Here is a 72,089-nt window from a genome sequence, read left to right on the forward strand (position 1 = left end):
TTGGTTCAATCTTTCAAGAGTTGCTCCAATACCTGGTTCACTTAAGGAAGTTGGATCATTGGTTGTGTTCTGTATTCTTCTTTCATCAGCACTACCCAATCCAGATTTATCTCTTGCTTCCTTTCCAGTAACCACTCTTGCTTCAAAACCACTTGCAGCAGTCTTTAAAGGTTGAGTTTGTTTGGCTTTGGTGAATCCCGGTAGGAGTATCTTTGAAGGTTTAACATGAGCAATGTCAGAGGTTTCCTTTGATTTATCTTCTGATATCAAGTTAACTTGAGCTATGTCAGAGGTTACTTGCTTCTTTGAGATATCAGAACTAACCATATCTTTACTCTGAACAACTTGAGCCATGTCAGAGGTTGTCTTAGAAATTTTTCTTGAAGTTAGAGCAAGATCAGCATCTTCAACAGTAATTTCTTCATTCACAGGAGGCACATAAACCTTGTTAGGTTCACCAGCTTTCTCTTTGCCCTTGGACCTTGGATCTATCTGCAATTGTGATTTAGCCTTGGTTGCTTCAGGATTTGTTCTTTCCTTTATCACAATGCCTTTGGTCTTTGGAAGTTTATTTTTACCAACAAAAGCTTCAGATTTAGATTTGACCTTTTCTGACTTAAGTCTAGCTTCTTCTTCCATCAGACTCTCAAAGTCCATTCCTGGATTCTCCTTAAGAAATAACTGTCTTGATAATTCTTCATCAAGATCCAAAAGTTCATCAGAACTTATCCTTTTACCAGTAGTAGAAGTAATTCTTTTTCCAGCATCAGAACTTGTCCTGTGACTTGTAATTCCAGTCCTTCTTGATGAGAGACTTATACCTTGACCATGACCTCCACTCATTCCAGAGTTTTCCTGGTCATCTTTGTCATCATCCTTCCCCTTCAGTGTCTGATCAGTTTTGCATTTGGACTTAATTACTTTCTCCCCCTTTTTGGCATCAGCAGGTAAGAGAAGAGAAACAAGCAATTCCACTGAAGCTTGGATTTCATCGAGTTGAGATTGCTGAGAAGCTTGATTTTTCAAAATATCATTAATCTGAGACCATTGCTTCTCTTGGGTCTTCTCAATATAAGCAACTCTATCAAAGGTAGGTTGGAAGAATTTTTTCTTTTCAATTTTCTTAACTGTTTCTTGCTTGAGCAATTCTTCCTGAATTTTATGTAACTCTGCATGAGTTGTTGAATGGAGACCTTGCAGATGTCTAGTACTCAATGCAGTGACTCGAAGCTATGTCTTGAAATCTTCATTAATTAACATTTCATCAGCTTTTGCCAAGTGCTCAGCAAGAGTCTTGTCAGATGGAACAAAAGTAGCTGAGTTCCATTCCGTAGTCCACTCCTGTCCTCTAGGAATTTCACTCCAAGGAACTGGTGCTGCTCTTGTCACAAACTTCTCAACTAGTTCAGATTTGTGAACAGTGTGTGTAGGTGCATGTCCTGAAGGACCAACTTCATCAGCACCTACATTAATAGCAGCATCACTAGTAGTATCAGCATTTGACGCATCAGAACTAACAGAATCAGCATCTTCTGATAAAACAACAGTATGAGAAGCAATTGAGGCTTCAGCATCATCCTCTAAGTGCTGATCTGGTTCCAAGTTCTGATCAACAGCCATATCCTGATGCTCTTCTATATTCTGATCATCAACATCTTGATGCAGAGAAGGTATTGTAGATAATTTTGGAGTTTGAGTAGCATCTGGAAAAGGTGTTGGTGATGGAGTAATTGTTGTTGCAGCTTCTAAGTAAATAACCTCAGGCACAACCAGGTTATGAATATCAACTTCAGCACTTGTGCCTGGGTCTACAGGAGATACAATTTCATGTATAGGAGACACAGATGGTGTGGTGGTCTTATCTGTAGCAGCTTCCTTGGTTGGGGACAATTGAGAGGGAGATCCAGTAGTTTCAGCATTTTTTGGTTCTTTTGAGATCAGAGATTCCTGATCTCCTTCCTTAGCTGCTGCTTCCTCATCATCTGAAGCTGGCCTTTTTGCTCTCTGTTTCTTGTATCTCTTTGAAGGTGGGGATTCCTTGGGAGGTTCAGCAAAAGTCATTCTTCTAAGCCTTTTGAGAAGCTTAGATCCCCCAATTCCAGAATCCTTCTGAGAAGGGACATTCTCAGCCTCTTCGACAACAGGTTCTGATGTAGAAACCTGTTCCTCACTATCAGACTCATCTCGCAGAATAATCCTCCTTCTCTTCTGTGGTGTCTGAGGAAAAGTCTTTGTCCTCTTGGGCTTGGAAGATGAAGGCTTCACAGTAGGTGCTGAGGATGAAGGTTGAGCTATCTGTGAAGGTGTGAGATATGATTTGAGATATGTTCTGAGGGAGGGTTGAGTTATAGATGTATGAGTGGTATGTTCTGATAGTTACTGTGGTGTTTGGGATGTGGTGGTGGGTTGTACGTCAGGATAAACAGATCTATAGGTTTCAGGATCAGCATTTACCAAGATCTGTTTTACAGACTGAGGAATCTGTAAAGGTCTAACCACCGTTTTCTTAAGGTCAGCATTTACCAAGTCATTAAAGGCTCGTTTTGCAAGTTTAAAAGGTGGATATAAGTCAGTAGTAGGTTGGGGTTCATCAGCACAACAAAAATTATATATAAGCTGACAGAATCTAGCAAAGTAGACAACATTCCTATCCTCTTTCATCCTATCCCCAATGAAACCTATCACCGCACTTGCAAAATCAAAATGAGTTTGGTTAATAATAGCATACCCGATGTGCTGACTCATTATAGGAATGGCATCAAAGTTGGAACACTTATTCCCGAAGGCTTTAGTGATGCAGTCGAAGAAAAAGCTCCATTCCTTTCTGATATGTGCCCGTTTCAACTGTCCAAGCTTAGCCAAACTCCTTTCATACCCCAAACTGTCCATTAACTCTTGTAGAGCTGATTCCTCCGGTGTCAAAAAAATACAGCCTTCTGGTAAATGTAAGGCCTTGCGAATTGTACCAGGAGTTACCACATGTTCAGAATCATCCACTTTAAAAACAATACTGGGAGTACTAGTTGCACCACCATTATCAAAATGCCCAGTCCGCCAAAACGTCAGAACTTGTTGGCTTGAAAAGACTGAAGGCTGGGTCAATGCATACCCAATTTCACTGTGTGCAAGAAGATCTTGCACAAAATGCAACTCAGACGGAGCTTCGTCATGATTGAGAATTGCAGCATAGTTATTTGGAACGAACTTAGCTCCATCAATGATCAAATCCTTAGGTGCCATAAGAAAAATTGAAAATTGAGAGTGCCTGTAAGGTGTTTGATAAAATGTCTGTATGAAAAACAACTTCAGGAGATGAGAGATAGTAAAAGTGAAGAAAGAGAGCTAAAGTGTAAAAGTAAATAAAAGATTGTATAATCTTCTCTCTCTTACTTATACATGGTTAAAAAAAACATAACCGTTGGACACCTGTCAGACATGTAGTAATAATGAATAGTTAATGGGCACGGGAAAACAGTAATCATTACTTAGCACATGCATTTTTTCAAGGAAAAAACCGTTCCACTTACCAAGTAATCCCATTAATTATGGTAAGTCAGTTTTAATTCAAAATTTAAACTATTCCCACTTATTTAATCATTTTCACTGCAAAAATAATATTCTGAAAAAAAATTCCAAGTGTGAGTATGACCAAAAAAAAAATAAGTACTGATATGTTAAAATCAGAACTTATTTTAAATAAATAATTAAAATGCTCAACAGAATATGGATATATCAGGATTTAACAATGCAGTTAAATTACAAACATCTCAGAGACGGAATCTTGCAAAAATAAGAAATTCCATTAATATATTAAGAAAATACATTCATGAAATTGAAAATTATATCAGAACATTACAAGACTGTCCTAAGCTACTAAACCTAACATCAACAGATTTTGTCCGTGGCTAAGAAGCCGAACAAAACTGATGATGAAGAAAAATAGGAAGAAGAAAACAAATTATTTCTTCTTCCGACTCTCTACAAAAAGAATAGCGAGTCGAATGATTCGCTCTTGTTGGCGAAGAGCTTCTAGCCGTTCTTCCTCCAATCGCTCCAGATGGCGATGGTAATCCATGTAAAAGAACAAGAGGTGTGTGAGAACCTCTTGGGGAACCGAGTCCCAAATCTCATCAGGAATGACAGTTACGTGCCATTCCTGCTGCCAGGCCTCACAGCTCAGCTCCATGTTGAAGGTCTCATAGTTCAAAAACATATTGTAGTTGACCATGTTTGTGTTGATATGAAGGAAAGGAGAGTGAGTATGTGAGAAAAGAAATGATGTGTAGGCTGGAGTGAAGTGTTGGTTTATATAGGCGATAGAATGCCAGGAGACGCAAGGAAATTTAATGCTGACAGGTAGAAATAATTCTACCTCGTCTCCCTAGACTGGGAAGAGGAAAAACAGTCATTGGAAGTGTAAAATGAGGTTTAATGCGCACAAGAAACAAGTAAAAATTATTGTGCATGTACGTATGCCACTATCCCTAATTATATTGACTGTTAATATTCTACCCAAATATATTCCGATTTAAAATGAGACTGTTTCAGATTTTAACCACAAATAAGTCAAGTAAAGGATCAGAATTTAATATCAGAACTTAGACTTATATCAGAACTTAACAGTCATCAGAACATGATTTCTTAACTCAAAAAATGAATGCCTATCTCCGTAATTCTTCACCCAAATTCTGATATCGATTCTTCAGAACTTAATCATCAGAACGTTCATCAGAACCTGTCCTCAGAATTTATGCAATCTGACACATAAACTGTTCATCTACAACAACATGAATCACCACAGTAATTTTCATCATTCATATGGAGTGTTAGTGTGTGAATTAAGCTAAATATCAGACAAAGAGTAAAGTCTGATTCACTTCAGTACATCTTAGAAATAAGGCATAACTAAAACTTTACTTAAAATATGTCATTATTCTGAAGCCTACTATTGAATGAGTTCATGCATGAGTTCACCTCAACTATCTTGTGCTAATTTTGTGCATCTTTTTAAATTCCATTTTGCAGTGGCTTCTCAGTGTAAGTGAGTCACGACTGCTTATCAGAATTTATGCTTTTATCAGAGTATTTCTCTAGTAATCATAGAGTGTGCAAAGTCACCAAGAAAGATATTTTGCTTTTCTGATGCATATTACGTAATACCAGCAATCCACTTGGGTCGTCCCTTCCACATGTTTACTCTAGACCTCAAAGGAGTACCTGATTTTTATTTCTTTTTCTTATCCTTTTTCTTTTAATGAGTGAGGTTTATCAGCACTTAGTACATCCATCAGATTTACTAACATCAGAACTTAACAGATGAGAAGCATTATTCTAGTTTTTGACTTAGTAATAAGATAGACAAAGTAAACATGACTAAGCTCATTATCAGAATTTGCTTGTGTCAACAGATTTCCACATAAATATTTACTTCTAACATGGGATCTCTAGTATGTTAAAGACTATTAGGTCAGCATCTAGCACAGTTATCCTCATAGGATCGAATAGTCACAAAAACAGTCATATCTCTATCAGAGTTTAGAAATTCACGTCAGACAACAATCAGTACTTAAGCAATTTTCAATTAAGTACAGAATACACAAAGAGAGTAATTTCTGTAAATACTGACAAGAAAGTCTGATGCAACATAACAAAAACTAAGCAGATTTAGAGAAAGAACCTGAAACCATTCCAAGTTTATTTACCAATCTTGTAAAAGTAGCTTAACACAGTGGTTTTGTGAAGATATCTGCTAGTTGTTGATCTGTTGGAACAAAATGCAATTCCACTGTACCTTCATCCACATGTTCACTTATGAAGTGGTACCTAATGCTGATGTGCTTTGTCATTGAGTGTTGAACTGGATTTCCTGTCATAGCAATATCACTTTGATTATCACAGTAAATAGGGATTTTAAAATATGTTAACCCATAATCCAGTAACTGATTCTTCATCCAAAGAATCTGTGCACAACAGCTTCCTGCAGCAATGTATTCTGCTTCTGCAGTTGATGTGGAAATTGACTTTTATTTCTTGCTAAACCAAGAAACCAATCTGCCTCCAAGAAATTGGTAGCTTCCACTTGTGCTTTTCCTGTCAATTTTGTAACCTGCAAAATCTGCATCTGAGTAACCTATTAGTTTAAAATCTGATTATCTGGGATACCACAATCCCAGATCAGCTGTTCCCTTAAGATATTTGAAAATTATTTTCACAGCTGTTAGGTGAGGTTCTCTTGGATCTGCTTGAAATCTTGCACAAAGACAGGTAGCATACATGATATCACGTCTACTAGCAGTTAGATAGAGTAGAGAGCCAATCATACCTCTGTAATCATTAATATCTACTGATTTACCAGTATCCTGATCTAGTTTTGTTGCAGTGGCCATGGGAGTGGATGCACTTGAACAATCTTGCATTCCAAAATTTTTCAGCAAATTTCTGGTGTACTTGGTTTGACGAATAAAAGTGCCTTCTTCATTCTGCTTGACTTGAAGGCCCATAAAATAGCTAAGTTCCCCCATCATACTCATTTGATATCTTGACTGCATCAGTTTGGCAAACTTTTTGCAAAGTCTGTCATTTGTAGAACCAAAGATGATATCATCAACATATATCTGAACCAGAAGTAAGTCCTTTCCATGGTTGAGGTAGAATAGTGTTTTGTCTATAGTTCCTCTGTTAAATCCACTTTCCAGAAGAAACTGAGCTAAATTCTCATACCATGCTCTTGGAGCTTGCTTAAGGCCATAGAGTGCTTTATCAAGCCTGTAGACATAATCTGGATATTTGGAATCTACAAAGCCTGGAGGTTGTTCAACATATACTTCTTCCTCCAATTCTCCATTGAGAAAAGCACTTTTCACATCCATTTGAAAGACTGTAAACTTTTTGTGAGCAGCATAAGCCAAAAATATCCTTATGGCTTCCAATCTAGCAACTGGTGCAAATGTTTCATCATAGTCAATTCCCTCCTGTTGAGAATATCCTTTTACAACCAACCTTGCCTTATTTCTTGTAATTATGCCATCACTGTCAGTTTTGTTTCTGAATACCCACTTTGTACCAACAACGGATCTGTTCTTTGGTCTTGGCACTAGGGTCCAGACTTTGTTTCTTTCAAATTCATTTAACTATTCCTACATTGCTTGCACCCAATCAGCATCTTGAAGAGCTTCTTCCACATTCTTTGGTTCAGTCTGAGAAAGAAAAGAATTGTGAAGACATTCACTTGAAGTAGCAGTTCTAGTTCTGACACCTGCATCAGGATTTCCAATTATTAAGTCAGGTGTATGTGATTTAGTCCACTTCCTTGCAGAGGGAAGGTTTTCTCTAGAACTGGATGCTCCCCCATGATCCGTGCTATCTTCATCAACATTTTCTTATGCTCCCCCTAAAACTATGCTCTCTGAGTTGGATTCTTCAGAATTTAAGTTTTCAGAACTATCAGAACTTTGCTTATCAGAACTTGACGAATCAAAACTTGAAGAGCCAGATGTATGTTCTGATGCTTCTTGAGATGTGGTTGTATCTTGAGTATGCTCCCCCCGCATAGGTGCATCTTCCTTTGGCATAGTCACCATAGTTTCAATAACATCAGAGTTTAATCCATCAGAGTTTGCAGTATCAGGATTTAGACTGTCAGGATTTTCAGTATCAGAATTTAAGTCTTCATTTTCAAATCTCAGCTGATCATGATCAATAAAATCTTCAAGTCCAGTAATCTTCTTATCATCAAAAGAGACATTGATAGATTCCATGACCACTCTTGTTCTCAAGTTATAGACTCTGAAGGCTTTTGTGGAAAGTGGATATCCAACAAAGATTCCTTCATCAGCTTTTAGATCAAATTTGGATAGTTGCTCAGGATGAGTCTTAACAACAAAACACTTGCATCCAAATACGTGAAAATACTTCAGATTTGGCTTCTTTTTCTTCACCATCTCATATGGTGTCTTTCCATGCTTGTTAATTAGTGTTGCATTTTGAGTAAAACAAGCAGTCTGCACAGCTTCAACCCAGAAATAGGTTGGAAGCTTTGCTTCATCAAGCATTGTACGTGCAGCTTCAATGAGAGTTCTATTCTTTCTTTCAACAACTCCATTCAACTGTAGAGTTCCAGGAGCAGAAAATTCCTGCTTGATTCCATGTTTTTGCAGAACTCTTCCATTATCAAATTCTTGAACTCAGTACCATTATCACTTCTTATTATCTTCACAATCTTTGACCAATTTATCCAGTTGCCTGACATGATCAATCAAGATAGATGCAGTTTCACTTTTTGTGTGCAAGAAATACACCCATGTGTATCTGGTGAACTCATCCACTATGACCATAGCATATTTCTTCTTTGCAATAGACATGACATTTACTAGACCAAATAGATCAACATGCAGTAGGTGATAAGGCTCAAGAATTGATGATACAGTCTTGCTCTTGAATGAAGATTTCCTTTGTTTAGCCTTTTGACAAGAATCACAAAGACCATCAGGAGCAAATACTGACTTTGGCAGTCCTCTCACAAGATCTTTCTTGACTAGATCATTTATATTGTTGAAATTTAAATGAGAGAGTTTCTTGTGCCAATTCCAGCTTTCTTCAATTGATGTTCTACTCATCAGACAGATTGCAGAACCATCAGTACTTGTTGAAAGCTTGGCTTCATAAATGTTACCACGCCTGTATCCTTGCAGAACAACTTTGCCTGTAGATTTACTTACAACTTCACAGTGTTCCTCAAAGAAATCCACATGATAACCTCTGTCGCAGATTTAACTGACACTCAGTAGATTGTGTTTAAGTCCTGAGACCAGAGCTACTTCATTAATGATGACATTCCCAAGATTGATATTGCCATATCCCAATGTTTTTCCAATGTTGCCATCTCCATAAGAAACACTTGGGCCAGCCTTCTCCACAAAGTCTGATAGCAGGGCTTTATTTCCAGTCATATATCCTGAACATCCACTGTCCAGAATTAGGATGTTTTTCATGTTGCCCTGCAATCACAAAGACCACTAATGATTAGTTTTAAGGACCCAAACTTGCTTGGATCCTTTGGCCTTATTAAGTTTGTTAACATTTGCAACGGATTTTGCATCAGAGTTTATGTTAACATTTTTCTTATCAGAATTTACACTAACAGACTTTGAATCAGAACTTACACTAGAAGGAACAATGCTAACTTTCTTTAAAGAAGGTTTTATTTGATAATAATCATAGTATAGACTATGATATTACCACAATGAAAACAAGGATTTTGTGGCTTATATCTGACAGACTGACTCTTAACTCCTGACTTTGAGGGTAAGGAGTTTATATTCTTATTCTTCCTGCAAAAAGAAGCCAGATGGTTAGAACTTCCACAGTTATGACATGTTTTTCTAGGAGCATCAGGAACAGACTTATAATCATTGCTTTTATTCACACCTTCCTTTCCATTCCTATTTCTCCTAGGTGATTTTACCTTGTTTGCATTCTTAACATCTTTCAGCTTATGCTTAAGATGCTTCTTTGTCATTAAGCCTACATTTACTTCAGTTGTCTTTTCCTGTTTTAGTTTGTCAGAAGTTAATTCCTTTTTAACTTCTGATTTCTTAGTATCAGACTTTACAACTACAAACTTAAAAGGTTTTAACTTTGGATTTTGTTTAACAGCTATAGGCTTAATATCTACAGTTCCTTTATCATTTTTATCATCTCCATAACCTAAGCCCTCTTTCCAGTTTTCACTACTTAACAGATTCTGAGTTGTTCTGCCAGAGTTAGTCCAAGTCCTGATAATCTCTCTTTCCTTTTCTAACTCAGCTTTTAGAGATTCATTCATTTTAAGCACTTCATCCCTAACATAGAAAGCATCATCTCTATCTTTCTGAGTTTGATGGAACATGACTAACTCTTTTTCTAAGTAATCATTCCACTTTTTACAAGCAAGATTTTCAGAAGTTAATCTTTCACATGTTAAAGTTTGATCTCTATAGCTAATGAACATGGTTTTAAGATATCCTCTCAACTCATTAATATCATCAGTATGAAAGGCATAAGTAGTTTGAGGTACCTTTAATTCAGCAGCTTCAGAACTGCTTTCAGCACTTGCCTTATCAGCATTTGCCATCAAGGCATAATTCTCCTCACTTTCAGAATCTGAGGGGGTATGTCCAGGTTTTGTTCTTTGTGACAAGAGCCTTGCCTTTGTCACTCTTCTCTTTCTTGCAATCAGGAGATATGTGGCCTTTCTCACCACAGTTGTAGCATTTGACATTTGCATAATCTCCTCTGTCAGACTTTCCTCCTTTCCCTTCAGATTTTCTGAAATTCTTCTTATCAGAACTTATACCTCTCCTGGAAAACTTCTTTCCCTTCCTGAACTTCCTGTATGCAATCTTCATGATTCCTTTCACCATAAGAGCACGGAGCTTCATCATCTCTTCATCAGCATCCGTCTCAGGCAAGCTTTCAGATTCTGAGTCATCATCACTTTCAGAACTTGATGACTCAGTATCAGACTTTGTGAAGAGAGCTTTACCCTTGCCTTTCCTTGAGGTAGCTGACTTGGGGGATTCTTCTTCAGCCTTAAGAGCAACTGTCCTTGACTTTCCTCATTTCCTCTTGCTTCTTTGTTCCATCTCAAGTTCATGAGACTTGAGCATCCCATAAATTTCATCAAGAGTTGTTTCATCAAGATTATAGTTGTCTCTTATTGTTGTTGCCTACAAATCCCATCTTTCAGGAAGAGCCAACAAGAATTTAAGGTTTGAATCTTCAAGATCATACTCCTTATCAACCAGTGACAAATCATTCAAGAGTTTGACAAATCTATCATATAAATCAGTCAATGACTCATTAGCCTTTGAGTCAAAATGTTCATACTCTTGAGTGAGTATTGTCTTCCTGTTCTTCTTAATTGTATCAGTTCCCTGACATCTTGTTTCCAAGGCATCCCATATCTCCTTTGCAGTCTTGCAGTTTATTACCCTGTTTGACATTACATTATCAATGGCACTATGCAGTAAGTGTCGTACCTTAGCATCCTTAGCAATTGATGCGATATCCTCAACAGTGTAGTCACTCATTTCCTTTGGTATTGACTTTGCTGCTTCACCTGCAACTGCAACAGCGAGCTTAGTTGGTTTGTGAGGCCCTTCCTTGATTCTATCAAGATATTCTGGATCTGTAGCTTCCAGAAACATGGTCATTCTCACCTTCCATATGGGATATTCAGATGGCTTCAGAAGGGAACTCTAATAGGCTCATATCGGCTATGTATTTGTGTCTTTGGAGGTTCTTCAGTTTTGGTGGGCTTAGTTGGAGTTTCTACTTCCGACGATTGTTTTTGGATCTTAAACTGTTTGTGTGTTAACAGATAGGCTCTGATACCACTTGTTAGGTCACACACATTGTAGAGGGGGTGAATATAGTGTATAGCACAATCAAATCGAACTTTAATAACTCAAGTAACAGAAAACAAACTTTATTCAAAATAATAAACTCTGTTACAGTATGGAACTGTCCTCTCTCAGTGATGAACAAATATCACGAGAGCTGCTAGGGTTACAATAAATAATCTTCTCGATAATGATAACACTTATAGTATAAATCCTATGTATGTGTTTATATACTACACAGTTACAAGATAATCGCTAATTGATATTGAATATTATTCTGCTTCCTAAAATATATCAATCAGATATCTTTTCTTCCAAGTATTCTATTTTTCATAGAATTCCTTCTTCGTGCATATCTCTTCTTATGTTTGTCTCGATCTTCTCTTCCTGCAAATCAGCTGCCTTCCTTATCTGAACGTTTCCTTTAAGTCCAGATATTATCTTCTGATAAATATCTCCTGAACTTTAAGTACTGATAACTTAAGTTCTGACTTCAGTATAAGTGTTAATTTCAGTTAAGTACTTATTTGTCCTGTTTAAGTAAGATCTGAAAACTAAACATAAATCATATTAGTCATGACATTATCAAATATATCTAACAATCTCCCCCAACTTGTAAATTAATATAATATACAAGTTTAACAGATATTTGATGATGTCAAAAAAATTAGGTACAAATGCATGAGAATTTGACTAGATAACTACAACTTACAGTCCTTAAAGCTTTACCATCTTTAACTTCTGATAATAACTTCAGTCTGTATTCATATCAAAATTTGAGCAGTTGTAGATCTTGACTTAACTTCATCTTCTGATCTCTCTGATGTCAGGAGTTGTTCTGAGATAGTTCTTTAACAAACAACTCTCAGCATATCTGAGTTCATCAATCATCCTCCTTTTAGCATCTTTAAGTTCTGCAGAGTCTTCACCAGTTTGAAAGATTGCAGCCCTGAGATCATTAATTTTAGCTATAATAATAATAACAGTTCAATAGTTATTCGAAAATCGCGAGTAGCTCGTATTTATACGAGTAGTTAATCGTTGAGTTAGGTTATGATTCGAGTAATATTTATTTATTCGATAAATAGCGTATCAGTTAATTGTATTGATTGATTATTTGTAAATAATCGATCTGATTGAGTAAGTAATAATAATTTGTAAATAATTGTAATAAATTGTAATTAATCCTAATAATTAGGGATTAATTATTTTAAAATACAATAATTATTAATTAATTATTTAAAAATATAATTAAGGATTATTTAATTATAATTAATTATTTATAATTAATTATTAATTAATTAAATCTTGTTTAATTCATAATAATTAAACCGTTAGTCCGATTTAAGCGAAACGAAGACCCCTAGACTCAGAAAAATGAAACGAACCTAATAAAAATAATTATAAGTCATAATTTCTTCCAGAAGAGAGTGGTCTTGGGGTAGCTAATTGTTTATATGCCCTAATAGGGGTAAATTCGGGTCAAATAAATCCCGAAAAATTTTAATAAAATCAGATAGGGTTAGTTAATACAGGTATGAGTCTAGTATCGATTCTAAAAATATTTATAAGTCTAAAAATTAATTATGTGCCTTATGTGCTATGTGCTTTACGTGATTATGTGAAACATATGTGCTATATAATTATATGTGTATATATGCGAGTCAGATAGAAACGCATGGGTAGATTGATAGGGTTGCGTAGTATCAATTCAAGATACGCGTATGTAGTAAGTTATCTAAACAACTATTTTTCTATGATTGGTTCAGTGTCAGCAAGGCCGATCAAGCTAGAGACAGAAGGCAGTGAGTTCAACCAGGTTAAGTACGCGCAAGGCAAGTTTTTCCCCTATTCTAAATTCAGAATAGTGAAATATACCCCATTTTACATATCAGTTACACTTTGATAATTCTTATTCATATACACTAATACACACCTATTGATTATTGTTTCTATTTCATTTCGATTCTTGATTTCTCCCAATTTATTGAATTCTCTATTCATGTTCCAATACTTTTACCCTTGTTATATATACTCCGATATATCCTGATGTTGGGATACATCAAAAGCATTCCGATTTTTCCGGATGCTCAGCTTTGGACTGGATGGTTACGATACGGGCTGGGTTTTACCCAGAACATTAATTAATAGGCCATAGTTGCCTGAGTACTCCTTATGTTGGTTGGGTCTATGCAGTTGGGTATAGATCCGTACTGTATCCTGACTGATCAGCGGGTTATAGTGCATATGTTGGTTCTTATTTCCAGTCTTGTTCATTTGGCACTCGCCAGTGTTGGCAAATTATTATCCTATCCAGATACAGATGGTTGTTCAAACCAGCAGCTTATTGGTTCACTTATTATTTTCTCTTTATACTATATATATATTGTTGCAGGCTTGTTGAGCAATTTTGTCTCATCCACTTTTATTGTTATTCCTATTATTTTACAGTTAAGGTAGAGAATGAAACCCATCAAGACCCACGTAGTCAAGAAGCGAGTCAAGCAGCGGGACCCTCTTATACCAAGAGTGTTCCTCCCTATTCCAGAAGAAAGTTTTGAGCAACCAGATCAGGTGTAACAGGATAAGTAGTAATGTTGGGTTGAATAAAAGTTTTGTATGTTTTGAATTAAAGTTATGTGGTGAGGATGTAGATAGAATAAAGTTTTGTAACAAAAAGAGTTCTTGAGACAGATTGTTTTTATTTGGGTTTGTAATAAAATTAGTGTGTCGTTCTTGTTTTCAACTCTTAACATTAAAAGATCCTGAGTAGAAGTAGTTCGGGATAATTATCATATTTATATTCCGCTTGTGCAGGTTTAGTTTGTAGTTGTTATTAATAATGCCCCAAATCTATACCCCGGATATGGAGGGTGTTATAGTTGGCATCAGAGCTTAGGTTTTGACCCTTGAAAATAAGAACATTATGAATAAGATAAGATTGGAAGATCTAATAGGATAGAAGTATGAGTGTTAGGATTGTTTGTTTATGTGATTAGAAGTTATGAGTTTTAGGATTGTGATTTGATTGTTCTTGTGTTATTATTGTTATGTATATTAGATGGTTTCTTCATCATCGTCTACGGAACGGAACGAGACAGATCCAGTGGTTGCACCAGTATTGGCACCAGTATCAGTGCAGATCTTTCCTCCATTACCACCACCTCCACCATTGCCACCTGGACCAGCACCAGAGATACCCCCTCCACCAGAGGTACCAGATTTTGATGCTTATTTCCCTTATTTTGAGCCAGAGATACCTGATTTTCCACCACTAGAGTTCCCGATATTTGATGTACCTTACATGGTTGACATTCCACAGTGGGAGGATTTAGAGCCCCAGGTACCTGTGCCGCCAGTTGAGATTCCAGAGATTTCACCGATGGAGCCTGAGGTAGAGCCACCAGTATATGCACCCATAGAGCAGCCTGTTTTATTTCCTGCCCCACTAGCTATCTATGCCCCTGTGCCCGGGGTATACCAGTTTCCACGGTCGGAGTTCATGGATGAGGTAGTAGTAGATGAGCCATTATTATTACCTTCTCGAGGTTCCCGCACGGATCTTCATGAGCATCATACAGTTACATATCAGCGTTTTCAGATAGAGAGAGAGGAGAGGGTCAGATGGCAGGATCAGTGTAGAGAGATCATTGGGTTGTTTGAGACTCAGGAGGACGGTCCAGTCCGAGCACTACGACCAGATTATATCTTGAGGGAGAGACTACGCCAGATCTATAGGGCTGGTGCTCAGGAGCTTACCGACTTGAGGCAGAAGGACATGCGTAGAGAGGCGGTATATCGCAAGGCGATGAGACTCACAGAGGCAGTGTTAGAGACTTTGCAGGAGGAGCTGAGCCGTGTGCCACCAGGATTCTGATCTTAGTAGACGGAGGAGTGTTTTATCTTGTATATATCTGTAGATAGAGGCAGCGTAGTATTGTATGACTAGTTTGTATGAGTGTAGCTACTAGTTTTGACTGATAGCAGTAGCAGTATGACTGACATATCATAGACTTTTGTATCAAGCATTGACACCTGCAGCTGGTGTCCTACCCATATATATATAAGATAAACCTTTTCATGTTTTCTTTATTTTATTTTTCCAGTCATTTAAGCATTTACATTTATTTCACTGTTTTACCGTTGCATATCTTAAAATGATGTTTTATTTACGATCATGTTGTACCCTTTATGTTTTCAAAATTTTTAAAATTATTTTTTAAAAGGATTTATTTAAACATCGCAATGTTTTATTTATTTAGATATTTAATAAATTGTTTTTTCCCATATCAATTGTTTTAACGGTGTTTTAATATTATAAAGACTGTTTATATTCCATAACACTTGTTTAGTATATTGCTGTTAAGAAAACCCATTGTTTTATTATCAAAAAGATGGCACCTAAAAGAAAAACATGACCCGACTCGTCTAACGGAAATACCGAGGGCCAAAACGATAATAATCAGATGGATCAGATGTTTCATCTCATGTAACAGCAGATGTTGATGATGCAACAATAGATGCAGCAGCAACAGCAACAGTTTCAACGACAAGTGCTACAACAAGCCGCTCATCCAGAACATCAAGTACCACCAGCAGCACCTGTAGTTACTTTCAAGCAATTCCAATCGGTAAAGCCTCCGAAATTTGCCGGTTCCCCAGATCCTACCAAGGCGAGAGCTTGGCTGAAAGAGATAGAAAAGGCTTTTACGTTGGTGAAAGTTGAGGAAGAACAGAAGACGGATTTTGCCTGCTACTTTCTGAAAGGCGAAGCCAATTACTGGTGGGAATCGAAGAAAGCTTTGGAAGGGGAAGGTGTGGTAACCTGGGATAGATTCACTGATCCTTTCCTGGAGAAATATTTTCCTCACTTCGTAAAGAATCAGATGGAGATCAAGTTCCTGAAACTGAAGCAAGACAACTTATCGGTCACGGATTATGAGACCAAGTTCACTGAATTAGCCAGATTTGTTCCTGAGCAAGTGGATACGGATGAAAAGCGGGCCAAGAGATTCCAGTAGGGACTAAAGCCATGGATTCGTAACAGGGTAGCTTTATTTGAGCTGACGACTTATACGGCTATTGTTCAAAAGGCCATGATCATTGAAGGTGAGAGTGAAGCAGCTCAAAAAGATAAGGGACCAGGAAATTCCCAAAACCGTTTCAACAGAAGGCCGGGATTTCAAGCCCGGGAAAAAGTAAATGCCAGGAGACCAGAACAAAATAACCAGAAGATGGGTAATCGACTTCCCGCACCAACTCAGCAAAGACTTATCCGACCGCCTATACCTGATTATAGAATATGTGGTAAAAAATATACGGGGATTTGCAACAAGCCAAATGTCACGTGTTTCAAGTGCAAGCAAAGGGGACACTACTCTGGAGAATGTCCGATGGGAAGAGCAGAGGTCACTTATTTCCAGTGTGAAAGAAAAGGACATATTACCAAGGACTGCAGAGGAGTTGCAATGTCCGCTAGTATTCCAAGGGTTTTAGCATTACCTCCACCTCCACTACCACCACAAAATCAGCCCAGGGCAAGGACTTTCAACATGTCAATGAAGGAAGCAGTATAGAGTCCGAATGTGGTTGCAGGTACGCTCCCTGTGAATTCCGTAAATGCTCTAGTATTGATTGATTCAGGAGCTACTAGATCTTTTATTTCTGAAGATTTTATCTCTAAGATAGACTGTAAGATTCAGTGGTTAGATGAAGTGCTAGTCATAAAATTAGCAAATGATGATCAGATTATGGTAGATCGAGTATGTCCAGGTTGTGATATTGAGATAGGGAAATGTCATTTCTCAGTTGACTTGATACCTTTCAGGTTAGGAGAATTTGAAGTTATTTTAGGAATGGATTGGCTAGCTAGTAATAATGCTCAGATTGATTGCGCAAATAAGAAAGTGAAATTACAAACTGAAGAAAATACAATGGTAATATTTAAAGGAGAAAAACAACAGCAGAGATTCTTAACAATAATACAGACAAGACAATTGTTACGCCAAGGATGTCAAGCTTATTTAGCCTACGTGTTGAATACCAACAAAGAAAGCCCGAAGATTGAAGATATTCCTGTAGTTTGTGAGTTTCCCGATATCTTTCCTGACGAACTTCCAGGACTTCCACCGGATCGAGAAATCGAGTTCAATATTGATTTGGCGCCAGGGACTGAACCAATTTTGAAAGCTCCATATCGAATGGCAACCGTTGAAATGAAGGAGTTAACAAAGAAGTTGCAAGAACTTCTCGACAAATGAATTATAAGGCCAAGTGTATCCCCATGGGGCGCACCAGTATTGTTCGTAAAAAAGAAGGACGGTAGCATGCGTCTGTGTACTGATTATCGTGAACTGAACAAGTTAACTATCAAGAATAAATATCCTTTGCCTCGCATCGATGACTTATTTGATCAACTGAAAGGAGCAACATGGTTTTCGAAAATTGACTTATGATCAGGTTATCATCAGTTAAAGATCAAGGCAGAAGATATTCCAAAGACTGCGTTCAAAATGAGGTACGGACATTATAAGTTTCTCGTGATGGCTTTTGGACTGACAAATGCACCTGCAGCATTTATGGATTTGATGAATTGAGTATTCAAGAAGTACTTGGATAAGTTTATCATTGTATTTATTGATGACATCTTGATTTATTCAAAGGCGAAAGAAGAACATACAGTGCACTTAAGAACGACATTGGAGATATTACGAAAGGAGCAGCTTTATGCGAAATTTTTGAAATATGAATTTTGGTTAAAGGAAGTGCAATTTTTAGGACACATCATTAGTATTGAAGGAATTCACGTGGACCCAGCAAAAATTGAAGCTATTTTAAATTGGGAAAGACCAAAGATGTCAACGGAAGTCAGAAGTTTCTTGAGATTAGCAGGTTATTACAGAAGATTCGTTAAAGATTTTGCAAAGATAGCCACACCATTGATGAAGTTGACGCGAAAGAATGAAAAGTTCGAATGGAACGAGAAATGTGAAGCAACTTTCCAAGAATTGAAGAATCGACTAGTAATTGCACATGTGCTTGTTTTACCTGATGATCAAGGAGACTTTATCATATACAGTGACGCTTCTTATCGAGGAGTTGGATGTGTTTTATTGCAACATGGCAACGTGATCGCATACGCTTCTAGACTGTTAAAGCTGCATGAAAAGAAATATCTGACGCACGATCTCGAACTAGCAGCAATCGTATTCGCATTAAAGCTTTGGAGACACTATCTATACGGCAAAAAATGTGAGATTTATACGGATCATAAAAGCTTGAAGTATATTTTCATCCAGAATGAACTTAACATGTGACAGCGACGTTGGCTAGAGTTAATCAAGGATCATAACATTTCAATCAATTATCATCCAGGCAAGACCAATGTAGTAGCAGATGCGTTAAGTCGAAAGGAACGATTGAACCTGTTAACATCTTCAGAAGACTGAATCAAGGAATTCAATAAATTGGAGATTGAAGTTCGTATTCCTGAAAACTCTACTGAAATGATTTACGCTATGACCTTTCAGCCAGAATTGTTGGAGAAGATAAGAATGTGTCAGGAAGAAGTAATGAACCAGGAAATCGACAATTTGACAGGAGAAGAGATTACCAGTCAGAAGGATGCCAAAGGAATTTTTCAAGTTGCTTCAAGGATCTGGATACCTAACGTACCGGAATTGAAAGCGGAAATTTTACAAGATGCTCATAGTTCAAGATATTCGATTCATCCCGGAAGCACAAAAATGTATAGAACCTGAAGGAAAACTTTTGGTGGCCAAATATGAAGAAAGAGATAGCGGAATGGGTTAGAAAGTGTTATACGTGCCAAAGAGTGAAAGCTGAACATCAACGCCCGAGCGGACTACTACAACCACTAGATATGCCAGAATGGAAATGGGAGCACTTAGCCATGGATTTTGTAGTGGGACTTCCAAGGACGAAAGAAAATCATGATGCAATTTGGGTTATCATTGATCGATTAACGAAGTCAGCACATTTCCTTCCGATCAACGAAAGGTTTTCACTAGACAAGTTAGTGCACTTATATCTCAAGGAAATCGTAATGCGTCATGGAGTACCCGTATCGATTATATCGGATCAAGATCCCCGTTTCAATTCAAGATTTTGAAGACAATTCCAAGAATGTCTAGGAACCAATTTAAACATGAGTACTGCTTATCATCCACAAACAGATGGGCAAAGTGAAAGGACAATCCAAATAATTGAAGATATGCTACGTGTATGCGCAATAGACTTTGAAGGCAATTGGGACGAGCACTTACCGCTAGTGGAATTTTCTTATAATAACAGCTATCAAGCGAGTATCGGGATGCCACCTTATGAAGCTTTATATGAGAGAAAGTGTAAATCACCTACATGTTGGGATGAAGTTGGAGAATGCAAGATTCTAGGTCCAGAACTGATTCAGCAGACCAAAGAAAAAGTAGAACTTATCCGCAAGCGACTTAAAGCAGCGCTGAATTAACAGCGTAAATATGCAGATCAATCCAGAAAAGATATGAACTATCAGGAAGAGGAACATGTACTGCTAAATGTATCACCATGGAAGGGATTAACTAGGTTTGGCAACAAAGGCAAATTGAAACCTCGCTACGTCGGACCATTTGAAATTTTGAAGAAAGTTGGAAAGGTTGCGTACAAGTTAGCTTTACCACCCCATATATAGCATATTCATAACGTATTTCATGTATCTATGCTTAAGAAGTACAACCCTGATACAAGGCATGTAATAGAATATGAGCCAATAGAATTTCAGACAGATTTATCGTATGTAGAGCAGCCGATAATAATTTTAGATCGGCAAGAGAGGGTATTAAGAAATAAGTATGTGTCATTTTTGAGAGTTTTGTGGAGAAACCCAGTGGTTGAAGAATCAACCTAGGAGCTCGAGAGTGATATGTTAGAAAAGTATCCTCAGTTATTTTCATAGTGTGATTCTGAGGACAGAATCCTGTTAAGGGGGGAGAATGTAACGACCGAGAAATTACGCTTGTATTATATCATAATAAAGATAAATTATGTGTATTATTATGTGATTAAATGTGTTGAGTCATTAAATCCTAACTGTTATGTGTTACGTGTTGTCTGTTTTGATCCAAACGTGTTTTGGATATTTATTGAGTGGTTTATCGTAAGTTATATATTTTATATCAAAACCCGTACAGCTCAAACCATGTTTTAAAAGCCCGCATTTCAAAAAAAATCATTGGCCCTATTTTGCCAAAAACAACCTATACCATATCGCTATTCTGAACCCCTGGACGTTTTATAAATTTACTTTTTTTCGCAAAAAATGACTTTTCCGGACCCCTTCGAGTACCAAAAACCCCACAAAAATCATATTTTTTATTTTTATATGATCATGAAATTATCATACATCATTTTTCTTTGCATTTTTGTAATATTCATAATTTTTGGGAATTTTTGACATTAATTTTGTATTTATTGGATATTTAAAAATTCATTATTAAGACCCAAAAATTCTAAAAATTGGGGCCAAATATTTTTATTAGGAGTGTAATTAGCCCCTTAATTTTATTTAGGGGTATTATTTTCCATAATATAAATAGCCTAATTTTTATTAATTAGTTAGTTAATTAATCATAAAAAATTCAGAAATTAGCCCAAAATCCCCAAATTTCAGAATTAGGGTTCTTGAGTTCTTGATTTCAATCCAAGATTTCAACGTGATTCCGACCTCCAAATCAAGCATGTAAGTACTCGTTGCAAAGCTTATGAATCCTATTTTATGATTTTGTTGTCGATTATAGCTACAAATTAACTGACTTTAATTTTGTGATTTTCGGATTAATCTTGAATTGGGTATTTTTGATTCATGCTAATGAGATGATTTTGAGTATTATGGGTGTATAGATCGTCGAAAACTGAGTCGATTCACCCTGGTTTCGACAGTTTTTGTTTTTGGTTGTATAGTCGGCGGAAACCGCCGACAGCGGCGGCGTTTCTTGATTTTCCGGCTGTTGTGACGTCGTGGAAGGAGGGGGAAGGCGTCGGGGTTTGTTGTTGAGTAAAGGGGAGTAGTTTTTGTTAGGTTTCGTCGAAATCGTGTCAAAAACCGAAGCCCCTAGCTCCGGCCGCCGCCTCGACGATGGCTTCGATCGCCGGAGTTGGAGATGGAGCCTGGGCCGTGGTTCTGCTGCAGCTAGGGGTGTACACGGATCGGGTTGGGCGGGTTGGGAGAATTTAGCAACCCAACCCAATTAATTCGGGTTTTCAAAATTTCAACCCAATCCAAACCGTTTAAATTTGTAACCCAAACCAATTTGTATACTTCGGTTTGGTTCAGTTTGGATCGGTTTGATCGGTTTATTAAATATACAAAATTAATATAAAAAATTATAATAAAACATAAGGTTTTAAAGTTTAAAACACTTGAAAATAGTTCAAAACAATATTACAATCCTCCATATTGAATAGTCTTAAACATCTAATTTTCGACATCAAAAGTACTGATAATATTGCTTACGCTTTATCTATTGGAATGAATCATAAATGCAAAAAATATAACACTAATCAAACATCTATTATTGTTATGAAATGAACTATGAACACGGAGGTTATAAGTTACATTTAGAGTTAGAGATATATGGATCTATGTAAATGGCCTAAACATAATTTTGGATTAACTTATTAGCATGACATATATATTTTAATCGGGTTGGGTTGGATTGGTTTAAAATTATCGAAAACCATATCCAACCCAATTAAATCGGGTTGACATTTTTTCAACCCAACTATATATCGGGTTGAAAAAAATCGGTTTGGTTCGGCCGAAATAGGATCGGTTCGGTTTGGATTGGTCGGGTTGACCAAACCGTGTACACCCCTAGCTGCAGCAACGTCTAAGAAGGAAGAAGGGACGTGGGGAATCGTTCAGGAGGGGAACGGCGGAATCAATTCGCCGGATTTCTGCCGGGAAAGTGTGGCGGCTCCGGTGGGGGAAATCGATGAAGGAGGAGGGGTTGTTCTTGGATGACCCGGTGTTCGACCCGGTTCCAACCCGGTTTCGATCCAAAAACCCCCAAATCCTTTCCTAAAATTGTGTTTTTAGAATTTAATTAACTATTGTATTTTGTAATTTAGAAATTAGTTTTAATAAATTCTAAAAATCTAATAAAAATAGATTTAAATTCTGAAAACTATTATAATTAATTTCTAAATGATTTTATTAATTTAGAAATTAGAATTTAATTATTTAATTAATTATTTAATTATTTATCTAATTATTTTGTTAGTTATCTAATTAGTTAATAATTAGGTAATTAATTAATAATTAGGTAATTAATTAATAAATAAGTAATCGAATAATACGAATAATAATTTGATAATTAGTTAAATATTCCGAGTAACTCGTACCTATTCGAGTCGTGATTCGTTAAGCTAGAGTTATTAATCGAGCATATTTATTCGAAGAATATCGTACTAATTATTCGTATCGAACAATTAAATACTGATCGTCAATTAATTAATAAATCATATAAGCTATAATAATAATAACAGTTCAATAGTTATTCGAAAATCGCGAGTAGCTCGTATTTATACGAGTAGTTAATCGTTGAGTTAGGTTATGATTCGAGTAATATTTATTTATTCGATAAATAGCGCATCAGTTAATTGTATGATTGATTATTTGTAAATAATCGATCTGATCGAGTAAGTAATAATAATTTGTAAATAATTGTAATAAATTGTAATTAATCCTAATAATTAGGGATTAATTATTTTAAAATACAATAATTATTAATTAATTATTTAAAAATATAATCAAGGATTATTTAATTATAATTAATTATTTATAAATAATAATTAATTATTTAAATCTTGTTTAATTCATAATAATTAAACCGTTAATCCGATTTAAGCGAAACGAAGACCCCTAGACTCAGAAAAATGAAACGAACCCAATAAAAATAATTGTAAGTCATAATTTCTTCCGGAAGAGAGTGGTCTTGTGGTAGTTAATTGTTTATATGCCCTAATAGGGGTAGATTCGGGTCAAATAAATCCCAAAAAATTGTAATAAAATCAGATAGGGTTAGTTATTACATGTATGAGTCTAGTATCGATTCTAAAAATATTTATAAGTCTAAAAATTAATTATGTGCCTTATGTGCTATGTGCTTTACGTGATTATGTGAACCATACGTGCTATATAATTATATGTGTATATATGCGAGTCAGATAGAAACGCATGGGTAGATTGATAGGGTTGCGTAGTATCAATTTGAGATACGCGTATGTAGTAAGTTATCTAAACAACTATTTTTTTATGATTGGTTCCGTGTCAGCAAGGCCGATCAAGCTAGAGACAGAAGGCGGTGAGTTGAACCAGGTTAAGTACGCGCAAGGCAAGTTTTTCCCTATTCTAAATTCAGAATAGTGAAATATACCCCATTTTACATATCAGTTACACTTTGATAATTCTTATTCATATACACTAATACACACCTATTGATTCTTGTTTCTATTTCATTTCGATTCTTGATTTCTCCCAATTTATTGAATTCTCTATTCATGTTCCAATATTTTTACCCTTGTTATATATACTCCGATATATCCTGATGTTGGGATACATCAAAAGCATTCTGATTATTCCGAATACTCAGCTTTGGACTGGATGGTTACGATACGGGCTGGGTTTTACCCAGACCTTTAATTAATAGGCCATAGTTGCCTGAGTACTCCTTATGTTGGTTGGGTCTATGCAGTTGGGTATAGATCCACACTGTATCCTGACTGATCAGCAGGTTATAGTGCATATGTTGGTTCTTGTTTCCAGTCTTGTTCATTTGGCACTCGCCAGTGTTGGAAAATTATTATCCTATTTAGATACAGATGGTTGTTCAAACCAGCAGCTTATCGGTTCACTTATTCTTCTCTCTTTATACTATATATATATTATTGCAGGCTTGTTGAGCAATTTTGGCCCATCCCTTTTTATTATTATTCCTATTGTTTTACAGTTAAGGTAGAGAATGAAACCCATCAGGACCCGCGTAGTCAAGAAGCGAGTCAAACAGCGGGACCCTCTTATACCAAGAGTGTTCCTCCCTATTCCAGAAGAGAGTTTTGAGCTACCAGATTAGGTGTAACAGGATAAGTAGTAATGTTGGGTTGAATAAAAGTTTTGTGTGTTTTGAATAAAGATAGAATAAAGTTTTGTAACAAAGAGAGTTCTTGAGACATATTGTTTTTATTTGGGTTTGTAATAAAGTTGGTGTGTCGTTCTTGTTTTCAACTCTTAACCTTAAAAGATCCTGAGTAGCAGTAGTTCGGGGTAATTATCATATTTATATTCCGCTTGTGCAGGTTTAGTTTGTAGTTGTTATTAATAATGCACGAAATCTATACCCCGGATTTGGAGGGTGTTATATCTACTACCTAAGTAATTGTAAGTAAATCCTTAAAAGTAAACCCAAAGTTTCATTCAAATAACACTTGAACCTGCAGATTACAAAGCAAAGTAGAGAGGGGTAAATATAGAAAGTAAAATAAATGTCCGAGTTATATTTTAATCAAAATGCAATTATATGTTCCCAACATGTATTATACCTATCAATCATTAGTTTCTTTTTTTCTTTTTCATAATTTATAGTGTCATTAGGGCAGGGTGATTTGTTTTTAAGATCTTGAAGACCTCAACACTCTATAAATTTGAAAAACAGCATAATCAAACTGCAGTGTAATTCCTTCAATAAAGAAACTCTGCTTCTACATTATTAATCAAGCCCAAAAGGGGTCATTGGTATTAAAATAACCACTACAGGTGCTCAAACCAGTAAATATATGGGTCTTTCTTTATTTTTTACTTCAAAAAATATATACATTATTTAACACACCTGTAATCCAAAGAGGTAAGAAAGCCTGCACTCTAAATTATTTTCTAATTTAATGAATCCAATAACATATGACCCATCTAATTCAACTACATCAACTCTATGACATACATATGGGAGAAAACTGAAAGAGCTTTACTTTGGAAACTGTTGCACCTAAATCCGATAAGTATAACAGTTCTTTCAACAGTAAATCTAGAAGCGACCTCATGAAACCACTCTACAAAATGTGAAGATCACATAAAATATACATTAAAGAACAATCATAAATATGTTAAGGTAATTAACATAGCAAATGAGTAGCTGGTAACCAGATCGAGGTATGTTAACATTTCTTTTTTGCTTACCAACTTACTCCCGAAGAATTAAATAGCTTTTGCAAGAAGACTACCATTATCTTCAGCTTCTGAGCTCTCAAAAAACAGATGCACGGTGGCGTGAATTAAATAGCTTTTGCAAGAAGACTACCATTTTCTTCAGCTTCTGAGCTCTCAAAAAATAGATGCACGGTAGCGTTTGGTCCACATCATAATAAAGAAGCTGGTTGATTAATTTGAACCTGCCGACTTCTATATACCAAAGCCACGAGTCATTAAAAGACACAGTTGAGCACTTAAAATTAGACAAACATTGCCAATTCGATCTTGTAGCCTAAGTGCAAAACCAAGGTAACTTTCTCACATAAGATGATAGTGTGATACAGAGCTAATACGGTTCTGATATTATTAAGTATAGTAGTACCACTGAATACATGATCGTCAACTTCAACTCTAAATGAAAGTGGCCGCACGATTGAATTTTTATGCCATTAGTAGCAACAAAGAATAAGCATAACCATGAAAACTCTAAACTCATAAAAGTTCTTTGAGGAGTCAAAGAGTCAAAGAAATATTTGCAAATTTTTTGTAATGACAGTGAAGAATGTACCAAATAATAATTTCCAAGCCTACCTGATAAGATCATCTATTGACATAATCTTTAATGTTCTCTTTATTTGCAAATTCCTGAAGCTTTGGTAATCGAGCCATAGAACCATCTTCATCCGCAATCTCACAAAAAACACATCCCTGTATCTCAATGGAAATATATGTCATGGACGGTTAAAATCCTCTGGTTTCGAATCTTTGGATGCAAGGGTCAATCCCCTGGAGTTGTACCTTTTTTTTGCATCCTACATGATATAATGAGCATATGTATGTGTTAGCAGAATTGATGCTGAACTAAGCCCTATAATAAATTTAATTACAATCTGGTCAATAATTATCATGCTATTGCTTTTCAAAGAAATATTTGCACTTAACTAAAATTTCAGGTTTACATTTAATTATTATAAGAAACTTCATGATTAAGAAACAGAAAATGCCATATTACTAACCACAATATATACAATAATATGAGAATAAAATCTAAATGTAAAAATAAGGCTTGTAAGTGATTTTACATACCACTGACACTGCAAATGCAGTAGTAAGTTTCTCCTCATTATCTTTATGAGTAACCATGAGAGGAAGATGCAACCTCTCCAAGTCCTTATCAGGAACATTCCATTCTGCAAAACTTTCACATGATTATTAGAAAGATGCACAATATAATAAAACAACGCAACTCTGTGCCCCAAAGTCCCAAACTTCCATTACAGTTCTCCGAGTCTAATAATATATGGCATTTTATTCTTATGCTATTGCTTTTCAAAGAAAGATTTGCACTTAACTAAAATTTCAGGTTTACATTTAATTATTATAAGAAACTTCATGATTAAGAAACAGAAAATGACATATTACTGACCACACCATATACAATAATATGAGAATAAAATCTAAATGTAAAAATAAGGCTGGTAAGTGATTTTACATACCACTGACACTATAAATGCAATAGTAAGTTTCTCCTCATTATCTTTATGAGTAACCATGAGAGGAAGATGCAACCTCTTCAAGTCCTTATCAGGAACATTCCATTCTGCAAAACTTTCACATGATTATTAGAAAGATGCACAATATAATAAAATAACGCAACTCTGTGCCCCAAAGTCCCAAACATTCATTACAGTTCTCCGAGTCTAAGAACATAATATATACATTCTCGCTTATGAAAAATATACAAAAACTTATAATGGACAAATAAATAATCAGCTTTTCTTTGATCATATTTGTTACTTAGATTTTCAAATCTAACAGTAACTTAAATACGATATGACTATTTTTAAATAATATGGGTTAAGTTTGAACCATACAGTAATAAGGTCATAATTTATAGGCATAATAACTTAAATACAATGATGACTTTGAATAATATAAAAATAAACTTGATTTTTTTTCCATTACTAAAATATAGAATCAGATTTGAACTAAAAATCACACTGATGACTTCTCGGTGTGTTAAACTACTTTGTTTTTTTCAAGAGTACATGTATTCTTATTGAACTCAATCAACATGTGAATTGTTCTCAAATACAATGTTGTAATACATCTGGCCATTTTCTGTATCAATTGTGCCCTGATTTTTAAACCTTGACCGGTTCAGGCAGGCAACACAATAGGTAGTGGCGCTGCAAGCAAAAAGCAACATGAGTATTTTACATGTAGGTGAAACAGAATTTGCAATCTGGCTGAATAGGAAATTTATAACATATATATGTTATTGTTGTGAGCTTACTGTCTGGTGTGCCAATTGAAAATTTACACATCAAGCATTTTAGGATGATCAAGGGACACAATAGAATTATTACTGCTATCACCATCCCACATCAGATCAAGAAAATGGCCTTTAGGTGCTGCAGGAACTGGTGGTCGTACAGAAGCATGTGGAGCAATGCTTGCATTTGGTGGTGGTGATCCTCTATTATCGATTTCATGAGTAGGTGATACCGAATATCTTGCCTCACCTGTTTCTTATTAATCATATTCATCAGTTCTTTGAATTATTTCTAGACGTATTACAAATGCATCTGGGCATAATTGATACACAAAGGAGAATGTACCTATGTTGGCAAGAAGCTCATCAAGAAGAGGTGGATCAAGAAGATTTAAATCAACACTTATCACAGGCTTTTCAGCCAACACGAAGTCCTTTGCTGACTAAGTAATAAAGCAAATCTCTTATATATTTGGAGCAAGTAAATATATAATGAAACACATCAACGCTCTTAAGTAATAAAGAAAGAAAAAGGAACGACGGAGACATTATTGCAAGATTAAGTACGTATATCATTTTTCTTTCGAGGTAAATGGAAGGGTAATACCTTACAATCAGTTCAGAAAAGGTGCCTGAATAACAGAAGATAATATATGAATATAGTAATTGACATGTAAGAACAATTGTTATAAAATACATATAGTTTATAACACCAATATTATAGTCCAGTGCTTAGGAACTTGTACCTGATTTGCATGATGGAAGGGTCAATGGAGGTGCACATTTACCTGATTTAATTTATATTTTAAATATTAATACATGTTATGTTTGATCTTTTTTTATTATTCTAAAGATTATAAACCTTTTGGCTTATAAACCTTTTGGCATCGAGGTTTTTTTTGACAACCTTAAGGTAAAAAACTGGTGCATACCTCCAAGATATCCTTTTAAAAAGGTAAAATTGATTATTAATGGATTAAATCTTACTTTTTTTGTGCTCCAAAGGTTGCAGAGCGCTGAGCACAACGTTTTCAAGCCTTTAAGTATCCGAGCAACGTATTATCTAATCTCTCATTGCCAATTTCCCATCCTTGCTTATTAATGCACATGCAACAAAAAGATTTGTGGTCATTTAGTCCTCTAGTGCTCCTTCAGAAGAATCAACAAATATATACATAAACACTACGATAAAAAAATTATAAATTTCAATTAATAACTACAAAAGTGGTCTAAGAAATAGATGAGACAATGTAAACAAAACCATCGTTCACTAATTAAAAACTCATTAAACTGATATTTTTTAAATCAACAACAAATTTATGAACTTTGATCAATAATTATGATACATAATAAATAATTTCTACACATCAAGATTATAACTTTAAAAAATGATTCAATGTAGGTTCATAGAAATACGGGTTACAAATAATTACACAACCTTATAGCTTGAGATGTTACCGTGAATTGGTGAACAACCAATAAAGAATAAAGAATAAATAACACTCCACTGCATCTCCTTATTCAATTCGTTGTCCTGAAAAAATCATGAATATGACTGAAATTTGTAGTCAATTTAGATAACTTTACCCTTTCAGCATACCTGTAATTACAACAAATATGATAAGAAAAAAAAAACTTTGGTGAGAACTTTTATCAAACACTATCAAAATAACATTCATCATGTCAGAAATCAATATCGCAATTCATAATTCATGATCGAGAGAGAAGAATAACTAACCTGTTTCATCTATAGAGCAGAAATCTGGCATAATAGAAATTCGAAAATTCGATTAATATTTGAATATTTTTTACATGCACCCACAGAAAATTCGATCAACAATCATCACCCATCTACAGATGCTCTGGATGAGCAAGAGTTTCTCCATACTAGTTTCGTATGCTGAGAATCAACACTCAATAAGTAACATACTGATAAGTGGCATTTTATACCACTTAGAACGTCTTAAAATGGCTTAATTTGATGTCTTGAAATCAAGTATTTTGTGTATTTGATGCGTTTTTCTAGTGTTTATGCATTTCAGGGTATTAGTTACATTTCGGGGGAGGAATCATCAAGAATAAGCCTTGGCATGTGTTCACCATTGCGAGAGGAAAGGAACGGGCAGATTACGGTGAAGAAACGGAGCAAACTTGGATTTTTTCCAGTAGAGGCCTGCGCGCCCGCGCAGCTATGCTGAGCGGCCGCGCAGGGTCGGGAATTTTGCTGAATTATTTTAGACTTCTACTTCTGTTTGGCTTCCAACTTCTATGTAATCTCAGTTTTATGGGACTATTATATAAGTAGATTTGAGACGTTTTCACAAGGGGATTAAGAAGAAGAAGATTGTGTTTTACACAAGAAGCGAAGGAGATAAGGAAGAAGACCGATTTAGCACACCGCAACGAAGAGGAAGCATATTTTCTTGTGATTCTTGTTTCGTTGTAACGTTGGATGCTAGTTTTCTTGCTTTGACTTATTTACTCTTGTGACGTACTTTGTTTTAATATAATTAGTTTAGTTATTATTTTCTTGTGTTTGTTTATCATGATTTCATATGAACCCATGATGGCGATAAGTTCTATTATGGGCTAATCGTGATCATGGGGTTGCAACGGATTTATTATGGAATTCTTTAGTTAATTGCTTAATACTTTAGTGTGTAATGATTGCTTGATATCTAGTATTGGTTGTGCGTATTCGTCTTATGTACGTCGCGAACATATAAGATAGGGTGTTAATCTCTTGTGAAGCGACGGTGGATCTTGAGATTTAGAACTTGCCATGCTAGCATAGGTTCATGTACATTGTGCATGATTAGTGGGTAACTCTAACAGTTTTATTTGCCCTATGTAATCAAAAAAAGGAATAACTTGTGCTTAAATCGTTGTGTTGTCAATTTCTGTAGACATATAGGAACTCAACATAATTGATGACTATTCGACTTCTATCTTAATTGTGGATGCTTGGTAGAATGGTATTAGTACAATGAAAGTTGGCTTTTATCAGTTTCGTGTTATTCGATTAATATCATCACTGTCACATGCTAAAGGTAATAACAATGGCTATAGAAGGAAGTAATAATGAAGTTCTGATCTCATGAGTGTTTATTATTGATAAATTGAAGTGTTAGTTAAGTGGTTAATTAAGTAGTTAATTATAGTTAATATTTAATCAACAGTTTTAAGTGTTATTATCTTAACATTGAGAAGTAATCATACATTGGTGAGTGAGTTTAATTAGACAATAATTTAGTCTGAGTCTCTGAGGGAACGAACTAGAAAGTATTCTATATTACTTGCGAACGCGTATACTTGCGTGAATATTAGCGCGTGTTTTCGTCCTAACAAGTTTTTGGCGCCGTTGCCGGGGACTCGGCGTATTTGTTTAGTTTATGTACTTACCATCATTGGTCATTAGGACTCAGTGATTAGGACGTAGTAGTTACTTATTTTTTTCTTTTTTTTTGGTTGTGTGTCAGGTACTTTAGCAAGCGTTTATGCAAACTCGTTCTCGTGCTCGCAATAGGACTTTAGATACAGCTGAGGAGACAGACGAAGTTCTTGATATTCCAGAAAAGTTAGATTTTGAGGATTCGGATTCAGGAACTGAGCAGAAAGAACCAGTAAACATGAGAGATCGTATTGTTCAAGTTGATCCAGCTCTTATGGATTTTTCTCGGCCTAAAATTGATGACATTCAGTCAAGCATCCTTCATCCGGCTATTCAAGCTAACACCTTTGAAATCAAGCCGGGCACTATTCAGATGGTGCAGAATTCTGTTTCTTTTGGAGGAGCGGCAACTGAAGACCCCAATATGCACATAAGGAATTTTGTCGAGATCTGCAGCACTTTTAAGTATAATGGCATGACTGATGAGGCTATCAAGTTGAGGCTTTTCCCATTCTCACTAAGGGACAAGGCTAAAGACTGGTTACATTCTGAACCAGCTGGGTCCATCACTACGTGGCAAGATCTTGCGCAAAAGTTTCTGGTGAAGTTTTATCCAATGGCAAAGACTGCTGCTATAAGGAGTGCTCTTACTCAGTTTGCGCAGCAACCTACAGAATCTATGTGCGAGGCTTGGGAACGCTACAAAGAAATGTTGAGAAAATGTCCACATCATGGAATGCCGGATTGGATGGTGATCACTGGTTTCTATAATGGTTTGGGGGCCCAATCTCGGCCCATGCTCGATGCAGCAGCTGGAGGCGCCTTATGGGCTAAAAGCTATACAGAGGCGTATAATCTTATCGAGACGATGGCTGCAAATGAGCATCAAAACCCAACTCAGAGGATGACGTCAGGCAAGGTAGCAGGTATTATGGAAGTTGATGCAGCCACCGCTTTTGCAGCCCAGCTCCAAGCGCTATCAATGAAGGTTGATTCTCTAGCTACGTATGGAGTTAATCAAATAGCTATGGTTTGTGAGCTTTGTACAGGTTCTCATGCTACGGATCAGTGTTCTCTTGTAAACGAATCTGTTCAGTATGTGAATAATTATCAGCGACAACAGCAGCCTGTGCCAGCGACCTATCATCCTAACAACAGAAATCATCCAAATTTCAGCTGGGGGAATAATCAGAATGCTATTCAGCCACCATATCAGCAAGGAGTGAGTAAACAGTTTAACCCACCTGGATTCCAGCAACCTCAGCAGTACGCTACAAGGCAATCATATCCTCAACAAGGAAGTGCAGCTGCACCTACTAGTGCTGATTTTGAGGAACTTAAGCTGTTGTGCAAGAGTTAGGCGGTTTCTATCAAGACCTTGGAAAATCAAATCGGTCAATTAGCCAATGCAGTGCTCAATCGTCAACCTGGCACTCTTCCCAGTGACACGGAAGTACCAGGCAGGAAGGAAGCTAAAGAGCAAGTCAAGGCTATTACCTTAAGGTCTGGAAAAGTAGCTGATGCTGAAAAGGCAAAAGAATTAGAAGCTGAAATTAGAGGTGAAGAATCTAAGCAAAAGGAGAAAGCGGCGGAACCAAGGAAGACTACTGTTGAACACACTCTGCCTGAGGCTAATACAGGGGAGAAACAGCTCTATCCTCCACCACCTTTTCCTATGAGATTGCAGCAACAAAAGCTGGATAGACAGTTCGGGAAGTTTCTGGAGGTGTTCAAGAAACTTCACATCAATATACCTTTCGCTGAGGCTCTGGAACAAATGCCTAGTTATGCGAAGTTTATGAAGACTATTCTTTCAAGGAAGGTGAAACTGGATGACCTTGAAACCGTTGCTCTCACGAAAGAATGCAGCGCTGTTCTGCAACAAAAGTTACCACCAAAACTGAAAGATCCAGGGAGCTTCACCATTCCTTGCACAATTGGCAATCTGACGTTTGACAAGTGCCTTTGTGATTTGGGAGCAAGCATTAATCTGATGCCATTGTCGATCTTTAAAAAACTGGATCTGCCTGATCCAAAACCCACGTATATGTCACTACAATTGGCTGACCGTTCCATTACTTACCCAAGGGGCATAGTTGAGGATGTGCTCGTCAAAGTGGATAAGCTCTTCTTTCCAGCAGATTTTGTTATTCTGGATTTTGAGGAAGATAAGAAGATTCCCATAATCTTGGGGAGGCCTTTCTTGGCTACTGGTCGTACCTTGATAGATGTGCAAAAAGGGGAACTTACTATGCGGGTCCAAGATCAGGATGTGACCTTCAACGTATTCAAGGCAATGAAATTCCCTACAGAAGATGAGGAGTGCTTAAAAGTGGATGTGATTGATTCTGCGGTTACTTCGGAACTCGATCACATGCTAATGTCTGATGCATTGGAAAATGCCTTAGTGGGGGATTTTGACAGCGATGATGAAGATAGCAACGAGCAATTACAATATCTGAACGCTTCTCCCTGGAAGCGAAAGCTGGACATACCATTTGAATCTCTTGGTACTTCTGACCTCAAGAACGCAGAAGGAAAGCTCAAACCATCAATAGAGGAAGCACCTACCTTGGAGCTCAAGCCATTACCTGAACACTTGAGGTATGCTTTTTTAGGTGATTCATCTACGTTACCTGTTATTATTTCATCTGACCTTTCAGGTAGTGAGGAAGACAAGCTCTTAAGGATTTTGAGAGAATTCAAATCGGCTATAGGATGGACCATAGCAGACATCAAGGGGATAAGTCCTTCATATTGTATGCATAAAATTCTGCTAGAGGAAGGTAGTAAGCCAACTGTGGAACAGCAGCGAAGACTGAATCCCATCATGAAGGAGGTGGTGAAGAAAGAAATTCTGAAATGGCTAGATGCAGGCATCATTTATCCTATTTCTGATAGCTCATGGGTGAGCCCCGTACAATGTGTACCTAAGAAGGGAGGTATCACTGTGGTCGCAAATGAAAAGAATGAGCTCATCCCTACTCGAACAGTTACAGGATGGAGAGTATGCATGGATTATAGAAAATTGAACAAAGCCATAAGGAAGGATCACTTCCCTCTTCCATTTATTGATCAGATGCTTGACAGATTGGCGGGACATGAGTATTTTTGTCTTCTGGATGGTTATTCCGGGTATAATCAGATTTGTATTGCACCAGAGGATCAGGAAAAGACTACCTTCACTTGTCCATTTGGCACATTTGCTTTTCGCAGAGTTTTGTTTGGGTTATGTGGCGCCCCGGCCACCTTTCAGAGATGTATGATGGCTATATTCTCTGACATGATTGGAAATAACGTCGAAGTGTTCATGGATGACTTCTCCGTCTTTGGACACTCATATGATGAATGTTTGAATAATCTGTGCGCCGTACTCAAAAGATGCGTGGAAACTAATTTGGTGCTTAATTGGGAGAAATGTCACTTTATGGTGCGTGAAGGCATTATCCTTGGGCATAAGGTCTCTAGCAAGGGTCTGGAGGTGGACAAGGCCAAGGTGGGAGTCGTTGAAAATCTTCCCCCACCTAATTCTGTGAAAGGAATCCTGTAGTTTTCTTGGTCATGCGGGTTTTTATCGGCGATTCATCAAGGACTTTTCAAAGATATCTAAGCCGTTGTGCAATTTGCTTGAGAAAGATGTGCCTTTCAAATTTGATGATGAATGTTTGGCAGCATTCGAGACTCTCAAGAAGAGTTTGATCACGACACCGGTCATTACAGCACCAGATTGGACAGAACCATTTGAGATGATGTGTGATGCGAGTGATTATGCGGTAGGTGCAGTTCTGGGACAGCGCAAGAAAAATCTCTTCCATGTGGTCTACTATGCGAGTAAGACTTTAAATGGTGCCCAATTAAACTACACCACTACTGAGAAGGAGCTTTTGGCTATAGTCTTTGGCTTTGAGAAATTTCGATCTTATCTGCTTGGTACGAAAGTAACAGTATTCACTGATCATGCAGCTATTCGCTATCTGGTTTCTAAGAAGGATTCGAAGCCAAGACTCATTCGTTGGGTGCTTTTACTTCAGGAATTTGAGTTAGAGATCAAAGATAGAAAAGGTACTGAGAATCAAGTAGCTGACCATCTCTCTAGGTTGGAGAATCCCGATTCTACTTCACAAGATAGGACATTAATCAATGAATCTTTTCCGGATGAGCAGTTGTTTGCAATTCAGGAGGAAGAACCATGGTTTGCAGATATTGTAAACTATCTCGTCAGCAATATAATGCCTCCTAATTTGACATCCGCTCAAAAGAAGAAGTTTCTGCATGAGGTGAAGTGGTATATGTGGGATGAACCATATTTGTTTAGACAGGGAGCTGACCAGATCATCAGGAGATGTATCCCGTTCTGTGAGACGGAGGGGATATTACGAGACTGCCATTCCACGGTTTATGGTGGACACTATGGCGGTGAGAAGACGGCAGCTCGTATTCTGCAAGCAGGTTTTTTCTGGCCTACTTTGTTCAAGGATGCTCATCAGTTTGTTTTAAGGTGTGATCGTTGCCAAAGAGTGGGAAATTTGTCAAGGAAGGATGAAATGCCATTAAATGTGATGCTTGAAGTCGAGGTCTTTGATGTATGGGGAATCAATTTCATGGGGCCTTTTATCTCGTCTTGCAATAATCAATACATCTTGCTGGCAGTCGATTATGTCTCAAAATGGGTCGAAGTTAAAGCTTTACCGACAAATGATGCAAAGGCAGTGCTAAATTTTCTTCATAAGCAAATTTTCACAAGGTTTGGAACACCTCGGGTAATCATAAGTGATGAAGGATCGCATTTTTGCAACCGTAAGTTCACTTCTATGATGCAGCGTTATAATGTGAATCATCGAGTAGCTACTGCCTATCATCCGCAAACAAATGGTCAAGCGGAAGTGTCTAACAGAGAGATAAAATGCATTCTAGAGAAGGTTGTTTGTCCGTCAAGGAAGGATTGGTCTTTAAAGCTCGATGAAGCTGTTTGGGCTTACAGAACAGCATACAAAACTCCACTTGGGATGTCACCGTTTCAGTTGGTGTACGGAAAAGGATGTCATCTACCTGCGGAGCTTGAGCACAAGGCCTACTGGGCATTGAAGTAGTTGAACCTGGATTTAGATGCAGCTGGTAAGAAAAGAATGCTTCAGCTTAATGAACTGGATGAATTTCGACTTCAAGCGTACGAAAATAACAAAATGTATAAGGAAAAGGTGAAGAGGTGGCACGATAGGAAGCTACATCCAAAGTTATTTGTGCCAGGGCAACAAGTTCTTTTATTCAACTCTCGGCTCCGACTTTTTCCTGGGAAGTTGAAATCAAAGTGGTCTGGACCTTTTATTGTCAAAACTGTGTTTCCACATGGAGCGGTGGAAATTTTTGAGAATGATCCGGACCAAGCATTCAAGGTTAACGGTCAGCGGTTGAAGCACTACTATGGGGACATGGCAAATCGAGAAGTGGTTAGTGCCATTTTGTTGACTACTTGAGCAGGGTACGAAACGTCAAGCTAATGACGAAAAAGAAGCGCTGCGTGGGAGGCAACCCATGAATTATTGTTACAGGAACCCTTAGAAGTTAATAACCTATCCAAAAACACAAAAAAATCAGAAAACAGGGGCTGAAAAAAAAAATCCAGTGACCCCCTGCACGCCCGCGCAGCTATGCTGAGCGGCTGCGCAGGGGTCGAGGATCAGAAATTTTTTTTACAGTTCAGAGAAAAAAAAAAAAAACAAACAAAAACAAACACAAAAACAGTTTTAGCCCATAAACCCACGATTTGTTCCCACTACCCCATCATTTTATCCCTTAATTTCCAAACCCTAATCTAATCCACACCCTATATATACATACACCTATCCTACATATCGCCCACAAAACTTCCTACACTTAAACCCTCTCACAAACATCAAATATCAGTTCTTACACGCTTTTATTCACGAATCAATGGCACCCAAGAGAGCACGCACTATTGACAGCAGCAGCACAGTTCCTACTGCTGATTCATCGAGGGGTACTGCTGCAAGGCCTCGGTTAACTGACAGAGCCGCGGAGGAGGAGTACACTAGGCTGTTGGGTAAGCCGATTCTGAAGGAGAGGGGGTTTTTACCATCGGGGAGGGATGGTGAGTTGTTGCCCATGATTGCAGAGAAGGGGTGGATAGCTTTTTGTGAGTCACCCGAAGCAGTACCGATGAGCGTTGTTCGCGAGTTCTACGTGAACGTGAAGGCTGAAAAGAATGGGTTTTCTGTGGTCCGTAGGCTGACGGTTGATTATCATCCTGCGGCGATTCGCCGTGTGATTGGACAGCGAGAGAGGAAGCCCGAGGAGGAGAACTGGAATGAAAAGACTGCTGAGGATTTTGACTTGGATTTGATTTATGCGACTCTCTGTCGACCGGGCACAGTTTGGACCCGCAGTACAGGCAATAATGAGTATCGTCACTTTCTGGCGATCGCCATGAACAGGTATGCCCGTGCATGGAATGCATTTATTTGTGCTAATATTTTGCCTTCTTCGCATGCACACGAGGTCACAGTTGAGAGAGCACAGCTATTGTGGGGAATTCTGAATGAGGAGTACTATGTGGACCTTGGTGAGTTTATCTACCAAGGAATTCTGAAGTTTTTGAGGGGAGCAAAGCATATGAACATCCCTTATGCATCTACGATTACGAAGCTATGCCGAGCAGTGGGAGTGAACTGGCCGGCTCATGAGCAGTTGCAGTTGCCAGCCGCTCCGATTGATTCTGGCACTCTGAATGGGATGCAGGAGTGGACCGGTGGTGAGCCTGAGGAGCATGGGCTGGGTTATCGTCTTCCAGGAGGGCGTCCAGCATGAGGTGCTACTATGGCTAGGCCAGGGCGTGATGAGGCTGGTTCTTCGAGAGCTCAGGAGGGTGCTGGGATGGTTGATGCCCAGTATAGGAGGCTTTCACGGCGAATGGATGCCATGTATGAGACGCAGAGCTGGTTTGCTCAGGAGCTCACCCTTGCGTTAGGGACTGGTTTTCGAGGCCTTGGAGCTGATATCCAGTGGCTAGTTTTTGGTGAGGACTCTGCATACCCGCCGCCTGATACTCCACCCACTGAGGGTGATGATGATGATGACTCCGAGTAGGTATACCCTGTGTTCCTTTCTACTACTTTCACTGAGGACAGTGAAGATTTTTAGTTTGGGGGTGGTAGTTAAGGAATATTGTGTGTGTGTCATTTAGTTGCATATTCATGATAGTTTAGTTCATATAGTTGCATAATTTATGCCATATAGTTTTTTTTTATGAATGTCATGTAGCTCATGCATTTACCATGATCCCTTTTGCAATGATTTATCGACTGAATTGTGATATTGATGCGAGTGTAGTGATAGCATTAAAGTAATATTAAGTTGTGTAGGTTGATATGCATGCTAGAAACAATTGTAAGTCCACTAAGTCTTAGAGAATGCGTAAGGGCTAGATTGTTGTTATGATTTGGTTGTTTTCAAGGTCAATCTACTTATTATGCTTAGAATTCGATTATAGGTTCTTAGTGATAAAGGCATGAAAAAGAAAAAAAAAATTGGAGAAAAAAAATATGGAAGTTGTTGCTAGTTGTGGCTAGGCGTCAAATGGCTAGTAGCCGGCTCGCATAAGTTGCGAGTAGTCTAGGGTTGAGCAAGATGGAGCGAAACGCACTTGCTCAGAAGTTAAAAAAAAATAATAATAATAATAATTTTGCATAATTGATCAAGAGTGGGCTCTTTGGTATTCGAGTTATTAAGTTCATAGGGGACTTTGTGCCTAGTGACCTAAGGCTTTTAGAGTCTGGGATCTGCTAACCTAACGCTCGTTACATGGATACCATTGTATAAGTCTTTTGTGGACCTCACTCATTGCACGGTCAAATAAGCATTTGAGTTGTAAATAAAAAGCACGATTCCGTAGTAAGCTCCAGAGTTCTTGTAGTGTTGTATATCACTTTGTGCCTAGAATTTTTATTCTTTGTATAATCGTAGGATTGCCTTGAGGATAGTCTAGTCATAGTAATTGGTCTAGTTCCGGAGCATATCTGTTAAGCATTTGCACACACCACGTTTCTGGCTGTATGTCCGTTTGCATGAGTTTATTGATCTTTAGTTGTCTAACTGCATTCGTTGAGATGTGGCAATTTGGTTGATTAATTGTAGTAAGGGGGATCGCTGCATTTTCATATAGATTGCATTCATGCATATTTTTATTTGTTTTTGAGTCTGTGACGCTTGAGGGCAAGCATCGATTTAAGTTTGGGGGTGTGATAAGTGGCATTTTATACCACTTAGAACGTCTTAAAATGGCTTAATTTGATGTCTTGAAATCAAGTATTTTGTGTATTTGATGCGTTTTTCTAGTGTTTATGCATTTCAGGGTATTAGTTGCATTTCGGGGGAGGAATCATCAAGAATAAGCCTTGGCATGTGTTCACCATTGCGAGAGAAAAGGAACGGGCAGATTACGGCGAAGAAACGGAGCAAACTTGGATTTTTTCCAGTAGAGGCCTGCGCGCCCGCGCAGCTATGCTAAGCGGCCGCGCAGGGTCGGGAATTTTGCTGAATTATTTTAGACTTCTACTTCTGTTTGGCTTCCAACTTCTATGTAATCTGAGTTTTATGGGACTATTATATAAGTAGATTTGAAACGTTTTCACAAGGGGATTAAGAAGAAGAAGATTGTGTTTTACACAAGAAGCGAAGGAGATAAGGAAGAAGACCGATTTAGCACACCGCAACGAAGAGGAAGCATATTTTCTTGTGATTCTTGTTTCGTTGTAACGTTGGATGCTAGTTTTCTTGCTTTGACTTATTTACTCTTGTGACGTACTCTGTTTTAATATAATTAGTTTAGTTATTATTTTCTTGTGTTTGTTTATCATGATTTCATATGAACCCATGATGGCGATAAGTTCTATTATGGGCTAATCGTGATCATGGGGTTGCAACGGATTTATTATGGAATTCTTTAGTTAATTATTTAATACTTTAGTGTGTAATGATTGCTTGATATCTAGTATTGGTTGTGCGTATTCGTCTTATGTGCGTCGCGAACATATAAGATAGGGTGTTAATCTCTTGTGAAGCGACGGTGGATCTTGAGATTTAGAACTTGCCATGCTAGCATAGGTTCATGTACGTTGTGCATGATTAGTGGGTAACTCTAACAGTTTTATTTGCCCTATGTAATCAAAAAAAGGAATAACTTGTGCTTAAATCGTTGTGTTGTCAATTTCTGTAGACATATAGGAACTCAACATAATTGATGACTATTCGACTTCTATCTTAATTGTGGATGCTTGGTAGAATGGTATTAGTACAATGAAAGTTGGTTTTTATCAGTTTCGTGTTATTCGATTAATATCATCACTGTCACATGCTAAAGGTAATAACAATGGCTATAGAAGGAAGTAATAATGAAGTTGTGATCTCATGAGTGTTTATTATTGATAAATTGAAGTGTTAGTTAAGTGGTTAATTAAGTAGTTAATTATAGTTAATATTTAATCAACAGTTTTAAGTGTTATTATCTTGACATTGAGAAGTAATCATACATTGGTGAGTGAGTTTAATTAGACAATAATTTAGTCTGAGTCTCTGAGGGAACGAACTAGAAAGTATTCTATATTACTTGCGAACGCGTATACTTGCGTGAATATTAGCGCGTGTTTTCGTCCTAACACATACATTAATTAATTAAAATCTATATAATAATTCATGATCGAGAGAGAAGAATAAGTAACCTGTTTCATCTATAGAGCGGAAATCTGGCATAATAGATATTCGAAAATTCGATTAACATTTGAATATTTTTTACATGCACCCACAGAAAATTCGATCAACAATCATCACCCATTTACAGATGCTCTGGATGAGCAAGAGTTTCTCCATACTCGTTTCGTATGCTGAGAATCAACACTCAATAAGTAACATACATTAATTAATTGAAATCTATATAATAAACAAATTAAATACGTACAGAAATACAAACATGATAAAATATCGTTAGGAATAAAATTGAACCCGAGAATAAAAATAACCTCTCTTAAAAATTTCATCAAACATGTAAATCTCAAAAAAGAAATTTGTATAATTGCACGAGGGGACATCAATTTTTACCTGTTTTGGCTGAGAAAAATGTAATTTGGAGTCCCAAACAATTGTTATTCGCCGTAATCAAACCTAAACAAACAACAAAACATGAAAACAAAATCAAATACGGATGATAAAAATAATGATCAATTATTCATCAAGTAACTGCGTATGATTACAAAACAATCAAACGTATATACAAATGAAAATGGATAAACATACCCAAAATATAAATCCATAGAAATATAAGAAAGAAGAAAAGAAGATGGAGAACAAAATTATGGATTTAATTTTGAAAATGGATGCAGGTGATAATAATGGTAAATCAGATAATCATGTAATAGTAATTTTGAAATTATGGATTGATATGGCCTGTAACAAAGAAAGAAGAAGAAGATAATGATTATCAAGGAAAGTAGTAATGATTTTTGAATTTGAATTAGTATGAGCATGAATTTTGGATCTGTAATTGATTTGGTATAGTAACATATGTGAGAAAATCATGCAAATCTTTCCTTAGATAAGATATTTAAATTTTAAAATTCAAAAAAATTTCATGTTTAGTGTGTTGATGGGTAAAAAAATGGGTAAACTTATATGGATATATCCATGGATATATAGATTTAATACTTAATATGGGTCATGGGTAAATTTATTTACCCATTGGGTAAATTTTGTGGATATATCCATGGATCTATTGATTTTATACTTAATATGGGTTATGGGTACCCATTTGGAAAATGGGTAAATTAAGGAGTAGCCATTAAGAATATATAGATGACAAATAAAATAACTACTATTTGAACGACACCCGATTTAATATTAATATTTTAATTTAACCGAGTTCAATTCTTTATAAGTATCAATTTATATTAATATTTTAATTTCGTTAAGTGTTTAGACCGGTTATGAATTCATTTCTCTTAAAATAATAACTGAATTATTTTTAATATTGGCACATGCTTCGCAAGGATTAACAATAAGTATCAGTTATAATATATAAAAGCAAACAAATAAAAAGATAAATCAGTTTGGAGAGTTTGTTACGGTTTGTTTGGGTAGAGCTAGAGATGCACAAAAGGCCCATCGGGCCGAGTTTTGACCGGGCCTTAAAAAGTCCGGGCTTTGACCGGGCCGGGCTTTTCGGACTTTGACTTTGACCGGGCCGGGCCGGGCTTTCCGAAAATATCAGAGCCCGGTTTGGGCCCTTAAGGCGGGCCTAACCGGGCTTTTTCCGGGTCGGATCGGATCAGGCCGGGCTTTTTCTAATTTAAATTGGATCGAGTTTTATTAGAGATTCTGAAGACTACATATGTTAGCAACTAGATCATCGTAAAAATTTATTAGTTTACATGGAATATTTTATGAAAACATTACTTCGTTGAAAATATTTAAGTTCGGCAAAAAATAAACATGTGTATAGAATAATATGTTTTATCATTATTATCCAAATATATATAATGTATTTACTATATCTTCTTTCATTATTTATGCAATGAAATATATAAATAATATTATTAATCACAAATATGTAAATATATATGTGTTTAAAGTATTATTTATATTTATAGTAAATGTGAATTCATAAATATATAAGAAAATATATTTGAATAATCAGATTTTAACCGGGTTTTTTCGGGCTTTTAATCGGGCCCGGCCGGGCCGGGCCGAAGCCCGGGCTTTTAACCGGGCCGGGCCGGGCCGGGCTTTTAACCGGGTCGGGCCGGGCTTTGCCTAAAAATATAGGGTCCGTCAAGGCCCTAAGCCCGGGTCGGAATCGGGCCGGACTTGACCGGGTTTTGACCGGATCGGGTCGGGACAGATTTTCGGGTCCGGGTTTTTTGTGCATCTCTAGGTAGAGCTAATACACTTAAGGAGTCTTTAATTAATGAGCTAACTAACAAACAATTAGTTGGCAAGTGATAGTAATGATATGTGTACAAGAACCAACACTAATAGTAATACCTTTACTTGTCACCAGCACCACCCATATCTCAACAATCAACAAACAAAGCGTATGGTTGATGGTGGCTATGCATTATTTCCACCTTACTTCACTCGCACAGTCACATACATGCCCCCAACTAAACCAACTTGTTATTCATGCTTCTTTGTTAAGTTCAAACACACCAACAGAAATTTTACTATATATTATTCTTTTGTCGTTGTTTTTAAAGAGCTTATATCAGAATAGGTAAAAGAGACGAAACCACGTGGATTTTAACTTAGGAGGACCGGATAATACTTAGGTGAGATCGATTGGAGTTATTTCAAAAAAATATTAATATTTAATATTACAATTTTTATGATTTTGAATAGTTGGCAGTGACCCGAACTCACTTTAGTCCCTCTTATTTCCGCTTTTTCTGTTTCTCGGATCGAATTGTTACCTGACATTCGATTCATCCCATCCTATCCCGATAGAGTTGACACACAGACTTGATCATACGACTGTTCCTGCATTATTCTTCATGTTTAAATGTATATTTATATAGTAGTCAATAATGTTTTTGTACCCCCTGTATTATTCATATTCCTACATCAGGATAAATGGAGGATGATATTTGAGTTGACATGCTTATAGGCTACTTATGATTTAATGAAATTTAATTAATTCATTAATTCTCTTGAATTATAATGCTAGTATATTGTAGTATTAGTTTGTTTCGCAAGATGACTAGAAATGGAGTCAATGCTAAGACAGCAGCGATTACAGATCAGGAGGACTAAATATTCTTTCAAATACAAAAATGCAGATATAATGCATCATCAATCATCAGTTTAAATTCATTTTAAAACCAAGTTGTACCATTCCAAACTTCCAGTTCCCAATTCGGGTAATATAGTTGAATCCTATACCGTGAACCCGAACTAATCAGCTCCCTCCGTCCCTTTTGAAAAAAAAAAATTTGTCTCAAATTACTTGTCCATCTCTTGTTTCAATACAAATTTAAGGGTAATTATTCAAAACTATTCCTATATTTATTGTTCCCAAAATTTGATTTTTTAAAATTTAACTCAATTCTCATTTTTCAATGTATTAAATAAGGATATTTTGTGAAAAGTCTTATCCAACTAACTTTTTTCTTAATATGCATAATTTTTTCAAAAAAAAACATGTAATATGGGACGATTGAGTACTAAAATACCCTACCCAATGTGATTACAAGTAAGTATATCACTTTGTGGCCTATTACAATTACCCATGTAGGTCAACTTTTAGCAACTTCCCGTTGCTCGTGAATTCTATACTTTTTGGCTTCTTTGATTATTTTTTTGTTAAACTAGTTTACTAAGCCGCGCTTCGCAGCGGTTTTTTAAAATAATATTTCGTCTTTTTTTTATTTTTTTATCTGATCTTGGTCATTAAGAAATTATGAATAATAAATAAATACAATAGATCAAAAATTTAAAAATCTCGTTGTCTCGTTAATAATTTTTTTTCCAATGAGCCGCTCTCTTATTATTCAAAAAAATTATCATAAATTATATTATGCATTAGTCATTAATCGATGTAATATTTTTTCTCTTTAACGATTTGAGAGTCAGCACTTCACCGTCCTTATCTTCTCATTTGCGTAAGTATATAATAATATGATGATATAATGATTTTAAAAAAATTTGAGAAAATATATTTATAGACAATTGTCCTTATAGTATTTTGTAGGGTAAAATTTTAAAAGAAAAATTTTAGGAAAATATAATATATTAAGTTGATTTTAGGAAAAAGATGAGAATTGATATTTAAAAAGAAATTTAGGACAATATCAAGATAGTAATTTGTTTTAAATAGAATGGGAAATTTTTAGGAGAATATTATAATAGTAAGTTGATTTCAAAAACTTTAATAGAAGATTTTGTAGAAATTTTAGGAGAACATTACGAATGTTGATAATATATTTAGAAGAATATACGGCAATTGTAATTTTTGATATTTATTAACTAAAAAAATTGAGAAAATTAGAAAAATATAATGAGATAATCTGAGAGGCGCCACTCAAACGCTTCCTTCTTCTCCTTTATATAAGTATATTGATTGATCAATTTTTTTAACATTTTAAAATTTTAAAATATACATTATTAAGTAAGTTTGACATATACTCTCGATCTCTATAATTTTCATGAGTCTTCTTTGATAAAGTACGGAAAAAAATAGAATTTTATTATAATTCGACTTGTTCTTGATTAAAATAAAAGCATGACTTATATAGCTAACAATCAAGTAATAAATAAAAATATCAAAATAAGTAAACTGTTATAATAATAAAATTATTCAATAATAATAATATTGTATCCCTTAAACTCACCATTTTTAGCTGAGAATTCCAACACAAAAGACGGGAGAATCCAAAAAGGCCGAGTCACCAACCCAAACAAATCAACAACCAAAAAGAATATAGGTAATTCAAGTGTATTCAAATCAAAAGCAGGGTTAATAAGGAATTCAATCCGCGGGGATGAAGAACCATCCATATTATTAAATGAAACATCCATTTTATTAAATAACCAAATAATTTAAAAAATTAAAATAAATCTGAAACCATCAAAACTATATCCAGTTTAAAATTAAACTCCATAACCAATCCAAATAAATTCCAAATAATCGAATCCAAGTCAACAAACCATATCTAATCATCAATCAAATAAAACATTGTATTTGAATCTAATCAAATCTCACGAAGGAACAATGTGCCCGAAACACATATAAATTAAATCAATGTGCATAGAACACCAAATAAATTAAATAAATCCTGTAAAGGGATAAGGTGCCTAAAGTACCAAATAGACTATAGTAATCCCTCGAAGAGTTAATGTGCCTCATAAATTAAATAAAGCCCATGAAGGGCTAATATACCCAGAATACCAAATAAAATAAAGCAATTCTCGAAGGGCTAATATACCTAAAGTATCAAATAAACTAAACAATTTCTTGTAAGCTAATATGCTTAGAGCATGTGATAAAACAAAATAAAAGGTGGAGAAGGTATACCTGAATGCCTAGAGCTACCCTATCATAGACACGAAAAAAAGGAAGAAGGGAGAGAAAAAATGAAAAAACAATAATATTAATGAGCCAATATCATCAAAAAGAGAAAAATAGTGTGTCACACTGTCTCAACCAAAATCAGGACAAAAAAATCAACCAAAATCAATTTGGTTCACACCAGAAAAATTCAACTAATTCAAAGAAAAAAACAATAATCGTGATTAAAACTCAAAATCATCTAAGAAAATGAATCGATTTGAAAATTAATACGAGAAAAATCTAGAAAATGAAACAAATGTTTTATACCAAATACCAACACGTGGAAACCAACGCGATATAACTCACTATCAACCTATACCGGTTCGAACGAAACTAATTTTTGATAACATGATAAAGTATGAGGAGGGAAAAAAAGGTATGATTTTATCATAATTCGACTCGTTCTCGATAACAATGTAAGAGTGATTTATATAACCAATAACTAAATAATAATAAAATAAACTATATATACTAACAACGAAAACTATTCAATGATATATATATATATATGTATATATAAATAAACATTCTTAACCATATTTTATATGTAACTGGTGATTAAATTTTGGGCAATTTAATTTAACCCCTAAAAGTCAAACAAGTTAATAATTATAGTATTTAGAGAGTATTTATTTACAATTATGGTGAAATTATTATTGAATGTGATATATTGTATGGCCGTTTATTATTTATATAAATTATTTTTTTATATAAGAAGAAAATTTTATAATTAGATGAAAAGTTTACAATTTTTCCTTACTGAATTTATTTATTAAAGATATGTATACCTTAACAATTATTTAACTTATTATTAAAGAGATGTATACCTTAACATTTATTCCGCAGTCCTTGTTTTTGTTGTCAAGAATTATCCACCCCTATTTATGTGAATGAAATGATTAATTAGCTTCATTATTTGATTAATTCTTTATTAGCAAAGGAAATGATTGGTATTAGAATAAATACATTAATTATTAATTTATAAGAGAATATTAGTATGTGAATTAACACATACATCTAATCAAATATTGATCATTAACTTGATGATTCAATTTATGAGTTCACATTTACTACCCATTTTTTTATAAATATCTTGTATGTAAGTATTCTCATACACTGTCTCTGCTTACAAGTGATCTAACGTCTCCTGTAAAGTCAATAACACCACATGCTTCTTGCTATTTGTTATTACTAACCATTGCAATAATAATAAAACTCTTTAAACTAATCATCTAGGGAAATGAAGAAACATTACTTTAATAATTTTATTAATTTTATCGAGAATGAAAGTCTAATATCATCATTATGTTAAAATCATAAAATTATTATTTTAATAAAATTAATATTTTACCGATTATTACTTAATTGTGACTTAACTATGGCTGACAAATTATGCTATTGAGAGTAGCAGCCTGTTTGTGCCCTTCCGACGTATAAAACTGTCAAATATGTTTGAACCGGCCCTGGGTCCCCAAAACAGCCCCGAAACAGAATTGTCCTTAAGGATTTAATAGTTCTTTTCATTAAAATGCAAAATATATAGGGGGCGTTTGGTTCATCTCGGGGAAACGGAATGGAATCGAGAAAGGGAAAGGAGGAGAAAGGAAAGTAAAGACCCAGAATTGTTTTACGTGTTTGGTTCAGATCCGGAAACGGAATGAAAATTTACATGATTACATTTATTTTTTATTTTTTAATATTAAACAATCTCAATATAGTCAAATATATTTATATTATAACAGTATAATATATTAACATTATAATAAATAAACAAATTTAATTATTTAATAGCACCATTAACTTTTTTAATAAATTAACATATAAATTTATATCAAAATTATTTTTAATTTATAAAAACTAAATTATAAATCATTTTTAATTTTTAAAATTAATTTTGCATACTGATGTATTTTTTTGGTCCAAGATTTAAATTATAATTGAAATAAGAAAATAAAAGTGGGAAAGGGTGTTGAAATACCTAGTGGGAGGTGGGGAATGAAGTTTGAGGAATAAGGGGTAAAGCTACAACTAAAAAAGAGTAAAGAGAATGATTGTTTTTACTAAACAAACATGAACAAAGGGAATGACCCCAATTCTTTCCCTTTCCCTTTGTTGAATACCTTGTACCAAACGTCCCCTAAAATAATCAGAATCACCTACCGCCATGTCAAGGAATATGAGTGTGTAAATGTGTGTATGCGCGCTGGAGTGTAATTAAATATTGCTTAGAGAATAAGATGCATTTAAGTAAGTTTCATAAAAATAAAACTGCACTTAGCAAGCAAAAGTTGGTGGCCGGAATAGCCTACACCACTTTTATTTTCTCTTTTTAGTATCTCCTCAAGTTTCTACCATGTTACTGTACATTTTAAAATTGGGGACTACTATACAAACGTATGTTCTTACATTATCTTACGGTTATATTTTTCGGGTAAACGTTTAAATTACGATTTTTAATTTCAATGCGTAAGTTCTGTATTTTGTGGTCTTATACCAGGTTTCATGTGTTAGAAAAATAGTTTGTCATGGACTATTTATCTTTAAAATGAATATATTTAATGTTAGGTCACACACACTGTAAAAGGGGTTGAATATAGTGTTTACTACAATCAAATCGAATATAAGAACTCAAGTAACAGAAAACAGATTTTATTCAACACAATAAACTCTGTTACAATATGGAACTGTCCTCTCTCAGTGATGAACAAATTATCACGAGAGCTGCTAGGGTTACAAAGAATAATAACTTCGATATTGATAACACTTATAATGTAAACCCTATGTCTGTGTTTATATACTACACAGTTATAAGATAATGTTCTAATTGATATGGAATATAATTCTGCTTCATAAAATATATCAACTAGTTATCTTTTCTTCCAAGTATTCTATTCTTCACAGAATTCTTTCTTCAAGCATATTTCTTTCTGTCTTAGTCTCGATCTTCTTTCCTTTCAATCAGCCGCCTGCCTTATCTGAAAGTCATCTTAAGTCCTGATATTATCTCCTGATAAATATCTTCTGATAACTTAAGTTCTGATAACTTAAGTTCTGATATCTTAAGTTATGTCTTCAGTATAAGTGTTGATTTCCAGTTAAGTACTGATTTGTCCTGTTAGGTAAGATCTGAAAACTAAACACAAATCATATTACACATGACATTATCCAATATATCTAACAATCTCCCCCAATTTGTAAATTAGCATAATATACAAGTTCAACAGATATTTGATGATGTCAAAAATATTAAGTACAAATGCATGAGAATTTGACTAGATAACTACAACTTACAGTCCTTTTAGCTTTACCATCTTAAGGTCTGATAACAGCTTCAGTCTGTATACACTTCAGAATTTAAGCAATTGTAGATCTTTGACTTGGCTTCAATTTCTGATCTCTTTGATATCAGGAGTTGTTTTGAGATAGTTCTTGTTAGTCCCTTAACAATATAGCAAGAATTACAAAAGGGGGGTTGAATGGAATTCTTGAACTTTTTTCTTGAAATAAAAATGTTCAACTCGATTATGGATATATTTGTTTTGATTAGCACAATGCGGAATGTAAACTTGAATGAATTAAAACATAAGTAATTAAAAACAAGAGTCTTTAAAAACTTTCTGGTGGATTTAAACAATTCCACCAGAGATATATATAATATATCGAGAGGACTCTGTGTGCAGAAATGCTCACAGCTGCTTACAAATGGAACTGCTGAGAATACAGGAAATGCTAAAGATTGTGCTTACAAAGATTTCTCTGTTTTTTATGTTTCTCAGCTATCTCAGTTATTTTGTTTCTATTTGCTACTCTCTTGGTTTATATATTACCAAGATTACAAAGTCAAAAGAACTAAACAAATATAAAATCTAACAGTCTTGATCTTTGCTGCTTTTCGTCCTCTATTACCCAGTTAATGGGCTTCCACAATGTGTTTGTATCCAACTCGACGGCTGTGTGTCAGCTTTCACTGTTCAACTGATGTTTGAATCTTGATATGATCATCCGTCGACTTTCAGATCATCCGTCGATGACTTAATTGATCATCCGTCGACTGCTATGTTAAACATCTGTTGATAGTCATTTGATCATCCGTCGAAGCTTTGTTAATCATCCGTCGGTAGCTATTTTGGCACTTGACTTCATTTCACTTATACAGAATTACAAGACATTGCTTATGTACAGTTAATCAACCTATTATGCATATCTAGTTAAAGTCAACATGACTTATATGCTACTACAGATTTTATACAAAGGTGCATACATCAATGTGCTACAAACTTATTATTACATAAGCTACTCACTCGATGGATAATAAGTTAATCATCCGTCGGGACTATAATGAGTTATTCGTCGGGACTAAAACTCTTATCTGTCGAGTGCTACATAATTTCACTAAGTAAAATCTACTTAGACATTTTATTTAAGTGATCATCAAGTACACAACAAAGATAAAAAATATATTTAGTTTGACTAATGAATATTCCATCACTAACTTGTTTAACTTGTAAACCAAGAAAGTAAGTTAGTTCTCCCATCATACTCATTTCATACTTACTTTGCATCAGTTTGGCAAACTTTTTACAAAGTTTCTCATCTGTAGAGCCAAATATAATATCATCTACATAAATTTGAACAAGTATGCTAGAGCCATTAACATTTCTGAAAAATAAAGTTTTATCTACAGTACCTCTTGTGAAGTGATTTTCCAAAAGGAACTTTGATAAAGTGTCATACCAGGCTGTAGGTTCTTGCTTTAGTCCATAAAGTGCTTTTAGTAGATAATAGACATACTCTGGGAAATTTGGATCTTCAAAGCCAGGAGGTTGACTTACATACACTTCTTCCTCCAAATCTCCATTCAGAAAGGCACTTTTGACATCCATTTGATAGACCTTAAAATTGGCATGGGCTGCATAGGCTAAGAAGATTCTGATGGCTTTAAGTCTTGCAACAGGAGCAAATGTTTCATCAAAATCTATCCCTTCTTGCTGGCAATAGCCTTTAGCAACAAATCTTGCTTTGTTCCTTACTACTATGCCATTTTCATCCATCTTATTTCTGAATACCCATTTGGTGTCTATTGGATTCTTTCCTTTAGGCTTAGGTACCAGCTTCCATACTTTATTCCTTTCAAATTGGTTTAGCTCCTCCTGCATGGCTAAAATCCAATCCAGATCTAACAAGGCTTCTTCTACCTTCGTTGGTTCTTCCTTAGACAGGAAGCTGCTGTTTAGACATTCTTCTTGAGTTGCTCTCCTGGTTTGAACTCTGGAAGAAACATCACCAATAATCAGTTCAAAGGGGTGATCTTTTGTCCATTTTCTTGGTTGAGGTAGATTAGCCCTAGATGAAGAAACCTCAATGTTGGCTTGATGTGTGATTGAGTTTTGATTGCTAGAAACTCCCCCTGAGTTTGTGGATCTTTGATTTGAGATAGGGGTACTTTCTATGGGTGATCTGCCTTGACTTTTGAGTACCCGACGGATGAGGCAGGTTGTATTCCGACGGATAATACAGATTGCCTTCCGATGGATGAAGCATTATGTAACTCGACGGATGTTGAGTTTTATGCTTCATTTGTGGTAGATTTGTCTGCATTATCCTTAGACACTGTTTCTTGATCACTCTCATCATCACTTTCATCACTGACCATCTCAACATTGTCGAATTTGAGGCTTTCATGGTAATCTCCATCTTTTAGTCCTTCAATCTTTTTATCATCAAACACAACATGTATAGATTCAACAACAATGTTGGTTCTTAGATTGTAGACTCTATATGCTTTACCAACAACATATCCAACACAAATTCCTTCATCTGCTTTAGCATCAAACTTTCCATTTTGATCAGTTTGATTTCTCAGAATATAGCATTTACAGCCAAAGACATGAAGAAAGTTTAGAGTTGGCTTCTTGTTCTTGAACAATTGATAAGGTGTCATGCATCTTGCTTGATTAATCAGAGAGATGTTCTGAGTGTAGCATGCAGTGTTTACAGCTTCAGCCCATAAATAAGTTGGTAATTTTGATTCTTCAAGCATTGTCCTTGCAGCTTCAATAAGAGATCTATTCTTTCTTTCCACTACTCCATTCTGTTGTGGAGTCCTTGCTGCTGAAAACTCATGCAAGATCCCATTTTCCTCACAAAATACTCTCATGACATAGTTCTTGAACTCAGTTCCATTGTCACTCCTGATTCTTCTAACTTTGAAATCAGGATGATTGTTAACTTGCCTTATGTGATTGATGATGATTTCACTAGCCTCATCTTTGGACTTTAGGAAATAGGTTCAAGAGAACTTTGAGAAATCATCTACAATTACTAGGCAAAATCTTTTCTTTGAAATTGACAATACATTGACTGGTCCAAACAAATCCATGTGAAGCAGTTGCAGAGGCTCTTCAATTGCTGAATCAAGTTTCTTCCTGAATGATGCTTTAATCTGCTTCCCTTTTTGGCAGGCATCACACAGTCCATCCTTTGTAAACTCCACCAGAGGAATGCCTCTAACTAGCTCTTTCTTTACCAGCTCATTCATGGTCTTGAAGTTCAAATGGGATAGCTTCTTGTGCCATAGCCAACTTTCATCTTGACTTGCTTTACTAAGAAGACAAGTTACAGATTCTGCTTTAGTTGAGTTGAAGTCAGCTAGGTACACATTTCCTCTTCTCACACCAGTGAGAACCACTTTGTTGTTTTGATTATTAATCACAACACAGGTTTCTTTGTTGAAGGTTACTGAGTTGCCTTTGTCACAAAGCTGGCTGATACTCAACAGATTGTGTTTGAGACCATCTACTAAGGCAACCTCTTCAATGATGACATTGTCCTTTGAAATCAAGCCATATCCCACAGTATAACCTTTGCTGTCATCTCCAAAAGTGATACTTGGGCCAGCTCTCTCTTCAAACTCTGTGAGCAGGGTAGAATCACCAGTCATGTGTCTTGAACAACCACTATCCAAGTACCAAAGATCCTTCTGTTTCCCTACACACATCAAAATCAAATCAAGTTGATTTTGGTACCCAAGTTTCCTTGGGTCCTGCCTTGTTAGCTTTCTTCTTCTGTTTCTTAGGTCTTAACTCATTTGACTTAGAAATTTCAGATTCTTCCTTAGTCATTTGGGTTGGGCCTTTGAAACCACTAGATGCAACAGAATTATCATGCATGTTATGGCTAACAGGAAATGGCATGCTTGGTGCAAACATGTTATTCCAGTAAGGCATGCTAAATGGCATTTGAGGCATAATGTATGCAGCATAATATGGATTAGGTGCAAATGGCATATTAGCAAACTGTGCATTCATGTTCTGTGTAGGCATAGCATTAACAGGCATGGGAGGCATGGCATTCATGTTAGAGAATTGAGGCTGAACAGACATGGGAGTAGGCATGACAGATTTACAATTAACAGACAAATGATTTACACTACCACACTTGACACAGATTTTTCTAGGAGCATATTTGTCAGGTGTGTAGTTATTGTGTTTGTTAATCCCTACTTTACCATTCCTATTGTTTTTCCTTTTAGTCTCTGTTTTTACCTCTATCTTCTCAAGTCTGTCACTTAACTGTTTGACAGTCATGTGACCAACATTAGCCTTCTTCCCTTTCTTGGCTTGACTTGACTCTCCTGAAACAAAGTTCTTGGAAACAGACCCATACTTATCATTTAGCTTGGTTAATATGGCTTTGCTAATGGGTTTGCTTACAGCCGACGGATGAGGATTTTTATCATTCGGCTCTTTCCCACAAACTGAGACTCTTCTTGATAGTCCTCATCATCCGTCGAGTCTACATCTGTCAGCAACCCATCTACCAAAATAGGTTCTAGTTTCTCCTTATTCTTTTTCCAGGCTTCATCACAAAAAGACTCAATTCCTTGAACCTTGGTGATTTGAGCATGAACATCTCTGGATGTTTTCCATGCTTTAATCACCTCTTGTTCACGATCGAGCTGCTTCTTTAAAATTTCTTCCTTTTTCAAGGACTCAGTTAATTCCTCCTTGGCAATTCTACACTCAATTTTTAGTTTCTCAAACTCAACAAACTGAGACTCAAGCACATTATTCCTCTCACTCAAAAACAAGTTGTTTTCTTTGATTTTAGTATTTTCTTTAGTGAGGGACTTATGTGTAACACGCAAATGATACAATTTTGCAGACATGTCATTTATTGCATCATTACACTCAACTTTAGATAAATGTGCAAGGTTTGTAGTGATTACTTGATTGCTTGAGGAACTTGTCTCTGTTTCATCAGACTTGGCCATTAGGGCTAGATTGACATAGCTGACATCTTCATCTTCATCCAAGCCATCAGCTGCCCAGTCATTCTCTTGTGTAATAAAAGCCCTTTCCTTTTGTTTGAGTAGATCAAAGTATTTTTGCTTGTAATCTATAGACTCAAATCTTTTCTTACTGGAATCTGACTGTTTACACTCATTTGCAAAATGCCCTGCCAAGCCACATTTGAAACACTTGAATTTTGATTTATCCACCATGTTTCTATTTGGCTTGGCAGCTCCAAAGTTCTTCTTGAACTTGAGCTTGGCAAATCTTCTTGAAAGGAATGCTAGGTGCTCGTCAATGTCCTCCATGTCATCTTGGCTCAATGAATCTTCATTTTCTGCAGCTAGCCCTTTACCCTTGCTTTCACAGGCCTTTGAAGTTGATTCCACAGCTTCCATCTTCACTTCCTTCTCCTTTTCCAGATCAGCAACTACTGCAATGGATCCTCCTTTCTTCTTTCCTCTCTCCATTCTTTCATCCTGCTCTATTTCAAGCTCATAGGTTTTCAGAATGCCATACAGTCTCTCCAAAGTAAACTCCTTATAATCTTGTGAGTTTCTCAATGAGACTGTCATTGGTTTCCATTCCTTTGGAAGAGATCTGAGAAATTTTAGATTGGAGTCTTTAGTCTGATAGACTTTTCCATGCAATTTAAGAGCATTTAGTAGCTTTTGGAATCTACTAAAAATGTCAGTGAGTGACTCACTTTCTTCATTGTGAATATGCTCATATTGCTGAATCAGGAGCTGCATTTTATTTTCTCTTACTTGCTCAGTACCATCACAGATTATCTGTATTGTGTCCCAAACTTCCTTAGCAGTCTTGCAGTTGATAATGTTATCAAACATGTCTGCATCAACACCATTGAACAGAATGTTCATGGCCTTTTTATCTTTCCTGACTTGTTCAATATCAGGATCAGACCATTCATGCCTTGGCTTTGGAACAGATGGTTCATTTCCTGTTGCAGCTCTCATTGGAACATGAGGGCCTCTTTCTATGCAGTCCACATAGGCATCATCTTGAGAAAGCATATGAAGATGCATCTTTACCTTCCAATGATGGTAATTATCTTTATCAAGAAAAGGAATCTTGACTCCAACATCTTTCTTGTTCATCTTGCTGAATTGTTTTGACCTTAAACTCTTTGTAGATTAAGAGCTTGTTCTGATACCAATTGTTAGTCCCTTAACAATATAGCAAGTTTTACAGAAGGGGGGTTGAATGAAATTCTTGAACCTTTTTCTTGAAATAAAAATGTTCAACTCGATTATGGATATATTTGTTTTGATTAGCACAATGCGGAATGTAAACTTGAATGAATCAAAATATAAGTAATTAAAAACAAGAGTCTTTAAAAACTTTCTGGTGGATTTAAACAATTCCACCAGAGATATATATAATATATCGAGAGGACTCTGTGTGCAGAAATACTCACAGCTGCTTACAAATGGAACTGCTGAGAATACAGGAAATGCTAAAGATTGTGCTTACAAAGATTTCTCTGTTTTTTTATGTTTCTCAGCTATCTCTGTTATTTTGTTTCTATTTGCTACTCTCTTGGTTTATATATTACCAAGATTACAAAGTCAAAAGAACTGAACAAATATAAAATCTAACAGTCTTGATCTTTGCTGCTTTTCGTCCTCTATTACCCAGTTAATGGGCTTCCACAGTGTGTTTGTATCCAACTCGACGGCTGTGTGTCAGCTTTCACTGTTCAACTGATGTTTAAATCTTGATATGATCATCCGTCGACTTTCAGATCATCCGTCAATGATTTAATTGATCATCCGTCGACTGCTATGTTAAACATCCGTTGATAGTCATTTGATCATCCGTCGAAGCTTTGTTAATCATCCGTCGGTAGCTATTTTGGCACTTGACTTCATTTCACTTATATAGAATTACAAGACATTGCTTATGTACAGTTAATCAACCTATTCTGCATATCTAGTTAAACTCAACATGACTTATATGCTACTACAGATTCTATACAAAGGTGCATACATCACTGTGCTACAAACTTATTATTACATAAGCTACTCACTCGAGGGATAATAAGTTAATCATCCGTCGGGACTATAATGAGTTATCCGTCGGGACTAAAACTCTTTTCCGTCGAGTGCTACATAATTTCACTAAGTAAAATCTACTTAGACATTTTGTTTAAGTGATCATCAAGTACACAACATGTTCACAACAGTTCTTCAACAAACATCTCTCAGCATATTCAAGTTCATTGACCATCCTCCTTTTAGCATTTATCAATTCAGTTGTATCTTCACCAATTTGAAAAATAGCTGCTCTGAGATCATTTATCTTAGCTTTTCTTATCTCCTGATCTAGTCTGATCAGATATACCTTGTCAGACTCTAGATTGAATTCCACAGCCTTATAACCCAGAAAAGTAGTTATGATCTTAGCAGAGTTAGGCTTCATTTCGACAATATCACCTTTGTGATCTCTGTACTTGGGACAGTATGTGCTGTCAGACTTTACAGAATAAAGCTTCTTCTGTCTTTGAATTTGAGACTTTAAATAACCTGCAGCACTATCAGTTAATCTGTCTTTCACTTGAAGTAGAAATAGAACATGTTCCAGTTCCTCAAAATACTTCAGTGGTATAGCATTCTGCCTAATCTGGTATACCCTTCCATCTGTCATAAAATATAACAAGATATGTTCTTTCAAAAAGGTATGGTAAACCATTTGTACAGATTCAAGTCGATTCAATCTTTCAGGAGTTCCTCCAACACCTAGTTCACTTAAGGAAGTTGGATCATTGGTAGTGTTATGTACTCTTCTTTCATCAGAACTACCCAATCCAGATTTATCTTTTGCTTCCTTTCCTGTAACAACTCTTACTTCAAAACCACTTGTTGCAGTCTTCAAAGGTTGAGCCTGCTTAGCTTTGGTGAATCCTGGTAGGAGTATCTTTGAAGGTTTAACATGAGCAATGTCAGAGGTTTCCGTTTCCTTATCTTTTTATATCAAGCCAACTTGAGCTATATCAGAGGTTGCTCGCTTCACTGTCATATCATAACTTACTACATCTTGACTCTGAACAACATGAGCCATGTCAGAGGTTATTTGAAAAATCTTCTTTTGTATCAGAGTAAGATTAGCATCTTCTTCATCATCAATTATTTCTTCATCCATGACTGGCATATAAACCTTTACAGGTTCATCAACTTTTTCTTTTCCCTTGGACCTTGGATCAATTTCCACTTGTGATTTGGCTTTGGTTGCCTCAGAATTTGTTCTTTCCTTTATCACAATACCCTTAGTCTTTGGAAATTTCTTTTCAACAACAGAAGCTTTAGATTTTGTCTTGACACCTTCTGCTTTGAGTCTAGCTTCTTCTTTCTTTAGACTCTCAAAGTCCATTCCTGGATTTTCTTTAAGAAATAACTGCTTTGAAATTTCTTCATCAAGTTCCAGATGTTCACCAGAACTTATCCTTTTACCAGTATCAGAATTTATTCTTCTCCCAGTATCAGAACTTGTTCCTTGACTTGTAATTCTAGCTTTACTTGATGAAAATCCTTTTCCTTGACCTTGACCTCTATCCTTGTTAGAGTTTCCCTGGTCATCATGTCCATCATCCTTTCCCTTCAGTGTCTGAATAGATTTGCATTTGGACTTAATCACTTTATCCCCCTTTTTGGCATCAGCAGGTAAAAGAAGAGAGACAAGCAATTTCACTGAGGATTGAATCTCCTTGAGTTGATTTTGGTGAGAAGCTTGATTCTTCAGGATTTCATCAATTTGAGTTTGTTGCTTCTCCTAAGTTTTCTCAATGTAGGCAATTCTGTCAAAGGCTGGCTTGAAAAATCTGTTCTTTTCAAGTTTCACATTCATATCTTACTGGATCAAGGTTTCTTGAATTTTACTCACCTTGGCATGAGTTATTGAGTGTAGACCCTGAAGGTGCCTAGTACTCAATGCAGTAACTCTCAGTTGTGCCTTGAAATCATCATGTATCAGTATTTCATCAGCTTTTTCCAGATGCTCAGCAAGAATCTTTTCAGAAGGAACAAAATTAACTGTGTTCCATTCCTTAGTCCACTCCTTTCCTCTAGGATTTTCACTCCAAGATACCGGTGCTTCCCCTGTAACAAACTTCTTGACTAAATCAGTTTTATTAACTGTTTATTGAGGTGCATGTCCTGATGGACCAGCTACATCAGCATCTAAATTAGCAGCAGCTTCACCAGTAGTTTCTTCATTGGCAGCATCAGAACTTGTAGATCATGCAGTATCAGCATCCTCTGATAAAATAGCAGTATGTGAGGCTATAGAGACTTCAACATCAACTTCTAAATTCTGATCTGCAGCCTGGGTCTGATCAACATCCAAAATTGATGTTGTTGGTGGAGTGAGTTGAATTGGTGGAGCTTCCAAGTACAAAACCTCAGGCACAATCAAGTTATGAATATCAATTTCAACACTTGTACCTGGTTCTTCAATATGTACTGGATCAACTATAGGTGACATAGGAGGTGTAGGAATTCTGTCTTGAGCAGTTTCTTGTTGTGCAGAACGAAGTGATTCAATAACAATTGGTTCTGTTGAGATCAGAGATTCCTGATCTCCTTTCTTAGATGCTTCCACTACATCCTCTGAATCTGACTCAACTATGTCCTGTGAGCTCTCTGTTTCTTTAATTTCTTCAACGGTGGAGACACTGTAGGAGCTTTATCATTAGAATTTAACTTTCTAAGCCTTTTGAGGGGCCTAGAACTCCCAGTTACAGTATCTTTCTGAGAAGAAACCTTCTAAGCTTCTACAACAACAGGTTCTGATATGGGAACCTATTCCTCAGTTATTTCCTCAAATCAACATAATTTAATCAAAATATTCATCACAAAATAAAATTAAAAGTCGATGAAGTAAAGATTAATAAATTGCAATTAAACATGCACAGTCACATAATTTGAGAAACAAAGAACAAATCTTGCAATTAAAGAAAATTTCGTTGATATATCAGATGATTACATTTGATGAAATTTAGCAATTACATGCAAAAATTACAAGATAGTCCTTATTCTACGATTCTTAACATCAACAGCCTTAGTCCTAGTCTAAGAAGACCTAGTGACTACTTCTTCTGCTGCTGACGAAGAGCACTGCAAGACGGATGATCCGTTCTTGCTGACGGAGAGCTTCTCTTCTTTCCTCTTCCAACCTATCAAGATGGAGGTGATACTCCATTGATAAGAACAAGAGTTCTGTGTGCACCTCTTGTGGAACTGAGTTCCAAAGCTCATCAGGAATGATGGTGACATGCCACTCTTGTTTCCATTCATCACAACTCAACTCAATGTTAAAGGTTTCATAGTTCAGGAACATGTTGAAACAGACCATTTTTGTTGATATGAATAAAAAAAGAGTGAGTTTGTGAGAAAATGAAAGATGTTTTTATTGTGTATATGTTGTTCACTTGATGATTACATGAACAAAATATCTTGGTAGATTTTACTTAGTGAAATAATATAGCACTCGACGGATAAGGTTTAAAGTCCCGATGGATGACTCAATATAGTCCCGACGGATGATGACTTATTATCCATCGAGTGAGTAGCTTATGTAATAATAAGTCTGAAGAACATTTCTGCATACACATTGTTTAGAATCTGTAGTAGCACTTGAGTCATGTTGACTCTAGTTAGATATGCAGAATAGGTTGATTAATTGTACATAGATGATTTCTTGTAATTCTGCATAAGTGAAATGAAGTGTAGTGCCTGATTGCTACCCGGCGAATGAACAAACAATGAATTCGACGGATGATCAACAACCCGACGGATGATCAATAACTCGACGGATGATCAATAACCCGACGGATAAAGAATTCAAATATCTGTTGACAGTGACAACTCAGTCACATGCGTCGAGTGGATGCAAATGGAATGTGTTAGCCTATTCAATTGGGTTTTCGAGAACAAAGAAACATTGCCATTTCCATGATATTATGAAGATATTCAAAGATGCTGGAATAGAGTAATGAAGTAGCATTGTAATAGACTAGATAGTTTTTTTTTATTATCATGTCTCATTACTTTGTAATCTTGGTGATATATAAACCAAGAAGTAGCAACTAAGAAACTATCGAATCTAAAAAACAAGCAGAGAAATATTTGTAAGCAGAATCCTTAGAATTTCTCTGTATTCTTAGTTATTCAATTCTTGTAAGCAGCTGTGAGCATTTTGCACACAGGGTTCTCTCGATATATAATATATATCTTTGGTGGAATCATTCAAATCCACCAAAAAGTTTTTAAAGACCCTTGTTTTTATTCACTTGTGTTTTGATTCACTTAAGTAACTATTCCGCATTGTGCTAATCAATTCACACTTATATATATATATATATATATATTTGAGTTAGAACATTTTTATTTCAAGAAAAAGTTTCAAGAATTCCATTCAACCCCCCTTCTGTAATTCTTGTCTTATTGTTAAGGGACTAACAATTGGTATCAGAGCAAGCTCTTAACTTACAAAGAGTTTAAAGGTCAAAATAATACATCAAGATGAACAAGAAGGATGTTGGAGTCAAGATCCCTTTTCTGGATAAAGATAATTACCATCATTGGAAGGTAAAGATGCATCTTCATTTGCTTTCTCAAGATGCGGCCTATGTTGACTGCATAGAAAGAGGCCCTCATGTTCCAATGAGACATACACGCTAACCACTAACCCATAATGATTATGACTGTTTTATCTCACATTAACCAATATTCTGTAAAAATATTATCGTTCAAGTAATGACAAAAAATAAACCAAGTAAATAAATACTGCCACGTCAGCATCAAAACTTGATTATTATCAGGATTTAAAAGTCATCAGGATATGGCTCCCTAACTTGAAAAGTGAATGTTTATCCCTGTAATTCTTCACACAAATACTGATAAGGTTTCATCAGAACTTAATTATTAGAACTTCAATCAGAACTTGTCCTCAGAATTTATGCAATCTGACACATAAACTGTTCATCTAAAACAACATTTATCACCACAGTAATGTTCATCATTCATATGGAGTATAAGTGTGTGCATTAAGCTAAATATCAGACAAAGAGTAAAGTCTGGTACACTTCAGTACATCTTAAAAATAAGGCATAACTAAGAACTTTGCTCAAAATCTGTCATTATTCTGAAGTCTACTTTAGAATGAGTTCATGCATGAGTCCACCTCAACTATTTTGTGCTCATTTTATGCATCTTTTGAAATTCCATTTTACAGTGGCTTCTCAGTGTAAGTGAGTCACGACTGCTTATCAGAATTTATGCTGTTATCAGAGTATTTCTCCAGTAATCATAGAGTGTGAAAAGTCACAAAAAAAATTTTATTTTGCTTTTTCTAATGCATATTACTTAATATCAGCAATGCACTTGGGTCTTCCCTTCCATATTTTTACTCTAGATCTCAAAGGAGTACCTGATATTTATTTCTTTTCTTTTCTTTTTTTTTGATAAGTGAGGCTTATCAGCACTTAGTACATCCATCAGATTTACTAACATCAGAACTTAACAGATAAGAAGCATTATTCTAGTTTTGACTTAGTAATAAGATAGACAAAGTAAATTTAACTAAGCTCAATATCAGAATTTGCTTGTGTTAAAAGATTTCCACATAAACAATTACTTCAAACATGGGATCTTTAGTATATTAAAGACTACTAGGTCAGCATCTAGCACAGTTATCCTCATTGGATTGAATAGTCACAGAAACATTCATATCACTATCAGAGTTTAGAAATTCACATCAGACAACAATCAACACTTAAGCAAATTTTAATTTAAGCACAAAATACACAGAGATAGTACTAAATGTAAATACTGATCATAAAAGCTGATGTATCAGAACATAAACTAAGCAGATTTAGAGAAAGAACCTGAAACCATTCCAAGTTCATTTACCAATCTTGTAAAAGTAGCTTCACACAGTGGTTTTGTGAAGATATCTTCTAGTTGTTGATCTGGTGGAATAAAATGCAATTCCACTGTACCTTCATCCACATGTTCCCGTATGAAGTGGTACCTAATGCTGATGTGCTTTGTCATTGAGTGTTGAACTGGATTACCTGTCATCAGTAATATCTACTGATTTACCAGTATCCTTATCCAACTTTGTTGCAGTGGCCATAGGAGTGGATGCACTTGAACAATCTTGCATTCCAAATTTCTTCAACAAATTTCTGGTATACTTAGATTGACAAATAAAAGTTCCTTCTTCATTCTGCTTGACTTGAAGGCCCAGAAAATAGTTAAGTTCTCCCATCATACTCATTTGATATCTTGACTGCATCAGCTTGGCAAACTTCTTACAAAGTCTGTCATTTGTAGAACCAAAAATGATATCATCAACATATATTTGCACCAAAAGTAAGTCCTTTCCATGGTTGAGGTAGAACAGTGTTTTGTCAATAGTCCCTCTGTTAAATCCACTTTCCAGAAGAAACTGAGCTAAAGTCTCATACCATACTCTTGGAGCTTGCTTAAGGCCATAAAGTGCTTTATCAAGCCTGTAGACATGATTGGGAAATTTGGGATCTACAAAGCCTGGAGGTTGTTCAACATATACTTCCTCTTCCAATTCTCCATTAAGAAAAGCACTTTTCACATCCATTTGAAAGACTTTAAACTTCTTGTGAGCAGCATAAGCCAAAAATATCCTTATGGCTTCCAATCTAGCAACAGGTGCAAATGTTTCATCATAATCAATTCCCTCCTATTGAGAGTATCCTTTTGCAACCAGCCTTGCTTTGTTCCTTATAATTATGTCATCACTGATAGTTTTATTTCTGAACACCCACTTTGTACCAACAACAGACCTGTTCTTTGCTCTTAGCATTAGGGTCTACACTTTATTTCTTTCAAATTCATTTAACTCTTCTTGCATTGCTTGCACCCAATCAGCATCTTGAAGAGCTTCTTCCACTTTCTTTGGTTCAGTCTGAGAAAGAAAAGAATGATAGAGACATTCATTTGATGTAGTTGTTCTAGTTCTGACACCTGCATCAGGATTTCCAATAATTAAGTCAGGTTTATGTGCTTTAGTCCACTTCCTTGCAGATGGAAGGTTATCTCTAGAACTGGATGCTCCCCCATGATCCATGCTGTCTCCATCAACATTTTCTGATGCTCCCCCTGAAATTATGCTCTCTGAATTGGATCTTTCAAAATTTGAGTTTCCAGAAATATCAGAACATGAGTTTCTAGAATTATCAGAACTTGGCCCATCAGAACTTGACGAATCAGAACTTGAAGAGCCTGTTGTAGATTCTGATGCTTCTTGAGATGTGGTTGGATCTTCAGTATGCTCCCCCTGTACAGGTACATCTTCCTTAGGCATAGTCACCATAGTTTCAGTGACATCAGAGTTTAATCCATCAGAGTTTGCAGTATTAGGATTTAGACTGTCAGGATTTACATAATCATAATTTAAAACTTCATTTTCGAATCTCAGCTGATCATGATCATTGAAATCTTCAAGTCCAATAATTTTTTTATCTTCAAAAGAGACATTGATAGATTCCATGACAACCCTTGTTCTTAAATTGTAGACTCTGAAAGCTTTTGTGGAAAGTGAATATCCAACAAAAATTTCTTCATCAGCTTTTAGATCAAATTTGGATAGTTGTTCGGAATGAGTCTTAAGAACAAAACACTTGCATCCAAATACATGAAAATACTTCAGATTTGGCTTCTTTTTCTTCACCATCTCATATGGTGTTTTTCCATGCTTGTTGATAAGTGTTGCATTCTGAGTAAAATAAGCAGTCTGCACAGCTTCAGCCCAAAAGTAGGTTGGCAACTTTGCTTCATCAAGCGTAGTTCGTGCAGCTTCAATAAGAGTTCTATTCTTTCTTTCAACAATTCCATTTTGCTGTGGAGTTTCAGGAGCAGAAAAATCCTGCTTTATTTCATGGTCTTTGCAGAACTCTTCCATGATCAAATTCTTGAACTCATTGACATTATCACTTCTTATGATCTTCATAGAATCTTTGACCAATTTATCCAGTTGCTTGTCATGATCAATCAAGATAGATGCAGTTTCACTTTTTGTGTGCAAGAAATACACCCATGTGTATCTGGTGAACTCATCCACTATGACCATAGCATATTTCTTCTTTGCAATAGACATGACATTCACTGGACCAAATAGATCAATATGTAGTAGGTGATAAGGCTCAAGAATCGATGATTCAGTCTTGCTCTTGAATGAAGATTTTCTTTGTTTTGCCTTCTGACATGAATCACAAAGGCCATTAGGAGCAAATACTGATTTTGGCAGTCCTCTCACAAGATCTTTCTTGACTAGTTCATTTATATTGTTAAAATTTAAATGAGAGAGTTTCTTATGCCAATCTCAGCTTTCTTCAATTGATGCTCTACTTAACAGACAGATTGCAGAACCATCAGTACTTGTTGAAAGCTTGGCTTCATAAATGTTACCATGCCTGTATCCTTTCAGAACAACTTTGCCTGTAGATTTGCTTACAACTTCACAGTGTTCTTCAAAGAAATCCACATGAAAAACCTATATCACATATTTGACTCACACTCAGCAGATTGTGTTTAAGTCCTGAGACCAGAGCTACTTTTTCAATGATGACATTCCCAAGATTGATATTTCCATATCCCAGAGTTTTTCCATTGTTGTCATCTCCATAAGAAACACCTGGGCCAGCTTTCTCCACAAAGTCTGATAGCAGGGTTTTATTTCCAATCATATGTCTTGAACATCCACTGTCCAGAACTAGGATGTTTTTCATGTTGCCCTGCAATCACAAAGAACACTAATGATTAGTTTTAAGGACCCGGACTTGCTTGGATCCTTTGGCCTTTTTAAGTTTGTTAACATTTGCAGCGGATTTAGCATCAAAGTTTATGTTAACAGTTTTCTTATCAGAATTTGCAATATCAGACTTTGCATCAGAACTTATACTAGAAGGAATAATGCTAACTTTCTTTATAGAAGGTTTTATTTGATAATAATCATAGTACAAACTATGATATTCCTTACAAGTATAAATGGAATGCCATAAACTACCACAATAAAAACAAGGATTTTGTGGCTTATATCTAACAGACTGACTCTTAACTCCTGATTTTGAAGGTAAGGAGTTTATGTTCTTATTCTTCCTGCAAAAAGAAGCCAGATGGTTAGAGTTTCCACAATTATGACATGTTTTTCTAGGAGCATTAGGAACAGGCTTATAATTGTTACTTTTGTTCACACCTTCCTTTCCATTCCTATTTTTCCTAGGTGGATTTACCTTGTTTACATTCTTAACATATTTCAGCTTATGTTTAAGCTGCTTCTTCGTCATTAAGCCTATGTTAACTTCAGTTAGCTTATCCTGTTTAGGTTTGTCAGAAGTTAATTTCTTTTTAACTTCTGATTTCTCAATATCAGTCTTTGCAGTTACAAACTTAACAGGATTTACCTTTGGTTTTTGTTTAACAACTATAGGCTCAGTTTCTACAGTTCCCTTACTGTTTTTATCATCTCCATAACCTAAACCCTCTTTCCAGTTTCCACTACTAGGAATATCCTGAGTTGTTCTACCAGAGGTAGTCCAAGTCCTAATAATCTCTCTTTCCTTTTCTAACTCAGTTTTTAGAGATTCATTCATTTTTAGCACTTCATCCCTAACATAAAAGGCATCATCTCTATCTTTCTGAGTTTGATGGAACATGATTAACTCGTTTTCTAAATAATCATTCCTCTTTTTATAAGCAAGATTTTCAGAAGTTAATCTCTCACATGTTAAAGTTTGATCTTTACAACTAATGAACATGGTTTTAAGATATCTTCTCAACTCAGTAATTCAGTATGAAAGGCATAAGTAGTTTGAGGTACCTTTAAGTCAGCAGTATCATAACTGCTATCAGCATTTGCCATTAAGGCATAGTTTTCCTCATCCTCAGAATCTGAAGCATCTGACCAGCTTTTCTTCTTTGTGACAAGAGTCTTGCCTTTGTCACTCTTCCTTTTTCTGCAATCACGAGATATGTGGCCTTTCTCACCACAGTTGTAGCATTTAACATTTGAGTAATCTCCTCTGTCAGACTTTCCTCCTCTGCCTTCAGATTTTCTGAAACCTTTCTTATCAGAACTTGCACCTTTCCTGGAAAACTTCTTTCCTCTCCTGAATTTCCTGTATGCAATCTTTGTGATTCCTTTCACGATAAGAGCACACAGTTTCATCATCTCCTCATCAGGGTCCATCTCAGGTATACTTTCAGTTTCTGAGTCATCATCACTACCAGAACTTGATGACTCAGTATCAGACTTTGTGATGAGAGCCTTGCCCTTGCCTTTCTTTGAGGCAGCAACTTTGGGACTTTCCTCCTCAGCCACAAAAGCAACTGTCCTTGACTTTCTTCTATTCCTCTTACTTCTTTGTTCCATCTCAAGTTCATGAGTCTTGAGCATCCCATAAATTTCATCAAGAGTTGTTTCATCAAGATTATAGTTGTCTCTTATTATTGTGGCCTTCAAATCCCATCTTTTAGGAAGAGCTAACAGGAATTTAAGATTTGAATCTTCAATATCATACTCTTTATCAACTAGTGACAAATCATTCAAGAGTTTGACAAATCTGTCACATAAATCAGTTAATGACTCATCAGACTTTTAGTCAAAGTGCTCATACTCTTGAGTGAGTATAGTCTTCCTGTTCTTCTTGATTGAATCAGTTCCTTGACACCTTGTTTCCAAAGCATCCCATATCTCTTTTGTAGTCTTGCATTGAATTACCCTGTTTGACATGACATTATCAATGGCACTATGCAGCAAGTGTCTTACCTTTGCATCCTTTGCAATCGATGAGATATCTTCAGCAGTGTAATCACTTTTCTCATTTGGTACAGACTTTGCTGGTTGACCTGCAACTTCCATAGAGAGTTTGTTTGGCATATGTGGTCCTTCATTAATCCTGTCGAGATATTCTGGATCTGTAGCTTTCAGAAACATAGCCATCTTCACTTTCCATATGGAATACTCAGAAGGTTTCAACATGGGAACTCTTATAGTCTCATATCGACTATGGGTTATGGTTTTTGGAGGTTCTTCAGTTTTGGTGGGCTTGGTTGGAGTTTCTTCTTCAGACATGATTGTTTATGGATCTTAAAATGTATGTGTGTTAACAGATCTGATTTGATACCACTTGTTAGGTCACACACATTGTAGAAAGGGGGTTGAATACAGTGTTTATTACAATTAAATCGAATATAAGAACTCAAGTAACAGAAAACAGATTTTATTCAACACAATAAACTCTGTTACAATATGGAACTGTCATCTCTCAGTGATGAACAAATTATTACGAGAGCTGCTAGGGTTACAAAGAATAATAACTTCGATAATGATAACACTTATAGTGTAAACCCTATGTCTGTGTTTATATACTACACAGTTACAAGATAATGTTCTAATTGATATGGAATATAATTCTGCTTCCTAAAATATATCAACTAGTTATTTTTTCTTCCAAGTATTCTATTCTTCATAGAATTCTTTATTTAAGCATATTTCAATCTGTCTTAGTCTCGATCTTATTTCCTTTTAATCAGCCGCCTGTCTTATCCGAAAGTCATCTTAAGTCCTGATATTATCTCCTGATAATTATCTTCTGATAACTTAAGTTCTGATAACTTAAGTTTTGATATCTTAAGTTATATCTTCAGTATAAGTGTTGATTTCCAGTTAAGTACTAATTTGTCCTGTTAGGTAAGATCTGAAAACTAAACACAAATCCTATTTCACATGACATTATCAAATATATCTAACATCTAAATATAAATATAAGTGCTATCGTATATTTTTTTTAAAAAAATCGGTCTAAAGATCCGAATTAAGAAATAAAAATCTATGTGTGTTATCGCACCGAATGTAATATTAACGATCGGAGCAAGCTAGTAAAATAATTAAAATAGCTACTCCCGTCGTATCATTGACTTGTATATACGGGAATATGGAACATAGATTAAGTAAACGTGTTATTTAGGGAGAAAATTAAGAAAAGTAGTGTAATTAATTAATATTTAATTTATTAAGTGATTATATTGAAAAAAATAATGAAAATATATAAATGTAATTAATATTTTATTATAAAAATATATTATTTTTAAAATAAATATATAATTGAAATCAGAGACATCCCAAGGAAATTGTATTGAAATAACAGTCAGGTTTGAGAAATACTTGGGGACGTTGCCTAACAGTTGGGTGGTGCCGTGGAGGCATGAATGGTCACAATTGTTGATATGTGCATCTGAGATATCTGAGATATGTGCCGTGGAGGCATGAATGGTCACGAGTATGTCCCCAGGACCCTCCTCCAAATGTATCTGATGAGCTTAGTCAACCAATTAATAAAGAAGTTGTAACGATAACTACCATAGAGGACATATTATAATGACTAACATACATATAACATAGACATCGAATAGATCTGGATCAGTATTCAATATTCAATATTGAATATTCATTAGAGAAAATAGATGGTTAACATAGAGCACAAGAATTCTTCCATCAACATTCAATATTTTCCCTAGAAAGTAAGTAAAGTTGCATCTACACAATCTGTCTGGGGCTGATAAGTATAGTATATATCCAATTCAACCCGGCTCGCCCAGCTCGCGCACAGCAGGCCCACACGCACGGTTCGCCCAGCTCGCGCAATTTGTTCGGCTCGTTCGGTTCGGTTACGAGTCTAGTTTTAACGGTTCAAACCCGGCCCGAGCCCGATTCGTTATTAAGCAGGCCGGTTCAGTGTTTATATCTCCAGTGCTCAATCCGTGTGCGGCCCGGCCCGGCACGCACGGACCGCACAATTGGCCAGGTCTAGTTGGACCGTTGGAGAAACTTTTTTTATTCCACCACCTTTCCTTTGTTTTGGATATGAAAGATACCTGTTCTATACAGATTGAGTTTATAATCTGACTGTTCTATCGCAACATCAAAATATTGCAAGACGAGATCGTGTCGGAACTGCTTTACGCCATACTTTCGGCTTGTATTATAAAATAAATACTCCCTCTGTCTTGTATTATATGTTCTTTTAAAAAAATTACGCATATTAAGAAAAGATTAGCTTGATTGGATTTTTCACTAAATACGTTTATTTAATGTATTGAAAAATGAGATTTGAGCTACGTTTTAAAAAGTCAAATTTTGGAAATAATAAATATAATGGATTATATTGAAAAATTATCCTTAAATATATATTAGAACAAGAGATGTACAAGTAATTTAGGATAATTTTTTTTTCAAAAGGAACATTTATCTTGGAACAGAGAGAGTAAGTTTTTGAAGTTCTAACAAAAAAATTTAAAATTTTATTAAATCATTTCGACTCCAAACAGTTTATAAGATTTAGTAATCATGTTTTAATTCAAAAATTTTGAAATTATGATTCCGTCGCAGAATAATGATTACTCCTATGATTCATGTAAATAACTGGGGATTAAAGTTATTGGCATTGCTCAAAAGCCATCTGAACCTCTCCTCATAGTTTAATTAATTCTTTATCAGCATCTTTCCGTTGAAAAGGATTCATAACTAGACACTACTCAAATACAACTCATTTATCTCGGTTTGACTTCTTAAGAATCATAAAAAAATCGATTTTCTCTAATACATTTACAATGAGAATAAATCCTTGGACTAAGATTAGGTAGTAACACAAGCGAGCTAGTCAAAAATGAAAACTTAGAAGATGAAAAGTTGATAGAGAAATATGTTTTACTTACAGGTTAAGAAGGGAGAATATAAGAGAAATGAGCATACAATTAACGTGCCGTCATAGCTTTACTGCTCGAGTATTGGTCGACTTGCATTTTGTCAGAGTAAAACAAAAGTTAAAAAAAAATTGTTATAAAATAACATGACATAATCGGTGTAACCGTATTAGATAACTAATTGATGTTATTTTTATAAATATACCGTATTTATTTTTATTTACAAAATAAAAATTTGATATGAAATATTGTATGACATTTTATAATTATTTCGAGAATCAAATTTTATACAACTGTTAATTTCCCGCTAAATAAAGGCACAACTATACAACCCTAATTAGGATGTTACCACCAAACTTCTCTTTCATTTCTTTTTCTAACTCATCAATTTTTACTATTTCTGTTACTATTCCCTCAATTATATCCCTCACCCCCTCCCCAATTTATTCTCCTTTGTACTACAAAATTAGATCATATTTATGGGATTATGTTTGAAATAGAACCAAAACCAGTAAAAATCGATAAAATCGATAATTATGTAATGGTATTCTCAGTCCTCAGATATGTGAATAGTGAGTAGGCAAGGTACAAGTAAACTGGTGCACTAGTAGAAGCCACATCCACAACAAGTGTTGAGCAAGGAAAGGCTCTTAATTTGACTCCAAACAATGCTTTATCACAGATCACTACTAGTACTATATATATATATATAAAGCAAAGCCCACAGTCCCATACTCACATATCACCCTTCTCATTTTCCTCTCATCTAATACCCCCTCCTTTTCTGACTTTCCACACACTTCACTTGTACTACTTGCGAACACTCTACTCTTATACAAACTAACAAGTAATATGACTAGTGTTCTTGGCTTCGACATGGAAACCTCATCACAAGAACTAATCATGGAGTCTCAAAGGCAGATCATCCGCGGAAAACGTACCAAACGTCCACGACCATTTACCCCCACCCCCACCTCTAGCTCCTCCAGCGGTGCCGAAAGATGCATCGAAAATGATGGTTATTTTTCTGTGCTCTCTCCTCTAAGTTGTGAAAACTCTGCCTCGACGGAAGAAGACCAAGACATGGCGAATTGTTTAATTCTCTTGGCCCAGAGTGGCAGTACCTTCAATCCTAAGCAAGATCGTAACGACGAAATTTATACAAACAAGTTCCCTATTCGAAAATTCTACGAGATTTCCACCTCTATGTCAACAAAAACAGAGTTTGAGGCCTACGAATGCAAGACTTGCAACCGAAGTTTCCCTTCATTTCAAGCTCTGGGAGGTCACCGTGCAAGCCACAAGAAACCTAAGAACACGATCGAAGAAAAGAAAGTCCTCATCGCAACAATATCAACCGATAAAGAAGATCAAGAATTCCATTTCAAGAAGATGAGTCCATCAACTTCCCCACAAAAGGCTAAAGTTCACGAGTGTTCTATATGTGGTTCTGAATTTTCATCAGGTCAAGCTTTGGGTGGTCACATGAGAAGACACAGAATTCCGACGACTAATATTAACACTACTACTATAATGAATCAAGATGATCAAAAACCAAGAAATCATGTCTTACAACTCGATCTCAATCTGCCAGCACCGGAGGATGATCATTTCGATTCTAAATTTCAGTTTGTATTCACTG

At 35.8% G+C, this 72,089-nt stretch overlaps 1 protein-coding gene and 1 non-coding gene across 2 annotated transcripts in view; one reads left to right on the forward strand and one right to left on the reverse strand.

Annotated features, from left to right (window-relative positions):
* Positions 1 to 31,917: 31,917 nt before the first annotated feature.
* Positions 31,918 to 32,024, reverse strand: LOC141694327 (small nucleolar RNA R71). The gene has a single exon (XR_012563644.1). It is a non-coding gene; the product is annotated as a small nucleolar RNA R71 (small nucleolar RNA).
* Positions 32,025 to 71,139: 39,115 nt separating this feature from the next.
* Positions 71,140 to 72,089, forward strand: part of LOC141693981 (zinc finger protein ZAT5-like) — a 1,167-nt gene continuing 217 nt past the window's right edge. The window contains exon 1 of the mRNA XM_074499183.1: positions 71,140 to 72,089. This exon is cut by the window's right edge and continues 217 nt beyond it. Coding sequence (XP_074355284.1) covers positions 71,300 to 72,089 — 790 coding nt within the window. The 5' untranslated portion in view covers positions 71,140 to 71,299.

This window comes from Apium graveolens, chromosome 10, assembly GCF_009905375.1.
Source record: "Apium graveolens cultivar Ventura chromosome 10, ASM990537v1, whole genome shotgun sequence".
NCBI lineage: Eukaryota > Viridiplantae > Streptophyta > Magnoliopsida > Apiales > Apiaceae > Apium > Apium graveolens.